Genomic DNA, 72089 nt, shown 5'->3' on the forward strand with positions numbered 1-72089 from the left:
CTTTTTCATCATACCACCGAACAAAAAGTGGAATAAAACACGATCAAAAAGACAAATGTAAATAAAAATGGCATAGCGAAAACTTCATCTTGTCCTGCAAAAAAACAGCTGCCATCAATGGAAAATAAAAAAGTTATGCACAGTGATGCAAAAATAATTATTTTTTCTATAAAATAGTTTCTATTGTGTAAAAGCGCCAAAAGATATAAATGTAGTATCGTTGTAATTGTGCTGACCCGTAGAAAAAATAACCCAGAAAAAAATTCCTGAATTACTGGGTTTTGTTCATTCTGCTTCCCAAAAACTAGAATAGAGAGCGATCAAAAAACTTTAAGTGCCCGAAAATGGTACCAATAAAAATAGCAACTCGTCCGCTAAAAAAGAAGCCCTTACATGACTCTGTCGGCCGAAATATCAAAAAATAATAGCTCCCAAAATATGGTGATGCAAATTAAAGCGTTTTTTAGTGTGTGACAGGATCCAAACGGAAAAAAACTATATACTGGCATCTCTGTAATCACACCGACTCGAAGAATAAAGTTGTCTAATCACTTATACTGAACGAAAAATGGTGTAAAGAATAGTGTTGAGCCACCCCCGTAGTGTTCGAGTTCGGTTCGGTTCGTCGAACACCCTTGTGTTCGCCGAACTGTTCGTCGAACACCTTCGAACACCGTTAAAACCAATGGCAGGCAAAGAAAAACACATAGAAACACATAGAAAACACCTTCAAAGGTGTCCAAAAGCTGACAAACTGCTCAGAAGACATAACTAACACATGGAAAAGTGACAAGTACATATAGTCATGCGAAAAGAAAAGAGGTGGAGGAGTAAAAGGAGGGGGAGACACAGATATAGGCATGTCATGCCCTTCTAAAAACCAAAAAGTGAGAAGCCGACACGGCCAGTCCGTTCCTGCCCGTGCCACCTCCGTGTCGCCGGGTTTGTGCCAGAGCCGCGGTGGACCCTGACGGCCAGCCCCCCTCTCCCAATACTGGTGCCTGTCCGCTTGTGGCTCGAGCGAGCCCCCCTGTGGTGGAGGCAGCTCTAAGCTTTTTAATTTAAATTGTCTCTCTAATTTGAATGAATACACTTTAAATCCTTTTACAAGGATCTATTGGAGGGCAAGTCTCATGCCAGCAGCCGCGTAATTCCAGCTCCAGTAGCATCCACTAAAGCTGCTGCAGTTGAAAAGCTTTTATAAGGATCGAGCTCGGCTGTCCACCGCAACGCGTCCTACCGCCAGTCCCAGCCCCTATGCCTTGGGGTGCCTCCTGATGCTCTTCACTGAGTATCATGGGGTCCCTAAGCATTTCCTTTGAAAAAATTAAGTGTCCAAACTACAGGTGGTGTAGCTTGCTTAACAGCTGGGATAATCCGCTGACTAGCAGACACTGCTACTAGGCACAAAGTATTTCCTGGGCTAGATGCAGTTAAAAATTTGTAATTAGATACTCTCGTTGGATGCTGAGAAAGCATTCCATAGAGTCTCCTGGCACGCCATATATTATTCTCTTAAAAAGCTTGGGGTAGGGGTCTAGGGGACCCTTTTATAGCCAAAATCACGGCCCTGTATCGCAATGCGTCACCTAGGCTGAAGATAAATGGAACTGTAGCACCCCGAGGGCTCGGTTGCTGCAGAGGTATTGCACCTCACCCAGAGGTGTGATATCTCACTCTCAGGTAAGGATGGAGTGTGGATCAGGACCCGACACCTGCATGCATTACACCACATTGCCGTGGGGCAGGGCGACCAATATGCCCCTGAGATGGGCACGACAGTCCCTGTCCCTGGCTGGAGTGGGGGGAGGGAACACTGAGGAAGGGGAACCCTGTAGTGCAGGAGCAGGGAGGAAGTAGTTCCTGGGTGCATTGAGAAGGGAGTATAAAAGGTGGGCACCATCTTAGTTCAGTGCAGAGAAGTCTGAGCAGAAGTGACAGGGAGCAGGGGCTCTGCATGAGCTCTGCTCCAGAGGCGGGCCTAGTAACAGAGGCCCAGGCCTGGAAGAGGGAGAAGGAAGGAAGAGGAGCGGAGAAGGCTCCAGGAAAGAGGAACAAAGGGATCCCAGGGGTGTGGACGGGCGAATCGCCACCGCACGCCCGAATCCACCTGCGTGGAGGGGTCAGGCCAAAGGGGGAGACCGGTCCTAGAAACTAGTGGAGGCTGGAAACGACCCTCAGCTAGAAACCGGAGGCTGTGGCGCAGCCCCTCGCTGCACCAGCTAGGAGGGAAGCACATAGGGTCAGGGAAACTGGCGCCAAGTTTACCAAGAGGAGGCCCGAGGCAGCCGGACAGAGGGGTTGGTAAGAAAGGCCAGACAAAGGACACACAAAGGGGGTCCTGTGAAGCGCTCCAAAGTTATCTGGGAGTTGTCTGAGCCCCTCACCTGGTGAGCACAGTACGACGTGGGCAGCCGTTACCTGCAGAAGTGGTCTGGATAATAAGAACTGTGAGTAAAGGCCCTGGACTGCATCACTGACTCCGTGTCATTACTGCTGCTGCCCTGCACCATCACCCCCATCCTCCGCATACACTGCCCTGAGGCTATACTCCTCCCGTGGGGAGTTATGATACGCTCTGCTGCACCCACAACACCAGCCTCAGCGGTCTGCCCTGCAGCGGCGGTTCACTCTGACCGCAACCCACGGGTGGCATAGTCGGACATTTAAACATCAAAACCACATAAATAGTTCCGCCACTGGTTTGACCGCCCTGAGCCACGGAACCGGGTCGCCGCCATGGAGACTACAACCACCAGCATCCACCAAAAAGGGTCCGGCTCCGGATGTCCCAAGGCCCAGGGGGCGCGTCAGAACATTTTCATCACCTTTCATAATCACCAATGGGACAAGGCAGGGATGTCCTCTGTCCCCTCTCTTATACATCCTAGTGACGGAGCACCTGCTCTCATCAATTCGCCATAACCCCAATATTAGGTGGATTGAGGTGGGAGGCACCGAGTACAAGTGCTCTGCTTTTGCTGATGATGTCAATCACATATATCCATCAGCAAGCTGTTATAGCTGAAATAGATCACTTTGTTACATGGTCAAATTTTAAAATCAATACAGTGAAGTCTGAGGCCCTCGATGTCTCCCTCCCCAAATCCATACAGGATTCCATCCAGTCCCACTTTCCCTTTGCCTGGCCCTCACAGGGTATCAAATTCTTAGGAATTCCTATTCATAGAGACCTCTCCCGTCTATGTTACCTTAATCTTGGGCCCTTTATTGAACAACTCCATACAGACCACGGTCGGCAAGTTAGAACTGTAAGATTCACTACGTGAACCACTGGTGTTTTGTGGAAAAGCACATGTACACTGTGTTCCAAATTATTATGCAAAAAGTGTTTAGGAGTGATAAGGGATGAATTTGTTTGTTTGTCAGTTAAACTCATTGATGGTGATGTGTGTCAGGGCTCTTTATATCACTGTAAGCAATTGCAGACACCTGTGCTAATTAGTTTGGCAGGTGTGTCCAATGAATGGCAAGACTACTTAAGAAGGCTGTCCCACATTATTAAGCAGCCTATATTTTCTGCCAAAATGGGAACGAAAAAGGATGTGTCGGCTGCTGAGAAGCAACAAATTGTGGAGTGTTTAGGTCAAGGCATGACTACAATCAACATTGTGCGATGATCAGGATGAAGTGTCTTGGCAATCAAGAAGTATGTAGCTGATTCACAGTACACACATGTGCGTGCTGATAAGGGCAAATTGAGGACTCTTTCCTACAGGCAATTACGTCAGGTTAAAAGAGCAGCGGCAAAAAAGCCTTGTCATAGCAGCAGACAAGTTTTTGAAGCTGCTGGTGCCTCCAACGTCCCCCGAACAACAAGATGCAGAGTCCTTCAGAGGTTTGCAGCTGTGCATAAGCCATCCTGTCGACCTCCTCTATCCACTGCACACAAGCAGAAACGGCTCCAGTGGGCCAAACATTACATGAAGACTGATTTCAAAACTGTTTTGTTCACGGATGAGTGCCGTGCAACACTCGATGGTCCAGATGGATGGAGTGGAGGATGGCTGGTTGATGGACACCCCACGCAAACACAGCTACAGCGTCAACAAGGAGGAGGTGGAGTAATGTTTTGGGCTGGAATCATGGGGAGAGAGAATGTCAGCCCCTTTAGGATCCCTGAAGGGGTAAAGATGAACTCCATAATGTATGTGGAGTTTCTCAAACAGCACTTCCTGCCATGGTTCAAGAAGAAGAACCGTGTATTCCACAGCAAGATCATTTTCATGCATGATAATGCACCGTCTCATGCTGCACATAACACATCTGCATCTCTGGCTGATATGGGCATAAAAGGGGACAAACTTATGGTGTGACCCCCATGCTCCCCTGACCTCTACCCCATTCAGAACCTCTGGAGCATCATCAAAAGGAGTGTCTGCGGGAGGCAGTTCACATCTAAGCAACAGCTCTGGGAGGGTATTCTGTCCTCATGCAAAACAATTGAAGCAGAAACCATCCAAAACCTGACAAATTCAATGGACGAGAGTTCAGAAGCTCCTTTCGAACAAGGGGTCCTATGTGCAAATGTAATATTACCTAGAATAAAGTTTTGAGTTGAAAATTGTTTGATTTCAGTTTCTAATAACCTGCTAATGCTTATAATTTCAAAAATGACCATTTTTTTGGTCTTTATTAAAATGAAAAGGTTGATCGAAGAGTGTGGGGGATCTAAGAGTGTGGCAACCCAGTAGTCAGGATTACTTTGAATTCTGACAATCTGAGGGTCAAGTTGCAGGTAGTGCTGCAAGAAGGCACTTATGCGTCTTGCGCATCTCGGAGCCCCAAAATTATTTTCTGGGCTAGATGCAGCTAAAAATTATTATGAATTTTAAATCTGGTGGAGCTTAGTATAGATGGCCTAATAGAATCAGTACTGCACACTGCTACAAAGCCCAAATTATTTTCCAGCCAAGATACAGATAAACATGATTAGTAATTTTAAATCTGGTGGAGCTTAGTATAGATGGCCTAATAGAATCAGTACTGCACACTGCTACAAAGCCCAAATTATTTTCCAGCCAAGATACAGATAAACATGATTAGTAATTTGAAAGCTTAAAACGGTTGGTGAGGTGATTTTAACCAATCATCAAGCTTTTACTCTCCCCAGGATGACACAGGGGTAGAAAAGTCGTTTCGGATCCATGATTTGTTCATCTTTATGAACGTGAGTCTGTCTACATTATCAGTGAAGAGCCGCGTGCGCTTATCTGTCAGCACACCACCAGCAGCGCTGAACACATGTTCAGACAGAACGCTGGCTGCGGGGCATGACAAGTTCTCCAAGGCGTAAGTGGCGAGCTCCGGCCATTTATCCAGATTGGAAGCCCAAAAAGAGCAAGGGTCCAGTGACACAGTCATGGCTTCAATGTTTACTTGTAGATACTCCTGTAGCATCGTCTCTAGGCGTTGACTATGTGTCAAACTTCTTGTCTCCTGTGGCCTTGCAAAGGATGAGCTAAAAAAGTGGTGAAATGATTCCGCAAAATTGATGTTACCAGCAGATACTGTGTTTCTGTTACGGTTTGAGTGCTGAACACTCGACGGTCCAAAGGTTGGCATTTTGGAACTGTGAGATTCACTACGTGCACCACTGGTATTTTGTGGAAAAGCACATGTAAGATTCTGCAACAGTCTCTGCTGATACTCCTGCATGCGTGCATCCCTTTCTATGGCAGGAATTATTTCTGCAAATTTACTTTTGTACCGGGGATCTAACAGTGTGGCAACCCAGTAGTCAGGATTATTTCTAATTCTCCCAATTCGAGGGTCATGTTGCAGGTAGTGCAGCAAGAAGGCACTCATGTGTCTTGCGCATCCAGGAGCACCAAGTCCCTGTTGTGTTGGTGGCGAGGTAACAATCATGCTTCCTTCCTCTGTCCTCTCCCCCCAACCTCGCACAACAGAAATGTGATCAAGGTCTCCCTCATCTGATGAGTCTTCCATCAGTTCGTCCTCCACTTCTTCCTGGGCTCCTGCACCTTCCTCACTAGTTTGGCTGCTACCATGCGCCTTGGTAAAACCATCTCCCCCACCCTCACATGCCTGCCGCCTTGGTGCTGCCGACCGTCTGGACCTTGCAGATGTTAGCCCTTCCGCATACAACTCCTCCTCCTCTACTTCCTCCACCTCCTCTTGTGCCACCACCTGACTCCGAATTCTGTTTAACATGTGCTCCAGCATGCAAATCACCGGAATAGTCAAGCTGATAATGGCATCGTCAGCACTAAACATCTTCGTCGCCATTTCAAAACTGTGCAGAAGGGTGCATAGGTCCCTGATCTGAGACCACTCCTCCAGCGTGATTTGCCCCACCTCTGGATCCCGTTGGCCCAGGCTATACGTCAGAACGTATTGCACTAGGGCTTGTCGGTGCTGCCACAGTCGCTGCAACATGTGCAGAGTTGAATTCCACCGGGTAGGCACATCGCATTTTAGCCGTTGAAGTGGCAGGCCCAACGACTTCTGTAGAGATGTAAGTCGCTGAGCTGCGGGATGCGAACGGCAGAAGTGAGCACACAGCGACCATGCCCTCTGCAGAAGGCCATCTAGTCCGGGATAGTGGGCTAAAAATTGCTGGACAACCAGGTTCAACATGTGAGCCATACAAGGCACGTGTGTGACATTGCCCCGGCAAAGGCCCGCACCCAGGTTTGCAGCATTGTCGCACACGGCCTTCCCTGGTTTCAGGTCCAGTGGAGACAACCATTCATGAAATTGGTTCTCCAGAGCTGACCACAACTCCTCAGCTGTGTGACTCACATTTCCCAGACATTTCAAAGTAAAAACCGCCTGATGACGTTGAGCCCTGCTGCCAGCATAGTAAGGAGGTGTGCAGGATCCCTTCTGCACAGTTAGAAAGCTTGTGGCATGACCAGACAGGCTTTGGGTGCAGGTGGAGGACCGAGAGGAGGTTGAGGAGGCAGAAACAGTGGAGGAACTTTGACATAAAGAGGATTGACGCACAACTCGTGGGGACGGCAAGACTTGGACAGCAGCCCCTTGTCCTGCTGTCACCATAGTTACCCAGTGCCCAGTCATCGACATGTAACGCCCCTGTCCATGCCTACTCGTTCAAATGTCTGTGGTGAAATGCACCCTGTCACACACAGAGTTTCTCAAAGAAGCGGTGATGTTGTGTGCGACATGCTGGAGGAGCGCAGGCACACCTTTCTTTGAGAAGTAGTGCCGACTGGGCATCTGGTACTGGGGCACTGCAACGGACATAAGGTCTCGAAAATCCTCTGTGTCCACCAGGCGGAAAGGCAGCATTTCTGTAGCCAAGAGCTTGCAGATGGTGAAATTCAACCTCTTAGCTTTCTCATGGCTAGGAGGAAATGGTCTTTTACTTGTCCACATCTGAGGGACTGAGGGCTGGCTGTTGTGCTAAGACAGGGTTGAGAAGGGTGTCCCCGGCAAACTGCCGGTCTGTGAGGAAGATGCAGGCGGACATGTTAGGTTGCCTTGATCCAAAGGTGGTGCTATCGATGTCGGACAGCGCTCAACACCAGCTGGTGTTACCACCTACAAAGAAAATGATGACCTGCCAATCACGCTGGCTGTTACGGGTAAAGAGGTGGCAGGTCACAGAGGATGAAGAGGCTGCGGATGCACAAGATGTGGCAGACAGCGGTTGGCCCGGCCGGCTAGGCCGCATTGTAGCACAGTGAGCTTCCCACTGCAACTTATGCTTCATGTCCATGTGCCGGTTCATGCATGAAGTACTCAAACTATGTATTTTTTGGCCTCTACTTAGCTTTTGCTGACAAATGTTACAGATAACACGAGTTGGGTCATCTTTATCGATCTGAAAAAATGCCCAGGCTATGCAAGGCTTAGCACCCATGCGACCTGAAGAGCCACCACGACTTTTGGTCAGAGGCAGAGTTGTGTTTGAGGATGCAGTTGTTGACGTGCTTCCAGTACTACGTCTCTGTCCAAGAAGGTGCAACCTGACCTCGTCGTCACTAGCATCCTCCTCCACCTCCTCTGCTGACCTCATCTCTTGGCTGACTGTGGGTTGACAGTACGTGGGATCTCCAACCTCATCATCATCACCCTGTGTGTTATCACACCCGTCGTCCTCAGAGCCAACCTGTTCCTGCCCTGACAAAAAACTAAAGTTGTCGCTCCAATCAGGTATTTGAGTCTCATCATCGTCTTCCTCATTGTCTCCACCAACAGGAGTTACAGTTTGGGAATGAGGGTCTACATTATGGTCAGAACCTTCTGCGTCTGGTCCTGGATCCGACTCATAAAGATTCTGGGCATCAGTGCAGATCATTTCCTCGTCTGGATTCACAGAAGCGCAGGAGCCGACCTCTGATTCCCAGGCTATAGTATGAGTAAACAGCCCAGCAGACTCAACCATCTGTTCTACCTCATACTCAGACAGGCAGCTGGAGATTTGGGAGCTGTGAGGAAGCAAGTGCGATTGGGGTGACACCTCTGAGGACTGGAGTATTTGTGATGTTGAAGTTGATGTGGAGGAGAGCCCACTTAAAGGAGCACTTGATATCCGTTGAAGCACCTGCTGTTTTTGTGCCTCATCTGGAATTTGTAGCGATTGGCGTGGCCGTAAGAAAGGGATCTTATCACATTGTCCGCTAAAAGAAGTAGACATTTTAGTTTTGCTGGAAGATGGTCTTTCTTCTGCAGATGTTACTGTTGCTTTAACACCTACTCCACGGACACAACCTTTTTTCCCCTTCCCAACACGCCTATTCCCCTTTCCACCAGCAGCAGGCCTTTTTCCACTCATTTTGGTGGTTAACTAATTCACAACTCTGGAGTTGTTTGCACAAAAAAACAATGGATGGTAACCGAGCAGAGCTGAGTGGCCAAACTGTGGTATTAGGCCAAAACTATTGTCTGGGTGAGATGCAGAAAAAAATTATATTCAGTTTGCAACCTGATGGAGGTCAGTATAGATGGACTAATAGAACAAGTCCCACACACAGCTAAAAGCCCAAATAATTTTTCAGAGCTAGATGCAGAAAAAAATTATATTCAATTTGCAACCTGATGGAGGTCAGTATAGATGGACTAATAGAACAAGTCCCACACACTGCTAGAAGGCCAAATATTTTTTCAGAGCTAGATGCAGAAAAAAATTATATTCAATTTGCAACCTGATGGAGGTCAGTATAGATGGACTAATAGAACAAGTCCCACACACTGCTAGAAGGCCAAATATTTTTTCAGAGCTAGATGCAGAAAAAAATTATATTCAATTTGCAACCTGATGGAGGTCAGTATAGATGGACTAATAGAACAAGTCCCACACACTGCTAGAAGGCCAAATATTTTTCAGAGCTAGATGCAGAAAAAAATTATATTCAATTTGCAACCTGATGGAGGTCAGTATAGATGGACTAATAGAACAAGTCCCACACACTGCCAGAAGGCCAAATATTTTTTCAGAGCTAGATGCAGAAAAATATTATATTCAATTTGCAACCTGATGGAGGTCAGTATAGATGGACTAATAGAACAAGTCCCACACACAGCTAGAAGCCCAAATATTTTTTCAGAGGTAGATGCAGAAAAAAATTATATTCAGTTTGCAACCTGATGGAGGTCAGTATAGATGGACTAATAGAACAAGTCCCACACACTGCTAGAAGACCAAATATTTTTTCAGAGGTAGATGCAGAAAAAAATTATATTCAGTTTGCAACCTGATGGAGGTCAGTATAGATGGACTAATAGAACAAGTCCCACACACTGCTAGAAGACCAAATATTTTTTCAGAGCTAGATGCAGAAAAAAATTATATTCAGTTTGCAACCTGATGGAGGTCAGTATAGATGGACTAATAGATCAAGTCCCACACACTGCTAGAAGCCCAAATTTTTTTTCAGAGCTAGATGCAGAAAAAAATTATATTCAATTTGCAACGTGATGGAGGTCAGTATAGATGGACTAATAGAACAAGTCCCACACACTGCTAGAAGCCCAAATATTTTTTCAGAGCTAGATGCAGAAAAAAATTATATTCAATTTGCAACATGATGGAGGTCAGTATAGATGGACTAATAGAATGATGCTATGCCCAAAAGGTTTTACTTCACTAGGTGCAGTAAAAAAATTGGTATTCTATACACAGGTGGTGTAGCTTGCAACACAGATAGGCTACTCCACTAACTAACACACTCTGCAATAGGCCAAAAAGGATTAGCTTTGCTAGATTTAGCCAAGTGCTGTGAAAAAAACTTGCACAGCACTGGCACAGACCTGCCTGGCAAAAACTGATAGGAACGATGTAACTTAGTCCTGAAAAGGACTGCAATTACAATTAGTCTTTACTCCCACAACCTATCTATTTAAGAGCACAGACCTGCCTGATAAAAGTCGCAGGAAATGCTGTAACCTAGTCCTTAAAAGGACTGCAATCACAACTATTCCCTACTCCCAAGCTATCTGTAGATTTGTGCGAAAATTGGCTTCAAATTAACAAGGTATAGCGCACACAGCAACAGCGGTGCCGTCTAACACGCAGTTGCAGCAGTGAGAAAATGGGGGCGACGGGGAAAATAGCTGGGTCTTATAGGGCAAGGACATGTGACATACACTGCCAATGACACATGCCCTTGCTTGTGTGAAAAAAAACACTTCGCTCCGTGTGTGCGCTGCTGATAGGCTGACAGATTGCACCTCCCCACTGTAAATGCGGGAAAGAGAAAAAAAAATGGAGATCTTCATTATTCCTGCAGAGATCCATCCCCTGCCCCTCCCCCCGCCCCGCTGTACACTCAAACTGCGTATTAACATTAATTTTCATCATTACTGAGAAAAAATCCAGTTATGATTTTGGTGCACGAACAGTTATCGAACATAACCTCGAACAGCCGAATTTTTTTCAAATCGTTCGTGTTCGCCGAACGGCTCGAACACCGCCCAAAACAGCTCGAATTTGAGATTGGCGAACAGTTCGAGTCGAACAATGCTCATCTCTAGTAAAGAATAAATAAAACCAATTGTTCACCTGCTTTTGATTTTTTCATTCTGCCTCCCAAAGATCACAGTAAGGCTCGGCTCACATTAATCCTGCGATCTACATGAGAGCTTACACCGGGGTTTCCATTTAAATCTCTGAAATACGTGATTCAGCTGGAACTCCAAGTGGAAGATTCCCTATAAGGATGCAGATGGAGGCACTGTGGACATCTTCTGGCCTATAATTCAGCGATGTCCATCTTTTTAGGTGTGCATAAAAGTGCAGTCTGCCACAGTTTTGTGCACTTCTTAAAATAAGGACACCGATGAACAAAGGCCAGACTGAGTTCAGAGTAACTCTTCTGCCTCATTATAGTTTCATCTGAATCGCATCACTCGGAGATTTAGATGGAAACCCAATGTAAGTGCTCAGCATAGAGCACAGGATAAATGTGATCCAAAATGTTATGTAAAATGTTCCCAACAAAAGGTTCAACTCAATCCATAAGAGAAGCAAGCCCCCATACATGTTGGTCATCTGTTAAAGGAAATATAGGGGGCTTCCATGTTACTAGTAGTACAAAGACTCTGGAAAAGTGAAAATGGCTCCTCATCCCCCCCAAAAGAAATTCAGCAAATTCTGCACTCCCAAATCCAAATGCGCCCTTCTCTTCTGAGCCACAGTGTGCCTAAACCACATTTAGTGTCCAAATGTTTGGCATTTCTGTAGCAATGAGAGCCCGCCAAATTTATGGGTGCTTGGCTCCATAAGCATGAGCTGGGCATAATGTACTGGTCACTACAATGGCAGTTTGCAATTTTCACTCAGCAACATCACTGGTGCTTGTTTCTGGAAAACACCCATGGAGTCAAAATCATCAATACACCTTATAGATAAATTCCCAAAGGGGTATAATTTCCAAAATGGGGTCACTTGAGGGGGGAATCTGCTCTTCTAGCACTTAGGAGCTCTGTATATGGAGTCGGCAAACAATTCTAGGAAAATATGCGCTCCAGGAGGGAAATAGCGCTCCATCCCTTCTGAGTCTCACCGTATGACTAATCAGTGCTGTACAGCCAAATTTGAGGTATTTCTGCATTCAGCAGAAATTGTGGGAAAATGTTGGTGCCATTTTTACTCATTTACCCATGTGAAAATGTAAAATCAGGGGCTAACACAAAATTTTTGTGGTAAAAATATAATTGTTTTTTCTTCACTTCCCAATGGTATAAAATTCTGTGGCTCACCTGTGGTGTCAATATCACTGCACTCCTACATGAATTTATTGAGAGGTGTAGTTTGTAAAATGGGGTCACTTATGGGGGGGTTTTGCTATTCTGGGACCTCAGTGGCTCTCCCAGTGGCTCATGGCACCCGCAAACCATAACAGTAAAATCTGCACTATAATAAGGCACTCTTTCCCTTCTGAGCTTTGCTTTGCACTGTGCCTGAAAAGTATTTCCCGAATACAAGTAGGGCACTCAGGAGAATTTTTTACAACAAACCGAGGTCCATTTCTTCTACTAGCCCTTAGAAAAATTAAAAACTTTGGGGCCAAAACAACATTTTAGTGGTAAAAATGTAATTATTTTTTCTTCACCGACAAATGGTATAAAATTCTGTGAGACACATGTGGTGTCAATATGATCAATGCACACCTAAATGAATTCATTGGGAGTGTAGTTTTTAAAATGATGTCACTTTTGGGGGTTTCTGCTGTTCTGGCACCTCAGGGGCTCTATCAATGTGGCATGGCATCCTCAAACCATTCCAGCAAAATCTAAACTCCAAAATGTCACTTTTTCCCTTCTGAGATTTGCACTGTGCCCGAAAAGTAGTTTTCAACCACATATGGAGTATCAGTGTGCTCAAGAGAAATTGCACAACAAATTCTGGGGTCCATTTTCTTCTGCTATGCTTGTGAAAATTAAAAAAATTGGGGCTAAAAACATTTTTGTGGGAAAAATATTTTTTTTTCATTTTCACAGATCAACGTTGTAAAATTCTATGAAGCACCTGTGGGTTCAACGTGCTCACCACACGTCTAGATAAATTCCTTGATGGGTCTAGTTTTGAAAATGGGGTCACTTGTGGGGAGTTCCTACTGCATAGGCACATCGGTTGCTCTCCAAATGCACCAAATGCGACATGGCCTCCGCTCACGATTCCAGCCAACTTTGCGTTCAAAAAGTCAAACGGTGCTCCTTCCCTTCCGAGCCCTGCCGTGCACCCAAACAGTACTTTTCCCCCACATATGAGTATCAGCGTATTCAAGAGAAATTCCACAATACATTTTGCAGTCCATTTTCTCCTGTTACCCTTGTAAAAATAAAAAAATTGGGTTTAAAGTTAAATTTTTGTGAAAATAAGTTAAATGTTAATTATTTCCTTTCACATTGCTTTAGTTCCTGAAGCACCTGAAGAGTTAATAAACTTCTTGAAGCACTTCATAGAGCACCTTGTGGGGTGCAGTTTTTAGAATGGTGTCACTTTTGGGTATTTTCTGTCATATAGGCCCGTCAAAGTCACTTCAAATGTGATGTGGTCCCTAAAAAAATGTTTTTATAAATTTTGAAAAATGAGAAAATCGCTGTCAACTTTTAACTCATAACTTTCTAACAAAAAAAATTGTGCTGATGTAAAGTTGACATGTGGGAAATGTTATTTATTAACTATTTTGTGTGATATAACTTTGTGGTTTCAGGGCATAAAAATTAAAAGTTTGAAAATTGCGAAATTTTTGCAAATTTTCCGATTTTTTTTTCACAAATAAACGCAAGTCATATAAAACAAACTTTACAACTATAATGAAGTACAATATGTCATGAAAAAAACTAACTCGGAATCAGTGGGATTTGTTGAAGCGTTCCAGAGTTATTACCACATAAAGTGACACTGGTCAGATTTGTAACATTTGGCCTGGTCATGAAAGTGAAAACAGGGTTGGGGTGGTTAAAGGGGTTAATATATATCATGTTTTTAGAAACAATCTTAGATGGGTAGCTAGACACACACTTGAGAGCTCTCTGCCAAGAATTTTTAAATCCTCAAAATCCAGGAGGTTTGACCCCCCATCTATCACCCAATGCAACACTTTAGGTTTCTTTAAAAGAAGAGAACTCTTCTGGGACTTTTCTGGCGACGCTGCACCACTCTGGTGGACTGAGGCCTACCCGAAGAACTGAAGCATCGGCCTATCCTGCAGGTCGCCATGCACCCAGCTTGCATTCATGGCGGGACTTGACAGAGACGGACCTAGGCACACCAGGCCTCGGACCGGAGGTTAGTGGATACCGGTCTTTCTGCACTTGAAGCGCCAAGCCCAGCACGGGGCACTCACCTGTCCTGTACCTTTGAGCTGCAGAGACCGGCTCACGGAGTTGCGGCAGTCCCTGTCCAGAAGAAGCCACTGACGTTGACGTCAGACGAGGGGGACCGGAGAAGTTGGGTCCGCGATCCAGAGCTTCACTCACCGAGTGCATTTTCCCGCCGCTCGTGGTGTTCGTGTCGCCACCATCTTGAGCCAGGAGGGCACTCAACAGTGCAGCCATAGAGATCTCAAGGGAGACTGTGTTATAATACTCCTGGGCTGCCCTCAGTTTACAGTATACCTCAAGATACTGTCTGGAACAAAAGAAATAAAAGAATAAAAGGACATAAGTGAACCATCAAGGGAGACCACAATAAACTCCCCTCCCCCACCTGGCTTCCCCCAAGGCATCTGTCTTTCATGCTAGAGCCACATTATATCCTTATAAAAAGAAAGAATTAATAGATACCAGAACTCAATGCCCTTATTATAACATCTTTATTCAAATTTCACTATGGGAGTATTCAGAGGACAATTACATCTTCTATTTTCTAGAGGCATTGCACACTATCTAAATATTAGAACTTTGTCGACATCTTGTGGCTGAAAGAAGAAAAATACTCCACAATTCTGTCAATCTTTATACTGCCTCTTTTTTTTTTTTTTTTTAAATACATCATTTTTATTAGAATTTTCATGAAACACAAATAGTCCAGTTTAGAGAAGGTGATCAAGTACCAGTACGCAGACCGGGCAAACTTTGTTAATATTTGTCGATTTAACCGGGATGTCGAGAAAAACAAAATTGAAAACAAAAAACAAAATACACAATACAAGATTGACAACCTTTCAGTTTTTAACTAGTAGTCGAACATAGGAAATAGCTGATGCTGTAATTAATTAATTAATGCCATCAAGAAAACTATTTTTTCCTCTCCTTCCCCTTTTTAGGTCAAACGCAGAAGACCCAGACTATCCTTAAGATCTTCTAATGCATTCCATGCATTGGAGGTGAAGGGCCCCACCCCCCTCTATTTTTCACTAATTGAACAATTGTTTATAATAAACTGTTTCCACTTCAGTAGAAATTTGCCTGCTTGTGACTCTTTATTGCCTAGAGCATCTTGCTGCTCTACTTCCATAAAATGTTTCATTTGTGCTATTAATTGTTCAATATTGGGATCTAACCAATATATACTGCCTCTTAATATCACTAACTCTCAAAACTAAACTACTCACCGCTATGTGAGCATCTCTAAAAATAATACATTAAAATAGGGAGTGGCCCCATCAGAGAAGCTAGTACAAACTTAAAAAGGAGAGATGGAGAAATTTGTCAAAAAAGCAAATGTTTCACACCCTGCGACTCCTAATAAAAACCCACCCCTCTCCAAAGAAATGACTACAACTTCAAGGGGATCTTTAATTGGGGAACAAGACAGTGATAATGACGACTTAACAAAAGACTCGCCTGTTTCTCGCTCTTTCATCCAACAAGCTCTTTCTAACGCATTGGACCCACTGAGGAGGAAGCTCAAAACATCTGAACCCACAAGGTATATAATATGCCGTCTTCTCAATTATAAGGTCAAAGAAGACATTCTTAGAAGATCAAGAGGATCGAACACACAACCTTTGAAGGTGCTCAAATCTCCATATATCAGGACATCTCTCCTCAGACATCAGGAGAATCTTAAAGCCTCTAACAGATGCCTTGAAGAAGAAAAAGATATTATATTCATGGATGTTCCCCTTTGGCATCTCCTTCTCGTTTGAAGGAAAGAGACTGATCATTCACTCTAAAGAAGACCTCAATGAAGCACTAGCTCTTATGGATCTTTCAGACCTTCATATTGATGATTGGAACACAGTATGTGGCGCCCTGCTGCATATTGGTGCCACAGATCCCAGAGGGGTGCATGGACGGACTTCTCCACAAGAGGCCCTCATAGCATTCACACACCTCTACCCTACCACCTCAGACCACCAGAGGGAGCCCGGATAGGGATATATAAAGGGAAGGTGGAGCCAGGCAGCTCAGTCTAGCAGTGAAGTCTTAGGCTAAGTTTCAGTCAGCAGTTGAGAGAACAGTTTCCTTAGGGGACAGAGTTGGTTCCAGTTCCTGCAGAAGATGAGCCTGAGAGAGGTCAGTCTGCAGTGGAGCTCAGCCAGTTCCTCAAGAGAGAGTTCAGACTCAGTGAGCTCAGATTAGTTAGCCAGGAGCGTGCCGACGCTCAGAGAGTGGCGAAGAGTAGCGAGGCCTACTGCCCGTGTGAAGCCTAGTGAGGGCCCCAAGCGTGGCCGAAGGAGAGTGGAGTAAGCAAGCAACATAGGGGGCAGAGGAGCTTAACCAGCTCACCCCAAAAACCATTTACCTGACACCGTGTCCGCGCCTACAGGGGGCCTATATCCCCAGCAGGAATAACCGGAACCCCTGGAGAACTATACGTCCCAGGTTCACCAGAAGCTGACTGTTATACCAGGGTCAGGAGTCACGGAGGCCCCAGAGACCAGGGTGTGTGAACTCCAACAGAAGGCCCTACCACCAGGTCAGCAGGTGCAAGACAGAGACCAAGTTAGGCCTAGCTCCAGGCAGGTCAGAAACTTATCAAGGAAAGGCAAGGAACAGGAGGCCCCTTCACCCTGAAATACCCTGGACCGTGCCAGAAACACCACCAGTAAAGGTACTGAAGTGAACTCCGGTGTGCGTGCCTATTCTTCTATTCTTCCTCTGACCAGGCTGGGTCCCCTTTGTCCTGCATCCCTACACTTACGCTGCCCTGAGGCCCCGCTCCACCTGTAGGGAGCTGCACCAACTAAGCTGCCTGAACACCGGCCTCAGAGGACTGTCGCAGCGCTGGTGATCCTCATCAGACACCACAGGTGGCGTCACGAACATTCCCCTATCCCATATAACTTCTCCCTTCTTTTAAGAGTGACCCCAGGGTACGGGCCTGGGAGCCGACCACCGCGACATCCCCTGAGATAAGGCAATAACAAGGCCCGGGCGCCGAGTCGTCCCCAGCCCCTGGGCGCGTCAAGTACAAGACCTTTCAACTCTTCTCCCAGTACCTCCACCCTCAGTGTGGGAAACCGCTCCAGGCAAACAAAGGAAAAAAATAGGGAAACTCACGCCTAAACGCTTGATACCAGACTGATTTTAGAATATCTGGATGTGATTGTTATTAGAGATGAGCGAAATGGTTTGGAAAACGTTTGCCAATCTCAAAGTCAGCACGAACATTGCACATTCAGATTCATGTTTGTACCACCCGAGCGTTTTTACTCAAAATCAGCAAAATTCAGCCAAAGTGCTCTAAATGATCACGTTTGCACTAGTGCTTTTTTTAGGACTTTGGCTAGGATAGTGGTGCTGTATGATGAGCAGGAGGGGGAAGAGATCAGAGGAGTGAAGGACTGTTATTCTAAAAAAAATTTTCTTAAATTAATGTGTGGAGATTCTGGCAGCCAATCAGGGCACAGGAACCATCCACAACATCCTGACACAAGGGCTTGTGTCATTGGCTATTTTCGTGCCGACTTTGAGATTGGTGAACGTTTTCCGACAAGTTCGCTCATCTCTACCAGTAACATAATTTATCATTGCACAGTAATGGGTTAATATTGCTTTGTAATGATCAAAGAGTGCTTTTTTTTCTTTTTCTTCATGCACAGCTCAAACTTCCCTGCAAACAGATTTTAAACATTCATAAAATGTAGATTAGGCAGAAATAGAGTGATATTCTGGTTAGGTGCCCACTTTTTGTTAGCCAGTCCCATGGCTCCTCCAGGCTCAGTTCTGTAAGCCATAGTAAAGGAACCGCACTCCAGAAAGTTTGGTTGTGTTTCACGTGATTTATTATAGTATCATCCAGATTCCAATTAGTGCACTATCGTAACAGCAACACTGCGGATGTAATACTTTTCCATCAGGCAGATAGCTATAGAAGATAGGAACAGCTGAGTAACAACATTTGTAGTCCCAGGTGGTGTCCTCTATGGCACACCTCACAGCACAGAGGGTACAGTTAGCGACAGCTGGATATTTTGGATGACCGCAACAGACAACAGAACGAGCTTCCAGCACACTGCATTATTATACAATTATCCACCTAATAGTGCAGTAAGCCCCCACAATAATGGGGTTGCAAAAAAACCTACATCTATGCAGGGAATAATGGATTTAACCCCTTTCCAACAGATGATGTTGCTAGTTAAGCTGGAGTGTATAAAGCAGTCAATGCCGGCTAAGCTATACAGCGTACACTTGCTCACAAGATTCAGAGTCATAGATAACAGACTGCAACAATGTAATGTAGGCCAAATTCCCAGTGCGAAAATACAGCGGATTCTCCACCGCATATTTGTTTATAGCAGAATAGTGCATGGGATTTTAAGAAACCTCATGCTGCAAAATATAGTGGCAGTGTACATTGACCAGAGCTCTATGCGCTTCAGATCTGCAGCATGCCAAATTATGCAGCTGATGTAGGTGTGAATTTCACCCTTTACAATGTAAAGGGTAAAATAAGCGGCGTCCCCACTACTTTGTCGCAATATGTGCTGGAGAAAGTCCTCAGTGGAAATGCTGTGTGGTAGCATAGCCTTTGTTGTTGTCATCTATAGCAAACAGGACACCTAGGGCTTATATAGAAAAAAGGGTATTAGACATACCGGTAATTCGGTTTCCAGGAGTCCCTCAGGACAACACACCAGAAGGCAGTTCTTCCTTGACCTATGACAGGATAGGATCACAGAGAGGTTAAAAGGCCTCTACCAACCTCCAACCTCCAGTGTTTTTCAAAGTGCCCCCGAAGGATGGATGCAAATGGTCTATACAAGCCATTAGAAACTCAAGATACTCAAATACAAGCCATTAGAAACTCAAAATACTTTAATCGTCCCAGCTAGATCTCGAGCCATGGCGACTTGATGAATAAAAGATCTGCAGGAAGATTGATCTTGTGCAAGCCTAAAGATAAACCTAAGGGAGGGGAAATAAGAGTGCTGTCCTGAGGGAATCCTGGAAACCTAATTACCGGTAGGTCTAATTCCCTTTTTCCACTACGTTCCTCCGGACAGCACATCAGGAGTAGTACCAGAGAAATAGCCACAGAAGCCCTAAAGGACCAAAGTCCCGGGCAAGAACCAGGCTATAGAAACGATCTGTAAGATCAGAAGAAAATATAGACAATTATAGAAATCTGCAAAGATAAATCACTGTAGTGAGTGCCTGGTATATGTCTATAATGCCAAATATTCAGTATAAATGTGGTATACAAATTATACAGCAGAAACGGAGAGAGTGAGACACTCCCCTGTTGTTCACCAACACCAATAATGAACTGCATCGATTGTTAGATGAATTATACTTATAAACACAGCAGCCATGGAATAGACCTTAAACATCTCCTATTGCACAATAAAAGTATGGTGATAGCCACTGCCACAAATGCAATGAAGACTGTTACAGACAGACATAAGAAAAGTGCATGTGCTTAATAACACAGGACTATTCCTTCACCGGTCCTCCTGGGCTCAGACTAAACCTTGGTTACAGACCAGCTTACCATAGAACAAGGAGTCCTGCAGGACAGAGGTCCTGGATTGCCAGAAGACCAAACTAATAATCTTTAGCATATGGATAAATGGACAATGCATTGGGATGCTTATACATTACACACCCAGGAGTTCACGGACGTCTATTCTGAATCCTTAAATCTCTAGGCCTCAAGTATGGGGCCGGACGCTATGGAAATTAAGGAAATATGCAGTCTGGCAGGTAACATCCACTGCCATTACCAACGCTGGGTTCATTATGAGACAACCTGATATTGAAGCGAGGATCATCACTCTTGTGATACCGAGGTTAATGACACAGGGAGTTTGGAGACTCTGGAATTGATGAAAGTGGCCTAAATAAATTCTCTTACAACCAGTTGTGCCATATACATACTGTATACAGTGGGTACGGAAAATAATCAGACCCCTTTAAATTTTTCACTCTTTGTTTCATTGCAGCCATTTGGTAAATTCTAAAAAGTTCATTTTTTTTCTCATTAAAGTACACTCTGCACCCCATCTTCACTGAAAAAAAACAGAAATGTAGACATTTTTGCAAATTTATTAAAGAAAAACTGAAATATTTTTGGTAACCAGGACAAGCTAACAAACTTGAGCTCACTAAGCCTGTAGAAAATAAAGGCCCAAAAGGTGATCCCACTGCCATGTGCAAATAAATGAGGGAACAACACAAGATATTTTCAGTGATATTTGTACATCCATATTCTGTATACAGTACTATGTGAGGCCATTATTCTGCATGGAGAACTATGTGGTGACCATAATACTGTATGGATGACTTTGTGGGGCCCATTATTTTGTATAGAGGACTATGTGGAGCCCATTATTCTTTATGCAGGACTTTCTGGGGCCATTTTTCTGCTTGGAGAACTATGTGGGGCCCATAATACTGTATGGAGTACTATGTGTGGCCCATTATTCTGTATGAATGACTATGTGGGGCCACTATTCTGTATGGAGTACTATGTGTGGCCCATTATTCTGTATGGAGAACTATGTGGGGCCATTATTCTGTATGGAGGACTTTGTGGGGCCATTACTCTGTATGGAGGACTACGTAGGGCTATTATTCTGTATGGAGGACTTTGTGGGGCCCATTATACGGTATATTGGTTGACCCGCGACTTTGTCCAAGTTTTTCATTTTAACCCTTTATGTGTTTGAGTTTGGCATCCCAGATGTAGAGGAAAGAAGGTTTTTTCCAATCACAGATAGTAATTATCTACTGTGAGGACAGTGGGACTATGAATTCTTAACTGTAAGAGCCCTAAGACTATGGATTCTTTACTGCAAGAGCTCTGACTACAGATTCTTTACTGTAAGAGTCCTGAAACTGTGGGTAAGAGTAGTGAGAGTATGCAACTATGCCACATGATGCTGTGCTGTTCATTCACAAGAAAAATACAAGGAGGGCCTGGATACCTTCCTTGATAAATATATTACAGATTACTGGTACTAGAATCTGTTGACAGGATGTTGATCAAGGTAACTAGTCCGATTGCCGTATGTGAAGTCGGGAAGGATCTTTTCCATCAACATGAGGAACTGAGCATCTACCTCATGGGATTTTTTTTTCTTTTTACTCCTGGATCAGTAGTATGTCATGTTATAGGATGAACTTGATAGACATATGTCTCCCGTCAACTCTAACTATGAAAGAGCGACCTGACTTTAACAATTAGGGGCCAAGTCTGAATACTTCTGACTAGACAGAACATGGACAGTAGCTGAATTGAGACTCCTGTTCTGAAACAGAAGAAATACTAGCCCAATCCGAGCATAGTTGCTCATTTGGCTAAGCCAAGTTCCAAAGAATGAGGCATAGGAAGCCGGAAATAGAGTCCTCGTGTCTCTAGACCCAACTGGAGTCAAGGCTAGAGACACAAGGTGTGAAGCGTGAGGCCAGAGGCACAAGCCCGGATGCACGAGGCTAGATGCACAAAGCACAAAGCCAGAGGGGCACCAAGGCATGAGACCAGACTCAGACTTACATTTAAGAGAGTAGTCCATCTGAATTCAGGATAAACCTTCACTTTGAGTGGTACATCTCAATTGTCAGACTAGACCCACCTGAAGAAGCCAATTAATGAGGAGCAGCCTACACAGAGATAATGTGCTTTATTAACACCATGTGCCCTCTTATGGATGGAGTAGTTAGACTGATACTGGTCTGGCGGAGAATAGTGAAAACATCTGTGCTAACTACAAAATGAGGACAAACATGAAGCCTTAACCTAAGTTAAACTGAAGCCCAATCATGAAGTCCTGTGCAGCCATGACATGCAGCAAACTGAAGTCAAACCATGAGACATAGCCCAGGCATGTGGCCTAACTTTAGCACAGTGCTTATCAGATGTACATATTCATGTAAATTTTCTAGATATTACCATTTATAATTATCTGCACTATGCACTTTATATGAATTAGCTTTGGAACATATGTGTATTAGTTTATTTGCACATCTCCTCCTACTGTTCATCACCCCCCTTTGTGTATACTCATTGTATTTTTAACCTTATAATAAAGATTTATATATTATTTGATTCAGAGTTTCCATCTTATGTGGTTATACTTATCATGTGAATTGGTTCTATATCATCACTTAGTATGGCCACGCCATTTATTGCCTGTTCGGTGAACTTAAATTACTACCTTTTTATATATATGGTTATCGTTTGAATAGATTTGATTACTTTACGCAAACCCATTGTCACAGATTGTTTGCGTTATATTTTATGACAAGTATCCAGTGATCCAGCCCCAATTCCAGTAATCCTTTGGCTCTGCTGCTTAGACTTAACAGGAGGCAGAGAACAGAAAGTTAGATAGAAGGGAGACACCCAGTGGTGGACGCTCAGAAATGCTTGTTTGGAGAATTAGGAGTAAGGGGAAAATTTTTTAAATGCAACCCAATTACAAAAATGATTCTTAGCGACAATTGAATGCATTTAAGAAAAAAAAATTGTCCTCAAAAGATTGACAAGCTCATTTAACCTTTTCGCGACCTTGGGTTTTTCCGTTCTCTGCGTTTTCGTTTTTTGCTCCCCTTCTTCCCAGAGCCATAACTTTTTTATTTTTTGATCAATATGGCCGTGTGAGGGCTTATTTTTTGGAAGACGAGTTGTACTTTTGAATGACACCATTCGTTTTACCATATCGTGTACTGGAAAATGGCAGAAAAAAAATCAAAGTGCGGTGAAATTGCAAAAAAAAAGTGCAATTCCACAATAGTTTTTTTTTTTTTTATCACGTTCATTAAATGCTAAAATTGACCTGACATTATGATTTGCCAGGTCATTATGAGTTCATAGATACCAAACATGTATAGGTTATTTTCTATTTCAGTGGTGAATAAAAAAATATACAAAGTTTGCAAAAAAAAGCGCCATTTTCCGAGACCCATAGAGTCTCCATTTTTCGGGATCTGGGTCGGGGTAGGACTTACTTTTTGTGCGCTGAGCTGACGTTTTTAATGACACCATTTTGGGGTAGATACCATCTTTTGATCGCCTGTTATTGCGGTGACCAAAAAACACTTAATTCTGGGGTTTTTATTTTTTTTCTCATTATGCCGTTTACCAAACCGATTAATTATTTTTATATATTGATAGATAGATATTTTGTTTTATTTTGAATGCAGCAAAAGGGGGGGGGGGGGGGGGAGGCAAATTTTTTTTTTTTTTACTTGCTCCAATAGTCTTTGTGGGAGACTAGAAGCCGTAATCATCCGATCGTCTGTGCTACACATAGCAGGGATCCAGCCCTGCTGCGTGTAGTAGAAATGCTCAGTTGCTATGAGCAGCGACCACTGGGCGGCGCTCATAGCATCCTGGCAATGACAACCGCAGGGGTCTCCTGCAGACCCCGGGTTGTCATGCCAACCCATTGGAGACCCCACTCATGTGACACGGGCGTGACTAGTGACGCGCTTCCGATACGGCAATGTTGAATGACACCGTCAATGATTGACAGCAACATTTCACATGTTAACAGCCTCGGGTGGATCGCGATTCCACCTGCGGCTGTTAGTGGTACATGACAGCTGATCAGATCAGCTGTCATGTGCCCACTAACATGCGGGGTAAGCGCCGAAGCCCGCATGGAGTGCAGGGATACCGCCTCAGACACACTGATACGTCCAAGGTGGTAAAGGGGTTAAAGAGGACCTTTCACAAAATTTTTCATGTAAAACTGGACACAGGATGTAATAATGGCAGCAGAGAAAAGTTTTTTTTTTTTTCTAACATTTAGCAGCAAATGAATCAACATCCATTTAAGGGAACCCACCAACAAGTTTTCCCAATATAAACTACAGCCAGAACTATTACAGTAGTCTAGCAAGCCGTATAGAAGTTTCACACGCCCTCTGCATTGCGCAAAATATACCTTTTATCATCACCCCATGCAGGGCGGTCAGCCGGGAGTCGCTGCCCTCACAATTGCAGTCCTGCTTCTCCATGTGCTGTTAAGAGCGTTATAAATCTAGAGACCCAGGTCTAGTTGACTGTGGTCTGGCTCTGAAGGGTCGCTCTTAAGGGTGTAACAGAAATATGCCAGAAATATAACTCCTATACATGCCTCAATGTCATCACCACTCTTCACCTGACAATCTGTTTGCTTCATCCACAGGTATGTTTGATACCATCTGCAAAATCACCCTGCATATCTCCTGACTGTCTTTTCATATTGTATCTGTGCCCTGGTATGTTTGATCCCATCGGCAAATTTTATCACCTCAATCCTTTGATCCCAATACACACTAGTGCCTATCTGTCTATTTCCTGAATGCATTTAGCCTCTGTCTCCTAATTATCCCCCCCCTCCACCCCGTGCTTTTGTGACCAGTCTCCCTGCAACTCCTCCCCTCATGCTCATACCTGACCAACTCCATGTACTAACAAGGTAGCACTCTGCAACACTAAGTATGTGAATATGAAATATGAATAGCATTACTGCTGTAAAAAATAGAAATAAATGAGAAATCTTAGCGCATAAATTGGCCAATTTATGTGTACCTGGTAGCCGCGAAAAGGCGTTTCTCAAAATACCAGGACCCTATCAATGTGAATTCCTTTCTAAGAGACATCCATCTGCTTATGTGTGGGATAGATCCTAGTTACTTACCGGTAACGGGATTTTACAGAGCCCATGACAGCACCACCTGAGAGAGGGTATCCGCCCACCAAGGATGGGGAACCTACTGAATAAAAAGGCGGTACCTCTCTTCCGCATCAGTTTTTGTTTCAGAGCATGAGAGGGCCTCCGAAAACAGGTTAATACATAACTGCCACCTCAACATTTGTAATAAACATCTTAAAAAGTGCACACCATAGTGATAAAGGGGATGGAATTAATAGGGTGCTGTCATGGGCTCTGTAAAATCCCGTTACCGGTAAGTAACTAGGATCTTTTCCCCTTCTCCCATGACAGCACCACCTGAGAGATTTATAGAGATCAGACACCAGAGGGGGGGATCACCGCTTGCAACGCCTTCCTACCAAAGGACAGATCAATAGAAGAGGAAAGGTCAAGACAGTAATGTTTGTAAAATGTAGCAGGGGATGACCAAGTTGCCGCCTTACATATGATGTCGATGGGCACATCCGCCTTCTCAGCCCAGGAAGCAGCTACCGCTCTGGTGGAGTGGGCCTTCAGGTTCTCTGGAACCGGCAGATTGCTAGAAGAGTAGGCTAAGGTAATAGTATCCCTGACCCATCTAGCTATGGTCCCTCTTGTAACCTTAAGTCCTTTCCTAGCCCCCTGAAAGGATATAAATAAGGCGTCACTCTTCCTCCAGGCTTTTGTCACCTCCAAATACTGGACTAACACCCTCATAACATCTAAGGTGTGAAGCTTATGTTCCTCAGAATCCCTAGGATTAGGATAGAAGGAAGGGAGAGTGATTACTTGTGTCCTATGGAATTTGGAGGCTACCTTCGGAAGATAGGCCGGGTCTGGTCTCAAGATTACTCTATCCGTACATACTTGAGTGAATGGATGGTTAACAGATAGTGCGTGTAAGTCACTGACTCTACGAGCTGATGTCAGGGCTACCAGTAGGGCAGTCTTTAAAGTTAGAATTTTTTCTGAAACTTCCTCTAAGGGCTCGAAGGGAGGTTTGGTTATTGCCTCCAGAACCAAATTAAGGTCCCAAGGAGGCATCCTTGGAGTAGGAATAGGCCTGGACCTATCACAAGCTTTAATAAATCTAATGATCCACCTATTCGCCGCCAAGTCATAATTATATAATGCCCCCAGAGCTGATACTTGTACCTTGAGAGTACTGGTGGCTAGTCCCATGCTTAACCCCTTCTGGAGGAATTCTAGTATGGCCTCAATAGGAATCCTCCCTTTGGCGGACTGATTCGAGGTAGACAGGAACTTAGCCCAGGTTCTACCATAGATCCTAGTTGTTACCAGCTTTCTACTTGTCAGTAGGGTAGTAACCAGATCCGGAGAAAACCCCCTTTGTGTCAATAGCGACCTTTCAAAATCCAGGCCGTCAAATGCAGGCCCGATCTTTGGGGATGACAGACTGGGCCCTGCCTGAGGAGATCCGGGATGTCCGGAAGAACCCATGGATCTGCTTGGGACATTCTCTTCATCCAAGTGAACCATGGTCTCTTGGGCCAGAACGGGGCGATCAATACAACCCTCGCCCTTTCCTCTCGGATCTTCCTCAGGATAGTAGGGATCAGTATTAAAGGGGGAAAGGCATAGGCTAGAGTAAAATTCCAAGGAATCTGCAGCGCGTCCACCGCAAATCCCCCCTCTTTTGGATTCAGGGAGCAAAAGATTTCGGTCTTTCGATTGTGTCTGTTTGCAAACAGATCTATTTGGGGCTGTCCCCATCTGCCCACAATCTGCTGAAATACGGCTGGATTCAATTCCCACTCTCCTTGTTTTAAGATGTGACGACTCAGGAAATCGGCCTTTACGTTCTCTTCTCCTTTTATATGCAGCGCCGAGAGCGTGAGCAGCTGACTCTGGGCAAACCTGAAGATCTGATCCGCTACTAACATCAGAGGGAGAGACTTGGTACCCCCCTGATGATTGATGTAGGCGACTGTCGATCTGTTGTCTGACATTATCCGGATGTGATGACCTTGAAGAACAGGACTGAACTTTATTAGAGCATTTTTGGCTGCCAACAGCTCCTTCACGTTGGAAGAGAGACTTGTGCCGCTGTCCGACCAGAGGCCTTGTACAGAACGATCTCTTAGGTGAGCTCCCCAGCCTTCTGCACTTGCGTCCGTTGTAATTGTTTCCGACACCTGGAAGGTCCAAGGAACCCCCAAAGATAGATTGACTGGAGATCTCCACCAGTCCAGGGAGTTGATTACAACCTCTGGAAGAGATATTTTCCCATTCAGGTGACCTTTGAGCCGCCAGTCCACTGCCAGGATCTCCTGTTGAAGACATCTGGAATGGTACTGGGCCCACTGAACCGCCGGGATGCAAGATGTCATTGTACCCAACAGAGACATTGCATTCCTCAGGGTCATGGTCGGATTGCTGATGACCCGAGATATTAGGGATCCGATCTTCAGCTTCTTTTCCTCTGGTAGAAGACAGGTTTGTTTTTCTGAGTCCAGAATGAGACCCAGGAAAGACTGGACCCGCTTTGGTTCCAGCCTTGACTTCTCTAAATTTAACAGCCAACCCAGGCGTTTTAGACTGGCCATGACATCCGACAGGGCTAGAGCACAGAGTTGTTTTGATCTGCCCACTACTAAGAAGTCGTCCAGATAAGGGATGACCAGAATATCTCTTTCCCTCAAATGTGCTGTGACCTCCAGGATAATTTTTGTGAAGACTCTCGGTGCCATGGAAATGCCAAAGGGAAGAGCTGCGAACTGAAAATGCCTTACGTGCTTGCCGAACTGTACAGCCACCCTCAGAAACTGTTGATGATCTGCCAAGATCGGGACGTGGTAGTAGGCGTCCTTCAGATCGAGGACGCACATATAACAGTCTGGAAATAGCATCCTTATGGCCGACTTTATTGTTTCCATTTTGAACGGCCTGTAGATTAAATGGTTGTTCAGCTTCTTCAAGTTGGCAATGGTCCTGAAGGAGCCGTCCGGCTTCTTTATTAGGAAGAGAGTTGAATAGAATCCCCTTCCTTGCTCGGGTGCAGGTGTTTCCACCAGAACCCCCTTCACGAGCAGAGAGAGAACTTCCTGCTGTAAGGCTATCTGCTCCGCTAGACCCCTGGGGGCTGAAATTTTGATGGTGTTCCTGGGCCTGCTCTTGAACTCCAATGTGAGCCCCCTCCTGATTATCCCTAAGATCCAAGAATTGGATGAAATTTTCTCCCAGGCGGGCAGGAAGTGGGACAACCTTCCTCCCACCTGGGGGGAACTGTCACTTAGGGGCCTTCTTATTCTCGGAGGAGGGACCCCCGAACATGAAGCCTCTGTTATACGGCTTCCTGTCTTTCCAGCAACCTTGGTCTCTGGGAGATTTACTGCGACTGTACTTCCTCTTCCGAAAGGAGCTTTTAAACTGGGAACTAGACACAGTGGGAAACCCATGTTTTTTGTCTGCGGCCTTATCCAGGATGTCATCTAGACCTTTGCCGAACAGGAAGTCCCCCTCACAAGGGATTGAGCATAGTTTAGTCTTTGATTGCACATCCCCTGGCCAGCTCTTGAGCTATAATGCCCTACGAGCTGCATTAGAGAGATTTGCAGACCGGGCAGCCAGCCTCACTGAATCTGCCGATGCATCTGCAAGGAATGCAGCCGCCCCCTGCAAAAGAGGAAGGTCCGACAAAATCTTCTCCCTCGAGACATTCCCCCTAATCTGGTCTTCCAACTGTTGAAGCCAGATCATCATAGATCTAGCGGTGCAGGTGGCTGCCACTGCCGGTTTAAGGGCCCCTGCTGACGACTCCCAGGCTTGTTTAAGGAAAGATTCTGCTTTTTTATCAAGCGGGTCTTTCAAGGCCCCTAAATCCTCAAAGGACAGAGTGGATCTTTTTGAGGACTTTGCAATGGCCACATCAATCTTAGGGGTTTTGTCCCATTTAGCCGCATCCTCTTCCTCAAAGGGGCATCTCCGCTTAGAGGAGGAAGGCAGCTGACCCTTCTACTCCGGTTTTTTCCATTCCCTTTCTATAAGCGATCTGATCCTCTCATTAACCGGGAATGTGCGTCTCTTCCTCTGGTCCAAGCCCCCGAACATAACATCCTGGACTGTTCTGGGAACTTTGGTATCAGTAATACCCATAGTCACTCTGACGGCTTTAACTAGTCTCTCAGTATTATCTACCGAAAATCAAGGCTTGCCCCCCCCCCCATCATCATCATCATCCGAAGTTTCCGATGATGATGAGGAGAGATTAGAGGAGGAAGGCAGTTCTCTTGTAAAACGGGACTCTACCAATTCCTCTGATTCTGAGGAAACTAGTTTTTGCTTCTTCTTCCTGCGTGAGGTTAAGCTTTTTAAAGAATCCCTGACTTCTGTCTGGATCAGATTCTTTAATTCCATAGAAAACCTGGGGGACTCTTCCACTATGGTTTTCTAAATACAGTCTGCACACAGGTTTTTGACGTCGGAGGTGGGAAGACTGATTTGACATAAAGCACACTTCTTGTTTTTACTCTTAGAACTACACTTCTTTGGCTCCTAACACCCCAAGAATTGAAAGGAGAAAAAGAGAGGAAAACAGAGAAGAGCACATTATTCAAGGTGAGCTTTCACGAAGATCACTCACCACACTGCCGTTCAGACTAGGGTACCGGAGGCGGTGGTTGCCGTTCACATGAGGGCTCCCATCTGGCGGAGGTGGACTGACGAGATCTTTTCTGACCGGTTCTGCCGGAACTCGTATGCCCTCCACTGCTGTGGCTTTGGTGATGGGAAGATTCTCGATGTTCCAGTTGCTTAAGCTGCTTGCGCTGCTTTGGCTGCTGTGGCTGCTGCTGTACCTCCTGCAGTGGTGACAGCTGCTGCCCAGGTGACTGCGGCTCCTCATTCATTATGGCAGGGATGCAGACACCGCCATCTTGATTGCTCCCCATCCTTAAAAAGCAGTAGGGCTCCACCTCCTTTAGGCTCCTCCCCTTCCGGCAGCGTGCTCATTCTCTTTTCTTTTTTAAAACTTGGCCAGCTGGTGCGCTACACCGCAGATTCTCCTCCTTCTGCGCGTGCGCAGCCCAGCGGCACCCGGCGGGCTTGCAGCGGGATGTCGGCCTCCCACCCGCGCATGCGCAGACCCGGCTTCTGGCGCACTCCGTGATAGGGCACATCACCACCCCGCGCAGCCCCGACTTCCGGCGCGCTCCGTCACAGGGTGCGACGTGACCCCCAAGTGCGCAGACCCGGAAGACCTGCCGGCCGGCGCGCTCAGTCTAGTCCATTGTGAGGCGCAGACCTGGCCGCAGGACCCAGCAGACGCGGGGAGGACTCCGGAAGGCAGCCCCCCCCCCCCCCACGCAGACCCGGGCAGCAGCCAGATGGGCTGAGAACAGGGGCCATCTGCTGCTTCCACGGCCTCCAGGCCGCACCGATCCCGGAATCCACGGTCCAGGTACGTGAGGTACCACCTGGCGAGGCTCCCATCAAGGACAGGAACCAAAACTGATGCAGAAGAGAGGTACCGCCTATTTATTCAGTAGGTTCCTGTCCTTGGTGGGCGGATACCCTCTCTCAGGTGGTGCTGTCATGGGAGAAGGGGAAAAATAAGATCCTGTTGTAATTAAAATCGCCAGTGGCATAGAAGCGGAGTGTTCAGTCAAAGCTTACACATAGGAACAGGAAAAACTGTCCAGCACTTCCAAAACAAGAAATAGGTGTGAACAGGTGCTTACTAGGAGCAACCATCTCCATATACAACTAGCAAAGAAGCACTCTGTAACGCTAAGTATGCGAACATGACATGCAAAGGCATTAGTGATGAGTGAGTATGTTCTGTTAACCCTTTCGCCGAGTATGCTCGGACGAGCACCGAGTATAGCGTGCTCGGTGATATGTTTGAATCACTCCCGTGTGCATGATTTGCGACGGTTTGACAGCTTTAATACATGTGAGGAATGTGTAAGAAGCAGACATTCTTCACATGTATCAAATCTGTCAAAAAGTCGCAAATTATGCACACGGGAGCGAATCAAACATATCACCGAGCACGCTATAAATACTCGGTGCTCGCCCGAGTATACTCAGCGAAAGGGTTAACAAAACATACTCGCTCATCACTAAAAGGCGTTTCTCAAAATACCAGGACTCTATCAATGTAAATTCCTCTCTTAGAGACATCTGTCTGCTTATGTGTGGGATAATTACAGCAGGATCTTATCCCACACATAAGCAGACGAATGCCTCTAAGAGGAATTCACATTGATAGGGTCCTGGTATTTTGAGAAACGCCTTATCGCAGCTACCAGGTACACATGAATTGGCCAATTTATGCGCTAAGATTTCTCATTTCTATTTTCTACAGCATATAATGCTATTCATATTTCATGTTCACATACTTAGCGTTACAGAGTGCTGCTTTGTTTGTTAGTTGTATATGAAGATGGCTGCTCCTAGTAAGCACCTGTTTACACCTATTTCTTGTTTTGGAAGTGTCGGTCAGCTTTTTCGGTTTCCACTCCATGTGCTGTTAAGAGCTTTATAAATCTAGAGACCCAGGTCTGGCTCTGAAGGGTCGCTCTTAAGGGTCTAAAAGAAATATGCCAGACGTGACCAGAAGGTTTGAGCAGCTATTTACTAATTGTACTTAGTTTCTCGCTCATTCACGCTTAAACCTTCATTATGCTTACATATAACCTTACTGTCTTTGCACCACTAATCCTTACTCTCCTTCGCTATCCCCAAACCCCAGCACCCGCTAACCAAATCATCTCTCCTTCCCTCTTACCTCCCCACCTGACCTCATCTGCAGACCTGCTCCTCAACCTCAGATCTAGCCTACCAAAACATATAACAAGACGGACACACTCCTTCTCCCACCTGCTCTCTGCTTCTCCTCACTGCTAGCGACATATCTCCCAATCCTGGACCCCCACAGCTACCACCTCCCACCAATTCCCCCTCCTATCACTTCCAACCAACTGCAAACTACCGCATCTTCTCCTACGTAAAACCAGTGCCCCGGACACCCACGCCCCTGCTCCCTCTCTCTGGAGCACTCTGGAACGCCCGCTGTTTGCAATAAGCTCCATGCTATTCACAACCTCTTTACCTCTCATAATCTCTCCTTCCCGGGCATCACTGAAACATGGCTAACACCGTCCGAAACTGCCTCCCCTGCTGCACTGTTACGGTGGCCTCCACTTCACCCCCACTCCTCGCCCTAGTAACAGACATGGTTGAGAAGTGGGTCTTCTCCTTTCCACCAAGTGCACCTTTAACCCAATCCCACCTATACACTCCCTTCTTTTGAAGTCCACTCTGTCCACATCTACTCTCTCTCCAACCTTCAAGTGGCTGTCATATATAGACCTCCAGGCCCTGCCACTGCCTTTATTGACCAATTCTCCACCTGGCTTCTTTACTGTCTCTCTGCTGACATTCCCACAATCATGGGCGATTTCAACATCCCCACTGACACTCGCCAATCAGCAGCATCCAAACTCCTGTCGCTTACTTCATCTTTTGGACTTACTCAATAGTCCTCCTCAGCCACCCACACAGAGACACACTAGACCTCATCTTCACCCAAATCTGCTCCCTATCTAACCTCTCAACATCCCCCCTACCCCTATTTGACCACCATCTACTCACATGCTCATCCCTGTCCTCCACTGTCACTCATGTCCAGCAACTAGCACGCCCCCACAGAAATCTTGCAATCTAGACACACACTGACTATTCTACCACTGACATCCATATCTTCACTCCATGACAGAAAGCGCCACTGCCTTCTATAAGGCCACTCTCACATCAGCTATTTACTCGGTCACCCCTTTTGTGCATGGCAGAGCGCAACAAGTCAATAGGCAACCATGGCACAACAACCTCACCAAACAGCTTCAGCAAGGGTCCAGGGTTGCAGAGCGGCATTGGAAGAAAACACATTCGCAAGATGACTTCACTGCATTCAAACAAACACATTCAAATCAGCCCTCAACTCTGTTAAACAGGCCCACTTCACAGCCCTCATATCTTCCTTATCCTACAACCCCAAGCAGTTATTCAACACTTAACTCTCCTCCGCCCTCCACTGCCCCCTCCGACCTCCGTCATCTCTGCTGAGGAGTTTGCCACACACTTAAAGAACAAGATTGACCAAACAAGGCAAGTCTTTACTGTCCAACCACCACAACCCCTATGTTTTCCGACCATTGCGCTCCCCCCATAACCTCCCTTTCCAACATCACTGAAGGAGACCTTATGGTCTCCTCTCCAAATCACACTTCACCACTTGACCCCATCCCACCTCCCAAACCTCACCCATCTCTTCAACCTATCACTAACTTCTGGTACCTTCTCCTCTGCCTTCAAACATGCCACAATCACGCCCATCCTCAAAAAGCCATCGACCCAACCGCCTTGTCCAGCTAACACCCCATATCGCTGCTCCCATTTGTCTCTAAACTCCTTGAGCAACACATTCACGCTGAACTTTCCTCTCACGCCTCATCTAACTCTGTTCGATAACCGACAATCTGGCTTATGCCCCCACCATTCCACTGAATCTGCCCTTACCAAAATTACTAATGATTTACTTACAGCCAAAGCTAATAGACAATTTTCTGTACTCCTTGACCTGACCTCTGCCTTCGATACAGTTGACCACTGCCTCCTACTACAGATCCGCTCTTCCTTTGGCACATTTAGCATCTCCCACACTATCTCCTCATCCCGCCCCCTCTCTGTTGGAGTCCCTCAAGGCTCTGTCCTAGGACCCCTACTCTTCTCAATCTATACTCTTGGCCTGGGACAGCTCAAAATCCCATGGCTTCCAGTACCATCTGTACGCAGATTACACCCAGATCTACCTCTCTGGCCCAGATATCACCTCTGCCGTCCAGAATCCCAGCATGTCTATCAGCCATATCCTCCTTCTCGTCTCACTTCCTCAAGCTCAATGTGGACAAATCTGAACTTCTCATTTTTCCTCCAAGCCTGATCTTTCTAACACACACACATCACACTTTCCCCTGTATCTGCAATCCGCTGCCTCGGAGTAACCCTTGACTCTGCCCTGTCCTTCAAACCACACATCAAGCTCTCGCCTCCTCCTGTCACCTCCAGCTCAAAAAATATTTTCAGAATCCGTCCTTTCCTCAATCTACTAAACTGCTGGTGTATGCACTCATCTCCCGCCTCGACTACCAACATCCTCCTCTGTGACCTACCTGCTAACACTCTCTCACCCCTCCAGTCCATCTTTAACTCTGCTGCACGACTAGTTCATCTCTCGCCTTGCTATTCCTCAGCTACCCCCCTTTGCAAATCCCTTCACTGGCTCCCAATTACCCAGCGTATCCATTTCAAACTACTAACACTGACCTACAAAGCCATCCATAACCTTTCTCCTCCGTACCAGGGCTGTGGAGTCGGGAGCCCATTTTGGTGGAGTCGATATAAAATGGACCAACTCCGACTCCTAAAATATATAATAAGTTCGGTACAGTAGTTCAATGCAGTTTGTTGGAAAAGTTATGAAATGTCCTATAAATGTTTGCCCTACTCCTGATCCAAGGGTCTAGACTTTTAGCCGAGATGAATGTGCTACAGTAAATTTATCACTTAAACGTGAGCAATGTATGAGGGAGTCGGAGTCGTGGAGTCGGAGTCAGTGTCATGGAAATTGAGGAGTCGGAGGTTTGGCTTACGGACTCTACAGTCCTGCTACGTACATCTCTGAACTAATCTCCTGATACATTCCCTTACGTAATCTCCGGTCCTCCCAAGACCTCCTTCTCTCCTCCACACTTAGTTACTCAATCGCCTCCAAGATTTCTCCCAAATATCCCCCATCCTCTGGAATTCTGTGCCTCCACATTTGGATCCTTCAGACGGAACCCGAAAACCCATCTCTTCAAACAAGCTTACAGCCTTCCATGACCTTGCTTGCTGCCACAACACCAGAGCTACTGCAACACCAACCTACTGTCTGATTCCCCATTCCTGTAGAATGCAAGCCCGCAAGGGCAGGGTCCTCTTCCCTCTGTACCAGTCGATCAGTTTGTTTACTGTAAGTGATATCTGTATTTGGTATGTAACCCCTTATAATGTACAGCACCATGGAATCAATGGCGCTATATAAAATTATAAATGTCATCCACAGTGCCCCCAATCACGGCCATGGGTAGGCATACTTTGCCCTGTACTGTAATGTGCAGGCACCAGCTTTACTTCTGGGTCATCAGCGCTCTCTGGACTCTCCTGGCACATGCTCATTATAGCACTTCTCTCAACCCTAGGGAGCACAATTAAGAGTACACTGTATGATTATCATAGGAAGTGTCATCTACATGAAGCAAGCAGGAGGATGGAGAGAGGTGCCAAAGCAAGACCATTACACTCAATAGGAACTGGACCGCACCGTATGGGGTGTGAGGCGACGGTGGGATAAGAAGGTATTTTTTAGACAATGGAGTGTGTGGGACTTCAATACAGTTTGCTAGACTGCTGAAAAAAAAGACAGTAAATGTGGAAATTTAAACGGATTTGGGTTTAATTCTTTGAGCCAAATACTTTGCCAATACCTCCGCAACAGACATTTTATTCCGCTCTATAGCCATTATTACATTGCATGTCCAGTTAAATATGAAAATTTGTTAAAAGTCCTCTTTAGGGCTTGTGTACAGGTTGCAGATTTATTCTTGTTTTTCTGCGCAGATGTGTCACTAAACCTGAAGGGTTTCCTGATGCCAGCAAAGTGAATGAGAATCCTGAAGTCTCATGAATACATTTGCATGTTTCCTTGCACATTTGGTGCAGATTTAAACCTACATCTCAATTCATTCAGCGTTTTAACTGCACATTACACTTATACTAAAAGAATGGGGAAAAATCTGCACTAAAAATGAAAGTAAAAAAAACGTGTTTGTTTATTTTACGCAGCTTTTTACCTGCCAAGAGATGCAGAAAATTTCTGCACCAAATTCTTAACTTTGGATAAGAAGCTGAAGCAGAATCTCAAGTGAACATTTGTAGGGCTCGCTCACACGAGTGTATAACATGGCCAAGTACTACATGAGGTTTTATAGGATAGCACTCGTTCCAATGTTATACTCTGGGGCAGTGCAGATCACGGCCCCATAGTAGATCAATCGCTGAATGTGCATCGGAAATTCGGACCATGCTCACTCGGACTTGTATGGGTGCATGTGAAACGTCAAACTCGGATGTCAAGAGTGCAGTCCGATATACGCTCAGAAACAATGGAGAAGAGGGAGAAGTTGCTCATTCTTCTTACCTAGGATACGAGCCTCATGCGAGAAAATCACACCAAGGGTGACACTCAGATCACACTGCCAGTTTGAGCCGAGTGCAATTAGTATAATTGGCCCGAATCTTGTATGAGGGAACGTACAGCCGTGTGAGTGAGCCCTCAAACTGATTTCTAGATCACCTATTTAGCACATTGTCCAACATCAATTACTTGCTTTTTGGCTAGAGTTTCCTCGATTCATAAATGAAAAGTAATGAAATGATTATAAAAAAATAAAATCACAAACAATTATTTTTGTAAAGGAGGAATTTTAATATCGTATTTGATCATTTGTCATGCGGTTACAAATTTCTATATTCTGTGACAAATCTCTTTGGAACTACAGTGGCAGTTTTGATAAAAAAAACAAAAAAAAAAACAAATACATTTGTTAATGCAAGGCTTAAGAAGAAAAACAATACAATATACTTAGGCAAACTGTTCCAGCCATCGATGGAAGATTAAGACAAATCGCTGTTAACTGCTACTTACGCAAAACAAGGTTGCTCAGTGCAAAAATAGACTGAACCATTAAAAAATGGTAATGGCAATATAAAAAAAAAATAAAAATTTTGAAACAATCCTGAAAATCATCCTCACTGCAAGAGTAAAATAAGCCAAAGAGTGACAAGGTTTAAAAAAAAAAAAAAAAAAAAAAAAAAAAAAAAAGTTTGTGTAAAAGTGTTGGATTTAGTCTAAGTGACTATTTACAGGAAGTAATCCCCATAGTAAAATACTAAACTTTACACATGGAACAGAATAAAAAAAAAATATATAGATTTCAGCAGCATAGGTTAAAGGAGGCCAGCAGAGATTAATGTGCAAATACGTCATTGAGAGACTCCCCTGAAGCACTCTACCTAGGGCCTTTCCCATTTTTCCCTAACAAATGCACCGATTTAAGGGCTTTGCAGAAACCAAAAGATCCACATATGCAGTCCCCCACTTGAAGACTTTTTTGTCACAAATACACAATGGCCTGGTAAAGTTAAAATTATTAAACTAAATGAATAGAATTTTTTAAATGACTGTCAAAGCGGGTCCAATAATGTAAGCAACCAATGTAACCCTATAGCCAATGACCATGGCAATACTATCATGGGTCTACAAAATTTTTGCAAGTGTCATTTATCAGGTCTACACCAGTGGAGTAAGGTTTAAAAAAAAAAGAAGGATGGAAGCATTTAAATGTAGGATCCTCTATGATGAGCGAGGTGGAAAACAAATGAAGTCTTGTGGTTATATGTAAACTTGTATATGATATGGAGGGTGATGGATGAGAATCCAGGGGGCCGCCTAGTTTATGTGAAGGTCAGGCCAGCCTCGTTGTACACCTTGAATACTTTCTCAATGGCATTTACATAGGCAGCAGTTCTCAGGTCCAAGCCAAGGTTGTACTTCATCGCAGTACGCATGATTTGCTGAAAGAAAAAGGAGGAAAGTATTATAACCGTTACATCCAGCCGCAATGCCAACGTCAGACAGCCAACGTTACTACATTTATAGAGCCTCCTGGTGCCCACGGTAGCTTGTACCAGTAAAGCTTTTCACGTGCAGTACCGAGCTAGAAGTAGCACCACTGACTACAATCCACAGCACAGTCCCACGGCCAGAAGCAGTGGTGTCACAAGCTGACAGCCTTCAGTGTGACACAGGATGGCTTTAGGCCACATGATGGTGCTCCTCACTGCTGTGCGTTTTAGTCTCTGGACATTAAAGGGTCCCACTACAGCTTCTCTTTTCTTTACTACATTATTATTTTTCAACTTACTCTTGCAGATCGTTCCATGGTATATGCCAGGCCAGAGTGAACAATATCTTTTTCAGAAGCACCCTGTACAGAAAGACAGAATGTTAGACAAATACCAAAGTTCATCCTTAAATTTAAGTTTGTATCGAAAAATAGAAAGTACCATTACCCTACTAGAGACACTAACTCCGGAGCCTTTTTTGGCTTGGCACTCTCTACATGCACTAACTCGTACATCTTCTGACATAGCCAAAGAGTATGCCATAAACTTGTAATAGATGACTGTCACAGCAACGTATGGGAAGGCTGACCATCAGTGCTCCATTTTAGAGATCATTGCAAATCCCATTGGTGGACCCGCATCTCCTATACATCGGTCACATCCTGGCATAGGTCATTCATGTACGAGATAAGAATATCACTTAAAAAAAAAAAACCTGGGTGGAAACCTTTTTATCAATTACTAAGTATATCATTTTAACTGAAAAATATGTAGAAAATTATTAAGCTAACAAGTGCCAACAGCTAAAATGCTTTACTTGGGAAGTTTCAGTATCCTTACGGTTCACAAGGTGCAAAGTGAGGAGAGTCTGCACAGGATAGAATCCACACCAAAAATTAATAAACCTTTGGATATTAAATACATAGCAACGGTATTTTTTGTTGTAGATTTTCTCCATGGCAGTTTGAGACTTCACAAAAGCTTACTCAGAGCACACTAAAAATTAGCTTTTCCTAACAGTAGTTGGGAAACTGGGTTGGTAAAATGTAAAGAACACTGAATAGGTTATTAAAAATAAAATTGAAAGTAAAATTCACATTTATAAAATTCGAGAAAAATCCTTCTTGCCCTTTAAATATATAGGTTTTTGGCAAAGGAGAAACATTTGATAGGTTAGGATCCCAGCAATTGGCCAATTTGAATGTTCGGTACATTCATTTTATAAGTAGATTCTATAGAGAAGTAATGCAGCTTAAATGACTCATATATTTCAGGTTTGCAACTTGCCTCTGCAGAGAGGAAGGGAACAAGAACTCTAGTGCCACCTATTGGAATCAGTGATCCTAAAAGTAAACATCAACCCTTTACCAAGCCTTGCAATATGACTTGGGATAAAAGCCAAACCACACTTCAATTCGCAGAGACTGAGTATGAGATCTGATTGGTCTGTATGAATTTATGGGATGTATACATGTATTTATATATTGTAGGGCTGCTGCACTCCCAGGTCAGAAACTAGTGATTCAGCCTCAAAAGTGAACAGTTTAAAGACAACCTTTCACCATGAACATTGCAGTCTCGTTTGCAAGCACCAAGTTATAGAATAGCGGGACCTGAGCAGATTGATATAGTTTGTGCAAGATGAGATTTAGGATAACCTGTGTATTTAAACCCCTTTTTGGGATTTTTGGTCCAGTGGGCGGTCCCATCAGCGATTAACGGGTTTCCTTGTATAAGAGTGCATACAGAGATAGTCACTGATAGGACTGCACATTCCAGAAAGAGCAGAGGATTAACCCCCCCCCCCTCATCATCCCTTTCATGCTGTACACGTACAAAAAATACTTATACTCACCTTTCTTCCCTGTGCTCCAGCGCTGCGCTGCGGTGTCCTGTTCTGCCGGAGGCTGGGGGAGGAGAGTGGCGCCGGAGTACGCGCGTGCCCATACCGTGCTGTCCAGCGCCATTTTGCTGAAGACATACTGCAAATGTGTCTTCAGTAAAATGGTGCCGGATAGCGCTATGCGCCGAACCGACACCTCACTCCTGCCCCAGTCTCAGACGAAGAGAGGCATCGCGGCAATGCTGCTCCCAGTCAGGAAAGTATGGCGCCGGAGATCGCAGTATGCGTTCAGTGTCTACGCATACCGCAATCTCCAGCGCTATACACTCCTCTTACCTGTAACGGCTCCATGCGTGCTTTTGTCTGGAGCCAGACTGTGCGTCACGCATGCGCAGTCTATAAAGGCTTCAGACATTGACATGCAACCCCGGTTATAATATAGATGTACTCCGCTCCCCCGCTTTATACTATTGTGCCTGCAGATTGGACTGGATGTTTAGGACGACAGATTTCCTTTAAAACCCTGGCATTTCTGCATTCTTTACACAATAATGGCAAGTTAAAGACAACTTATGGTGAAAATAAAAGATACATTTCCAGTTTTATATGTAACCTAGCAGAATATGAGACCTGAAAGACATCTAGTAAATGAAATACTTTTATGCCCAAAAATGACAAAGTATTCTAGGAGTGTTACCTTCATTGGCTAGACAGAACAATTATCACTCCTAGAACACTTGTCATTTTTGGGCATAAAAAGTATTTACATTTTTTTCTGGCTAATATGGTAGTACTACAATAAAATTACTGTACATCACATACGTCTGAGCTTCTCTTATGGATATCTGTAGCATATGGAATAGTAAGTTAAAAGCCATTGCAAATCATTTACACATGTGCAGAAGATACACTTACAGATATTCTAGCCTGGAACTCAGCAGTAGGCACCACAGGAATGGCTCCACCATGTTTGCCAAACTTTCTCTCCAAGCTTTCCTGGACAGACACTAAAAATTAAACATAAGATTTTGTTAATGTGCATGTTACCCGCCTGTGGTCAGACCAAATAGGGATTAGAAATACATACTGAGCAAGTGGTAGTTGGAATCCCGCTCATATTTGAAGGTCAGCCTTCCGTAGCTTACATGATTAAGATTCTTCAGCCACTCAAAGTAAGACACTGTAACACCTCCAGCATTCAGATACAAGTCCTGTTAGAGGGGGAAAAAAAGCTTTCCAATGTCCATCGATTAAGGGGCAATTAGCTTAAATCAGTAAACCAGCTTAAACCTTAAAAGGGTTGTCTGGCTCAATACGACAAGTCTGAAGTCACTGACTGCAGACTTCTAAATCCTCCAGAGCGCACACTGTGATGAGAGGATTCACCAGTACTGGAGGGCATGTATGAGTTATACATACTCCCGGCCAGAGGGCGCAGCCTCGCTCCATGCACTTGCATTGAGTGATGCCACGCCCTGAAGAGTGACCTCGCTCCATCCAAGTGTATGGAGTGAGGCCATGCCCGCGAGCATGTATAAAGCATACATATCCTCCGGCCCTGGCTCAGAAACCAGTGAAGCCCCGCAGCGCACTGCGTGTCTATTAAAGGTGCTCTTCACTCCTATTGATGGTATCTAATGGTGTGGACGGGTCAACATGGCAGCCAGGGACTTACTGAATCCCCCTTGCAGTAGTCTCCGTACTGCTCGGCTCTGTAGGGTATGCATGCATCCATCTTAACAGAGGAGACACAAAAACCTCCCGCTAACAACGGATTGGTTCTGCAGCAGAGCACACCGTGCATTTCATGATTGCATGAAGGTATTAATGCCTTCATTTTAATAAACGATACAAGCTCTGTATGGCAGACACAATGCAAAGATGTAATTTTTGTAAGATATTCATGAAGTGTGTCTTCTCACATACTTACTGGAATCACCATAATATTTCTCTCAAGGAAGATTTTATCGGCTTCAGGAGTTGTAGGGCCATTGGCTCCCTCTGCGATGATCTAATGAGTTAAAGCAAAACAACTTAGTAAAGATGAGAGCAGCTCTGGATTAGGTGTGATCAGTGGACTGGCATCACTGCACCTTTGCTTTAATCCTGTGGGCATTAGACTTGGTCAGCTGCTTCTCGCTGGCTGCTGGGATGAGAATGTCACAGTCCGCTTCCAGAATGTTCCCATCATACGGCTGGGCTTTGGGGAACCCAACAATTGTCCCATGTTGCTGGTAGAATAATGTGAATATTACAAATCAAATTCTTGACAAATATAAACAAGCAATAATTGGCGTGAAGACTAAAGAAAAGCTACTGCCCCCAAGCACTGACCTCAGGCGTTACCTGGTCACCCGTCATATGAACGCTACACCTGATATTAAACTAGGATTACAGCTAGAGCTCGGCACCTACCCTGGGGACATAACCAGGTTCTTCAGTGGCCTAACTAAAACGGATCGCAAGAGCAGTTGAATTCTAACAGGGGGCTGTCAAGTCAAGCTAGATACATATTGGAGTTCTGCCGATGACTTTAGGAGGAGCACCATTTATCAAGGATGGCAAGAAACAAATCCACGGACTGGATTACATTGCCACCTTGTGGTAATAAGCGATGCAATGCTTTACAGAACGCTAGGGCTAATGGTGTCCTCTGCTTTATTCTCTGTCTCCTCGATAGGGTATTTTTACAATTAAAATGGTCCAGCTGCATCCTGTCAAGAAGTAAACGCCATCATATCAAAAGAAAAAAAATATATATCAACTCTATTAGATTAAAAACTCAAAAAAGGGGGAAGAACTAGCAGAATAGATTCATCGATAGATTATGTACACAATACTTCCACTAGGGGGAGCTTTTGCTCCATCCCAATAGGCACAAGAGTTTATACATGCACAGTGCCAAATTGATAAACATAATAAAACCCAGAAGCTCTATAGGAGTAGAGTAGAATGATACACTCCCCAAATTCAAAAATCCATGTCACACTTAAGACATAAGTAACATAATGGCAGTGTGCCCAACATGACAGTCAAATGCTGATCAGAAGGGATTTTTTCATATAGGTAGCAGAAACTCATACATAAATTGAGGTAGATATACATAAAGTGCTGGAGTGAAAAGGAGACAATTAAATGATACACGTTTCGTGCTGGCTTCTTCCAGGGGTTGAGGGGGTTTAGGTGATGGGGTTCAGGGTCTCATGATGGTTTTTATATGTGTATTAATAATGTCCCGCCAGAGAGTCAGACACCCACCCCGGCGCCGGAAGTCACGTCACTGCCCGGAGCACGTATTGCGAAACGGCGTAGGGGTTTTGGGAGGTGAGGCTGTTCACATGTGTGCATCAGGACACTCCTATTGAAAACAAAAAGGTAATGTACCGATCTGTCTTCTGCTAGGATTGGGGTTGTACTATATGCATTTGACTATGGCTGCATGACAATATAGGCACTTTATGCTGCACCTACTATAGGCTGTTATAATGGAGTTAATTTACAAGCACATTTTCTTTTAGATCGCACTTGGCACTTTATTAATTGTTAATTTAGGTTTGTTGTTACCACTGGTATACACAATCTGTATATTGCCCGTTATTTCTCCCTGACTCCTCCCTGTTCTGGAGAAGGGTACCTTCATGTATATTATAATTATATATAGGCATTGTGTCATTGTTACCTTTAGATAACCATATGGCATGAATCTGATGTAAACTAGCTACATTTACCACCTCTCTCTACTGGAGGATTTGTCCCACCCTGTTTTTTGGTTTCCTATTTATCTGTTATTTTATTTAATAAAGTACACTGTTTTTTACTCAGCTAGTCTTTTATCTGGCAGTATAGGTTATGCTGCTAGGGATTATATGCAGATTACAATAAGTGAGGAACATTTTCATGGAAGGGACAATGACATTTGCCTTATTTTATATACTTTGCTACAAATAAGGCAGTATTGTGCGTGGTACTTTTTGTACACTCCTGCTCCTCACCAAAGGAATTAAATGTTATTAAATATTTAATGGTTTCAGAAAATCCCTGTACAAGCTGTAAGTTTGTTTTTTTAGAAACAAACTCTGCTTTATCCACCCTCCTCAGGTCGAGAACAGAGTCTCCGCCGCAGCTACATTGTTATGATCTGCAACGTTTAAACTTAGGTTGACAGCGCTGCACAATCAGCAGCCTACCGCCACAACCTATGAAGTGATGTGCTAGATCAAAAAGGTTAAAGCTATTGACTTGCATTTCCGCTGTAACCCCACAGTACATTGATAGCACAAATACACACAGGTCTTATTATCTACACTAAGTGTCAAACTCTGGCCCGTGGGCCAAATCTGGTCCGTGACACCAGAACCACCAGGCCTATGTGAGGGCCCATTATCCTGGATGGGAGGCCTATGTGAGGGCCCATTATCCTGGATGGAGGACTGTGTTGGGTCCATTTTACTGTATACTGGTTGACCCGCAACTTTGTCCAAGTTTTCATTTAGGCCCTCGGTGTGTTTGAGTTTGACATCCCTGGTGTAGATGCAAGAAGATGTGGAGTTGTTGCTTGGGACTAACAGATTTCTGACCTATAAGTTGGTCAGCAATAAAAGATTGCCAACGACCCAACAGCCAGCACCTACACCAATTATATCAGCAGAACACCTAAGGAAAGGACATCAGTGTGTGCACCCCGGACAATACTTTTAACATCTAACAAGATGACACTAACCAGCTTATAGTCCTCAAGCTCTTTGGGGTCAATGCCATCTGGATTCCAGATTGTTCCATCTATTTCACCAATGCCAACACATTTGGCACCAAAGCGATGAAGGTAACGCATTGAATGTAGACCTACATTACCAAATCCCTGTGAAAAACAAAGCATGGGACAGTCAGATGATTGCTGTTCAAGAAGAAATTCTAGCAGGAAAAAAAAAAAAAAATAGTTAAAAGATCACCACGAGCAATTATTTTTAATCTAATTTACTAGTTTAAATTATTTACCTGAATAACAAACGTTTTATCACCAAAACCTGGGGTCATTCCCAGCAGACTCATGTATGATGCCTCATTTATAAAATTTTCAATCCCATGAAAGACACCACGTCCTGTCGCTGAGATTCGCCCATGAATGCCTCCTTGGCTGATTGGTTTTCCAGTTACACAAGCATGTGCATTAATATCCTAACAGAATGAGGAGAAAGAGAAGACATTTACTCTTCACCATTAGATAAAGTTAATCAGGTCAACAGCAGGCCATTTTCCCCTAATCCAGACAAGGTATATTTTGGAATTTTTGAGCTTTAAAATTATTTTTTGCAATATGTAGAGCTTTATTTCTAGATTTTCAATGTCTTCTTTCCTCCTCTTGATATCAGGAGGAAAGCGGGATTGAGGGCTGAAAGGAGAATTTTTTTTTTTTGTTTTTTTACATAAAAAACCTAACATACCTCTATCACTCACCCCCTTTAACTTGGGCAAGTCTAGTAACAGCAATTTAAAATGGCAGCTTTATTCCCGTATTTTCTCCTGCTTTTTATTGTTTAAATATTCAAAACATTGTGCCCCCCATGAGTTAAGAAAAAATCATTGAGGCAGTTCAACTTTTAAAACTTTAATCAGATATGCCCTGTAACTGGAGCTGTTACATTAGTCCCAGTTACAGGGAAAATTGAGTCTATTAGCTGCATGGTAGAGCTTATCCAAGACTTTTTGGACCCAGCAACTCCTGCCCCCTCCACCCAACGATTACAGGGCTGATGGGTCTTGAGTAGGAAGTGCTGTTAGCATTTCAGACTGTATATGCAGCATTTGTTCAGTGCTATGTATACAATCAAAAAAGCAGAGATGGTAATAATCCTTCTCTATGGGATATCGGGCTATGGCCGACATCTGGCTCCTCACTTCAGCAAGATCTCATGCAGCAGCTTAGTTTAACAGACATTTTAGAATGTCAATGCACGGCAATAATCAGACTGCCTGGATGTTAACCCCTTAAGGACCTTGAGTTTTTTGCTTCTTCCCAGAGCCATAGCCATATTTTTCAGTCAATATGGCCATGTGAGGGCTTATTTTTTTGCAGGATGAGTTGTACTTTTAAACGCCAATCACTGGTTTTACCATATTGTGTACTGGAAAACGGGGAAAAAAATTCCAAGTGCGGTGAAATTGCAAAAAAAAAAAAAATGCAATTCCACAGCTTTTTATTTATTTATTTTCTTTATTACGTTCACTGAATGCTAAAACTGACCTGCCATTACGAGTTCGTAGACAAACATGTATAGGTTATTTTTTATTTAAGTGGTGAAAAAAAAAATCCAAAGTTTGCTAAAAAAAAAAAAAAAAAAAACGGTATTTTCCGAGACCTGTAGCGTCTCCATTTTTTGTGATCTGGGGCCAGGTGAGGGCTTATTTTTTGCATGCCGAGCTGATTTTTTTTTTTTTTTTTTTTTTTTTTATATACCATTTTGGGATAAATCCCATGTTTTGATCGCCCGTTATTGAATTTCATTGCAATGTTGTGACAAAAAAAAAAAAACGTAATTCTGGCATTTAGAATTTTCTCGTTACGTAGTTTACCGATCGGATTATTTTTTTATATTGCTATATCGAGCGATTCTGAATGCGGCAGTACCAGATGTGCATGTGGGAATTTTTTATTATTTTATTTTGAATGGGGCAAAAGGGGGGGGGGTTTATTTAAACTTTTTTTTTTGCTCTACACTTTCTGCGTGCTTCAATAGTCTCCATAGTAGACTATAAGCTGCAGTTTCCTGATGGTTTCTATTGCATACAGGCGACGAGTAGTGTTGAGTGAGTATGTTCGGTTAACCCTTTCGCCGAGTATACTCGGCCGAGCACAAAGTATTTATAGCCTGCTTGGGCTTTAAGTTTTCGTCGCTCCATGAACATGATTTGCAACCGTTTGACAGATTTAATTCATGTGAGGAAACAGTTGCAAATCATGTTCATGGAGCGACGAAAAGTTAAAGCCCGAGCACGCTATAAATACTCTGTGCTCGGCCGAGCATACTCAGCGAAAGGGTTAACCGAACATACTCGCTCATCACTAGCGACGAACAGATCTTCGCCTGTATGCAGGAGAAATGCTCCTGTGCCATGAGCGCCAACCACTAGATGGCGCTCATAGCTAGCGAGACATGACGATCATAGGGGTCCGCTGCAGACCCCGGGTTGCCATGCCCACCCATCAGTGACCCGCGATCACGTGATGGGGGTCACTGAAGGGCAGGGCTAAGGCCACGCTTCTGGCGCGGTTAAATGCCGCTGTCCGATTGACAGCGGCGTTTAACTGGTCAACAGCCACGGGTGGATCGCGATTCCACCCGCGGCTGTTGCGGGCACATTTCAGCTGATTCTTACATCTGACATGTGCCCGATTCAGTGCGGGCTCAGCGCCGGAGCCCGTGATGAACCAGGGGTGATAGCCTATAGCGTACTAATACGTCATAGGCTATTAAGGGGTTAAAGTTTATGGGTGGTCTGCAAGTGATTAAAGGGCAACTACAGAATTACAAGCAAATGCCGGTTCCTTTATTTTCAGTCAGTCTAGAAATGTTTTTGTTTTTTTTTTAAACCGGAAAGAAAACACACAAACTTACTGTATGCCCAATTGTGTTAGCATAAGTGTCAGCAATCCATGACATCTCCCTCTCTCCAGTACTCATATCAGGAGCAGGGACATCAATACCAGGCCCTACATAAAGGGAAGAAAAAAAAATAATTTACATTTTATAGCAGTCACCATAAGGAAAAGCGTTCATAAAGTAAAAGATTAGAAAGGTTGGCCATTTTGTATAACATCTTGTTCATATGCTTTTGTTATCAAAGCTCTACCAATTTCTTATGGGCAGCACAGACTTCAATTTCAGCTTTCTGTAGCAGTAAAAGGCTAGTAGGTATAGGAAGGGGTGGCGGTCTGACATGCTCAATTAAATTGGTCATGCTCTCCAGTGTTTGAAGGGGTTGTCCAGGCAAGATATAGAAGTCTGCAGTGATTCAGGATTCCCCAGTATTATGATTTGTATACCAGCAGTCTTGCACCAACTAGACTTATCCAGCTTCGCTCAACACACTTCTATTGGAAGAGGCTGAGCAAGTCTAGTTGCCATGTGACCACGAGCATGTGAATCACATACATGCAGTCATATGACCATCCGCTCGACCTGGCAATGGTGAGAATCCTGATTCACAGGTCTACAGTTACATGGTTGAAGTTTCCGGTCACTGTCAGTATGTCGTAAAACACTAAAATGCAGGGCACTACATCTATCAAAAATTATCTGGTTATCTTTATTCTATAGTACGTTTTAACATTTCAAAAAAGTTAAAATGTGTTTCCATATTGTGAAATCCAGGACATTTTTTGGTTAACAATGGCATATTTCTTGCAGGAAAGCTGTAGTTTATGGTTAACATTTTATGGTACATGCAATGTCTTGATAGTTATTTTTTTGGGAAGGAGGGGTGGGGACAGGGTGCAGTGGAAGGGGCCCAAGTAACAGAAACCCAGGCAATTGTTTAGCATGTTAATCATATGAGAGAGAAAAAATAAAGAATAATTATTTAAATTAAAATCAGAGATTATCTTATGCTAGCATTTTTTATTTAATATATTAGAAAGATTAGCTTTTTGAGTTTTTTGTTACTTTAATACAATCTTTTTAGCCACTTGAGGGCTTGAGCAATACTTTTTGTACACTTCTCAATTTCAGTAGTTAATACCCCTCAGAAGAAATGAAACGCGCGTCAGGGGTGTTTTTTCAAGGCTCCACACAGGCTTGTATATTTTTTTAATTTTTTCTATGTGTCGGCATTGCCTTGCAGCAGATTTGTTTCCATGTGGGTGCTTTACTCATAATGCATGCTCCAATATTTGAATATTTACTGCATAGAACTTTATACCCTGATGCATCTCTAGTGTCATTTTTTATGGTCACGATTATGTAGGATTTATTCCACTTTCTATGGACACAGCCATTACATAGTACACAGCAGGGCACATTTATAAGATTCTCTCAGCACAGGAACATTTAATTTTAAACACAAATTGTGGAATTTTTTTGCAAGATGTATGGATTAAAAACACTTTAAAATTAACTTTGTGGGGAAAACCCACTTTAAAGATTTTCAAAATGTATTCTCACATGAGCCAGGAGAATTAGGAAATAAAAGTTAATTAACTTGTTACATTTTTTTTTTTAGCTCAGAGGAGAGCCGTGCTTGATCAGGGTTGTAGAATGGAAGTCATCGTGGACGTGGAACAACTTCACTGCAGTTTTTTGGTGTCCGTGAGGATCTCAGTTTTACAGATGGGGGTTGAATTTAAACATATGTACAGGTAAATATTTGGCACCAGGTTAGAGGTGGGATTTGTGTTGTCTCCTGATCTATACACTTGTAATCTACGGATATTCGCATAAATGCCAAGTTTACACCTTCGCACAGAATTATTTTGTCTACAAATACAACTTTAAAAAACGGGTTAACAACTGAACACTTTGTTTTTATTGCATATGGGGCTCTGAAGTGATTAAACAATTTCCCGCAGCAGCTCCACTATGCTTGGTGGGTCACCAGTCGCTGATTGGCTGCAGCTCAATTTTCCGAAGGAGTGGAAGTCCACCCTTATAAAATAGTAAAGGCTGCCAGAGGGTCATGTGACAACAATATCATGTCACCCACCAAAGAGCAGAGAATACTGGAACAGTGGTACTCCAGGAGGTGAATATAGAGGTTTTTTCTTACGGGAAACTGACTTCATTAAGACCGAGTGTCCAGTGGACAACCACTTTAGGTTTGTTGTACATTACCATTTATATGCCAACTTACCAATGAAACCTTTCTTGGCAAGTTCTATAGTAAATCTTCTTGTAATTTTCTCAAGTTCTGCATCCTGTTTAATAAAAGATAAATAAATATATGCATATATTAAGAATAAAACTATATGTATTTATCTATGATCTACTTACTGAGTAATTTCTAGTATTTATTTTCACTCCAGCTTTGGCTCCTCCAAAAGGCACATCTGAAAAAGTTACATTATACAGAAACTAAGATTACACACAAACGTAACAAAATCTGAAGCATAAAAGCTACTTTATGGCATGTGGTGCCTAAAAAAAAAAAAAAACACAGTATGATGACCCTAAAACTAACGGTGATGCATGTAATTTCCAATTATTGGGCAGTACCACATTTCTTCTGCAGCAACCAGCTGCCTTTTCTTCACATAATAGTATTTGTAAATGATGGCTAAGAAGTAACACACACACATTATATCTGAATAAATGTTGATTTTTTTGTTCAAGAATAAACGAATTGTTGCTCATAGGAAAAAAAAAAAAATAAAGACATCCCCTGAAAATAAGCCTCAACTCATCTTTTCGGAGCAAAAGATCTTCTTTTCGGGGAAACCATGTACTTTTGATGTACCTTCCTTTGAGAATCCCAGTGTATGCTGGAACACACAAATGAAGCGTCATTATGGGGGCAGTGAAGTCACTTTCAGGGGCAGCACTGGTCTCAGCAAGCCAGGTATTCAACTTGCAACACACACTGACCATGCGCTCTGTTGCCGGCTCATTATTACTGATCTGAGCTGGCGAAAGAGTGCACTGTTTGTTCACATCATACAGCCCCTGAAATGAAGGTGACCAACGCTTTGTTTCATGGAGGGGCAAGTGGTTGCAGCATTGATGCACTGGGATTGTCAAACGAAGAGTTGTCAAAAAGGAAGTAGGAAAAAAAACAAAACAGTGTAGTTCGGGAAGGATAGGGAATTCTTAATTAACGTATATTAGAAAAAAGTTTGGATTATGGCATTAAATAGATAGGGATTTAAGATAAATTAATTTGTATTTTGGACCACCTCTTTGTTATTATCTTACTAAAAGGCCAGCTTACCTACAACAGCACATTTGTATGTCATTAAAGACGCCAGAGCCTTCACTTCATCCACACTTACTTCTGTGCTGTAACGAATACCTGTAAGGAAAAAAAAAAGTGACATGTAAAATTAGTGTTTACCTAGTACAGGAAACATAAGCTATAGCATATAACCCAATTTATCCCACAACAACAGTCTAAAATTAAACTGGTTAGCAGTTTTGTTTGCAAAAAAAAAAAAAATAAAAATAAAGTAAAATATATATATATATATTAAACAAACTATCTGTTTAACGCTCCACGTGTCAGTGTAGTAAATCAACCTGTAGCGTTCAGGCTATAGCACCAGCCATTTCAGGATTAGATGAACGTTACTGTTCCAAAAGAAAAGTGGAGCGTACAACGTTGCCAAGAGTTACCCTTACACAAACTGCAAACATCTCACAGGAAAAGAAAGAGGAAAGTCTATGAATCACTGACTCGCTGCCAAATATTTTCAACCACTAACGTTTTCCACTCAACAAACCAAATCTAAACTAAAGTGTACTACTCCCTTATGCTAGAAACGACATTACCACATTCCTGATGTAAAAACAGCCAGACAGGCAGTATGACGAGTAGAAAGGTATTGGGATATTTACAGTGATAACCCCAACTCTTCATCACTACACTGCATTGTCAATTACACACAAGTATAAGAAGTTAGGAATGCAAAAACAACTTCTACACATCTTGTCTAAACCTAGAAGAGATTGCTCCAAAGTGCTGGCCATCTCCCCCTACTATCCTGCTGTCCCCTGTGTGAAACTGCCTCTTCAGGGAGGAAGAGGACAGTAATGCTACTGACACTTATAGGAAGTAGCAATCCTAGAAGTCAACATCGACCCTTTAACGAGCCTTGCCAGATGGATTAGGATAAAAGCCAAACCACACTTTCCAGATATGCCTTTAAGGGCGTTTGCCCCTCATCAGTGCAAAGTACTACAGAAAGGCTCATTACAGTGTCGATACTGACTTTTAGGATTGTTTCTTGGGATAGGCGACACTAGAGTTCTAGTTCTCCTCCTCTCTAAAGAGGATAGTTGCACATTTATGTTTTTTAAAAGAGCTCTGAATAGCCTATAGTCTCCTTAAGCCAGTTTGGCAGCCTACACATGGAGAAGCCTTACCTGTTTAATTGCCTGCAGGCCTAATAGAGGTCATGCTGAATAGCGGGAGAAAGGTGTGTCAGTAGCTATAGATGGAGAAAGTTTTCACATCAGAATCAAGACAGATCCTGGACATTAGACTGGTGTTTGCACTAAAAGCAGTGTTAGGCTATGTGCTCACGATGCAGAAATGCCCCGGATTCTTTCCTGAGCGTTTCTGCATCTCCCTGGCAGAAAAAAAAAAATGCATGCGGATTGTACATGCGGATTGTACATGTGTTTTTCTGCCAGGGACAAGCGCATGTCCCACGTTTTTCACATGCAATTTCGCATGCAGGTTGACAAGCGCTTTCCAAGCGATTTTAGCATCACTTGGAAAGTGCTTGACAGCTTGGTCACACTATATAAATCCATACAACCGGCATGGATTTATATAGTGTGACAAAGTTAATAGTAAAAGAATGGTAAAAAACAAACATACTCACCTTCTCCAATGCGTCCAGTGTGTTTGTGCGGCTCGCGGTGGTCTAAAAGGACCTTCCATGACATCATTTAGACATGTGACAGGTCACATGACTAAATGACGTCATGGAAGGTCCTTTTAGACCATCATGAGCTGCCGGGGAGTCAGGACGCATAGCTAAGGAGAACGGGGGTCATCAGAAGGAGAGTATAATTTTTTTTTTTTTTTTTTTTTTTTTTTTTTTCACAGGTCTCCTCTTCTCCAGACCCGGGTACCATCTGCACATTGAATCGCTTAATATCCGCGTGTGCACATGTAGTGGTGCGGATATTATGCGATTCAATGCAAGTCAATGGCGGCAAAAGCGCTGCAATTACGCAAAATTAATGGTAGTGCTGCGGGTTTTTTCGCAATGATAATCCGCAGCATGTGCAGAGCACATGCGGATCATCATTGGGGAACATTGCAGACCTTCTACCAAGTGTTTAAGCGGCGGAATTTCCGCTGCGGAAACGCTTAAAAAACGCATCGTGGGCACACAGCCTTAACCTGCAGTGGAAGAAAAGGGCAGCAGTACTCTGCTTATACACAGGACGTGTGGGAGCACATGTACACTATAAAGGGAGTCCGTCCGTCGCACATTGCATATTAAACCAAGCACAGAGCCAGATAGGAGCGGTGATCCCTATCAAACTCACACGCATAATTAGGGTGCTCGGAGCATCCTCGGCTGAGTGGCCTCAGTACAGCAGGTACAAGCTGATCCCTACAGATGCTGCTAGACAAATTTCGCCGGCCAGACTGGACTGCCCACGTGACTAGTTGGGGTTTATCAGATGTGAGGCTGACAGCGGGGTGGAAACTTTGCCCTCCCACAATGACCAACAGCGGCTCGGTTTGGTTTCATTACATTGGCCAACCTCACATTGGGTCCTACTCTTTATGCTGGGGTCAGGGTGTTCCGTTTTTCTCCTAGGTTATCAAACTATTAAAAAAAAGGTTTTCTGGGAATACAAAAAAATCCTGAATGCCAATAAACATGTCACACTCATTTGTTTGGAGAGGTAATAAGTTTGGAACATTAAAATAGCTGCAGGCTTATTCCAGTGCCTGAAACTGGTCCCAGAATGCAGTGCAGTGGGAGGTGTGGCTATCCCATGTACGGTCGTGCCATCTTCCCACTGCACATGCTCACACGAGCCTGGCCTAATATTCTGGGACAGGATTCAGCCAGTGTAAAGGCGGTGGGCCATTTTAATGCACTATGGTGATAACTTACCTATACAAAATGAGTGCAAAATGTTTCAGAATCACCCCCCCCCCCCTCTCCCTGCCCTCAACTTGGACAACATTTTAAATAAAGTTGCCCTCCTTGTAAAAATTAAAAATGCACACCATACTCCTCTCCCACAGTCGCTGTTCCAGTAATGTTGGCGGCGGGTCTGCCATGGTTCGTTCGACAGTGTTATGCCACGTGGGCCCTGCAGCCATTCTGTGGCAGCTGTTGGGCTACTGCACTTTTAGCGCTGCGGCGGGAGGAAAGTATAGATTTTTTTTTTTTTTTTTTTACAAAGAGAAATACTGAAGGGGATTGTCCAGGTTGTACAGAACCCCTTTAAATGAAAGCAAACACTTCACAAGAACAGAAAGAGTGTCTTATTTGCAGTGTAGTCACCGTCCCTCCCATCTGCCCCATACTCCATGCTACCTGTATGCAAGTAGTAAGAGACAGCAATGCATCAGTCTTCATTAGAAACATCCCTTGGGGTTGTTCCCAGCACACGTGCAGCCCTATGTGTTCTTGTGGTTACAGACTAAAAGTGATGTTTGATATGGCACTCATGCACCATGCCATCAGAGCTTGCCTGCTGGGGACAGAAATCTCCACACAACACCCATCCTGTTGACGCTTTAGATACAATGATAGCAAAAAGGTGAGAAACCCCTTTCGGCAGCAGTGGCTCAAAACCCCCATTCTTTGCTCAGCCCCCACTGCCTCACAATAGCAGGCCTAGCTTTGTGATTGCTAATTTCCTCATCTGATGACCCATTTAGAAGAATTGTAGAAAGCCTAACAGGTCTTTCAGTGCAGCATTTTGTACCAAAACATCCAGCTCCTCAGTCATGTGCGGCCCTACAGTACACCGTAGCCATCTTTCCTGTCGTACAAATTTAGTTCAGAAAAATCATGGCTGAGCCTATTGTGCAGTCACCTGTGCCGCTGAGCACCTATGTAGCACCCAACATCCTTCAGAGCTGGCCAAAAGGCCGTCACCCTGTACTCCCCTTTACTGTATGACTTGCCACTGCTCTCAGCTGCTGCAAACCCTGCCCTCTGAACAGCCTCTGCCAGACTGCCTCTGTACAACCTCTGACCCGCTACCAATGTGACTCATGCTGCACATATGAGACACCTGTTCTGATGCTTCTATAGCTCCAACATACTCTACAGCACAGTATAGATTGTGAGCCCAGTTACATTCTGTTTGTGGAGAGTAGGGAGAAGCCTACAGACGAGCAGAGAGGGTACAAGCTCCATGGAGTAGATACAATAGTTGACTTTGAGCCCCAGACCTCAATGCAGTCCAGAAACGGGAACGATCCCATGATATCAGCCACCACGTCCCTCCACCCCAAGCGCCAGGTCCGTACAACACAACAGCTCAACTAAACCCAAAACCTCCTACATTAAGAGAAAAAAAAAAAAAGTTAGTTAACACAGGCTAAAGTTTTGGTGCTCAAGTATAAGGAGTGGCAGAACTGTAAAGGGTCAAGTCCCACAGGGCCTCCCAAACCTTCACTCACCCTTCACACCAGTCACATTCTTAGTGGGGCGTTTAGAGCCAGTGACGTCTGCCACCTATATACAATGACTGCATTGCTTCCAGCCTACAGACTGACAGCTGCAGATCTGCTGCCCAGCACCAACCCCCGGGCACTGCTATACAGTGTGCAGGACTCTGCCCTAGTATCAGTGCAGCCCCCCAGGGCAGCCGTGGTGATAAAGGAAGACCCCGCATTAGCATCTCAATCAGGGAGCAGCCATTCATGAATGGCCATGTTAGGATGGGGGAGGAAACTTACACAAAAAGACACAAACTTCTTGAAGCTGGAGTCATCTTCTTACTATCCCATAGACGTGGGCTCATGTCCTGACGATCCGGCATATGAGCGGATCAGCAGCTGAGGTCAGGTACATGCAGACGGGGCACAGCCCGCAGCCCCGCTATGCAGGAGGTTGTGCAGCAGCTGAGGTCAGGTACATGCAGACGGGGCACAGCCCGCAGCCCCGCTATGCAGGAGGTTGTGCAGCAGCTGAGGTCAGGTACATGCAGACGGGGCACAGCCCGCAGCCCCGCTATGCAGGAGGTTGTGCAGCAGCTGAGGTCAGGTACATGCAGACGGGGCACAGCCCGCAGCCCCGCTATGCAGGAGGTTGTGCAGCAGCTGAGGTCAGGTACATGCAGACGGGGCACAGCCCGCAGCCCCGCTATACAGGAGGTTGTGCAGCAGCTGAGGTCCGGTACATGCAGACGGGGCACAGCCCGCAGCCCCGCTATGCAGGAGGTTGTGCAGCAGCTGAGGTCAGGTACATGCAGACGGGGCACAGCCCGCAGCCCCGCTATGCAGGAGGTTGTGCAGCAGCTGAGGTCAGGTACATGCAGACGGGGCACAGCCCGCAGCCCCGCTATGCAGGAGGTTGTGCAGCAGCTGCGCCGCCGGGGACTCACCTCCCTTGCAGGGTGTGCGGTGCTGGCTGTGCTGGGCCCGGTAGCCCTCCACCACCTCCCAGTCGCCGTTGTCCCTCTTGATGGGGAAGCTGACGCTCAGGACGTGGTTGCAGGGCTTGATGATCCGCAGGATGCCCTTCACCCGCTTCCTCTTCTGCTCCTCCGTCTCCCGGGTCCTCAGGTCCTCCACCAGCTTGTCCTCCACAATGCCAGCGCCCCGGTCGAAGAACCCCTCCACCATCTTGAAGAAGTTGGGGTCGTCCTCCTGATCTACGGCCTGACTGTACCGGCGGAGGAGCGGGGAGGCAGCGGCCGGCAGAGCAGTGTCTGCAGCGGAGGCCAGAGCACCGCCGCCCCGGGACACCAGCTCCCCCAGATAGCGATACATGGCTGCGTAGTGGTAGGTGATCGGCGCCGGGACACAGGACAGGAGCTGGGGTGGGACAGCACCGCCGAGCAGCCGCCTATATAAGGAACGCCCCGAGCGCGACTCCGGGGGGCGGGGCAGGACGTCCTCTGCTGAGGTGCGCGCTCACGGCTGGAGAAGAGCGCGGCCACGGGAGGCTCGTCCGTGTACTGCGCGCTGTAGGAAACAGGAACGTCTGAGCACAGATACAAAGGGAGGAGGGCGCTACGTGTCAGTAACGGCGGGAGCTGCAGGCGGCACCAACTAGCTGCACTGGGCTATGTCCATCACAGACCATGGCTCTGGTAGTGCCCGGCCATGGCCACTGCCACCTCAGGGACTCCTGACCCATGCTTGTGATGTGTGGTGGTTCCAGCAGTAGGACCCGAGCCCTTACATATCAATTACCCGCCAGTGAATAGGTGATCGATGTTCCCATTCACTCCTCCGTCTGGTGGGAATAACTCAGCAAGTCTGAGGCTATAAACAGAGGTGGGAGGTCTGACAGCCATACACGGGGTCAGGGGTCAGGGCTATGCAGCGTGCCCACCATGCGCTGCGCTCCACATTAGAAGCACAGTGGATGGATTTATACAAATCTCCTGCCCACTCTTATTTCACGCTGTGTATACTCGCCCACGGTGTGGCTTTACGAGCTGCAACATGTCCGTTATTTGCAGCGGAGACGCTAGTGTCCGCAACAGAAATATCCCCAATAGAATGTATTGGATGTGGTAACTCCGCATTGTTCAATGAATATATGTGGATTTACCTGTGTGATCAGACGCAGCGAAAATACGCTGCGTCCAAAGTGCTGCTATGGCCAGATGGTGGGAACATAGCCTATAAAGCAGGGGTGGGGAGCATCTAGCCTGCGGGCTGTAATCATAACGCCAGCCCCAGGAAGATTGTTATGGACCACAGTGCTTGGGAAGTTGGCCCCATGGTGTCGGCCCTTAAATTCCTCAGACTGTGAACATGCGCAGGCAATGTGCACTACTGCTGCGTATACAGCGAAGGATTACATGCCGATGCCACATCCCAGCGGTTCCTGTGTTATGTGTACGCGCCAGCCACGGCGTCTATGTGATGTATATACAGCAGTCTGCTACAGTATATACTAAATCAGTGTTTCCCAAACTCCAGTTCTCACAACCCCCACCAGATCATCTTTTCAGGATTGCCACACTGTCCTAAGTGAAGTATGTTGCAGTATCGGTGTCTCCCATGTGTGACATGTATACACCAGGCCCAGTGTCTCCTATGTGATGTGTACACAGCAGTCTGGTATATACTAAGTCAGTGTTTCCCAAACTCCAGTTCTCACAACCCCCACCAGATGATTTTTTCAGGATTTTCACACTGTCCTAAGTGACGTGTATACTGCAGTCTCGATGTATCCCATGTAGACTTGTATACTGCAGTCTTGGTGTCTCCCATGTGACTTGTATGCTGCAGTCTCGATGTCCCCCATGTCACGTGTATACTGCAGTCTTAGTGTCTCCCATGTGACTTGTATACTGCAGTCTCAGTGTCTCCCATATGACGTGTATACTGCAGTCTCTGTCTCCCATGTGACGTGTATACTGCAGTCTCGGTGTCTCCCATGTGACGTGTAACTGCAGTCTCGGTGTCTCCCATGTGACGTGTATACTGCAGTCTCGGTGTCTCCCATGTGACGTGTATACTGCAGTCTCGGTGTCTCCCATGTGACGTGTATACTGCAGTCTCGGTGTCTCCCATGTGACGTGTATACTGCAGTCTCGGTGTCTCTTATGTGACGTGTATACTGCAGTCTCTGTGTCTCCTGTGTGACGTGTATACTGCAGTCTCTGTGTCTCCCATGTGATGTATATACTGCAGTCTGGTATATGCTAAGTCATTGTTTCCCAAACTCCAGTTCTCCCACCAGATCATGTTTTCAGGATTTTCACACTGTCCTAAGTGATGTATACTGCAGTCTCAGTGTCCTCCATGTGATATGAATATATAAAGCAGTCCTCCCACTGCTTGAGTTTTATAACTGTAAGGCTGTGTGCCCACGATGCGTTTTTTAAGCGTTTCCGCAGCGGCAAAAACGCTGCAGAAACGCTTAAAAAACACATGGTAGAAGGCCTGCCATGTCCCCCAATGATAATCCACATGTGCTGAGCACATGCTGCCGAAATTTCTGCTGCGGATTATCATTGCGGGAAAAAACGCAGCACTACCAATTATTTTGCGGAAGCGCTGCGTTTTCGCCGCCATTGACTTGCATTGGAATGCATGGATTCCGCAGTGCTGTATATGTAGATGCGTATTCCATGCGTTTCAATGTGCGGATGATACCCGGGTCTGGAGGACAGGAGACTCTCCTCCAATCCCGGGTACCATAGAACCTGTAAAAAGAAAAGAATAAAATAAAAAATAAATGTTATACTTACCTTCTGACTGCCCCCGATGCGCTCGTCCTCCCATGCCAGCACATCGCGGCGGACTGAAGGACCAGCGCTGATGTCATAGTCATGTGACGGGTCACGTGATGCTGACGTCGGCAGGTCCTTCAGTGTACCGCGATCTGCCGGCAGATGGGACGCAGCGAAGCAAGACTGTGGAGGCCATCGGAAGGTAAGTATAGATTTATTTTTTTACCATTCTTTCGGTCACCCTATATAAATCCATGCCGTTTGCATGGATTTATATAGTGTGACCAAGTTGTCAAGCACTTTCCAAGTGATGCTAAAATCGCTTGGAAAGCGCTTGTCAACCCGCATGCGGAAATGCAAGTGAAGAACGCTTCACATCCACATGTCCCTGGCAGGAAAAACGCATGTTCAATCCGCATGTACAATCCACATGCGTTTTTTCTGCCAGGGGAGATGCAGAAACGCTCAGGAAAAAATCCTGAGCATTTCTGCATCGTGGGCACATAGCCTTACATGAATTTATCACTGTGAGGAGATATGCAATGTAATATGCATTTGTTTGCAGGACAACTTAAATGCTGCAAAAAGTTCTTTACAAAACTCATCACAAAGTATCGACTGCGCTCCAAATAGACAAACCTGGAAAATTAGTTGCAAGAAGCCACATCATCCATACTACCTAACATCACACACCTCACCAAAGAGAGGTAGTTCCAGCCATCACATTAGGACTGAGTTAATTAAATGCCTGACCAAACAATAGCAGGCACATTTTTGAGTTGATAATTTTGTTCAGCTAGCGAATGAAGGTATAAATATCCGAATGGTCCTTGGCAGAAAAAAGTTCCCCACCCCTCGTATAAAGGAACCATCAGATAAATATGTCTGAATGATAGCTGTTGCAATGAAAACTGAAAGAGACCAATTAACTATAGAACGCCTCTGTGTACTCTGATCGCTCTCCACAGCAATTATCACTCGTCATATAAACAGCAGCACACTTCAGAAATGCTTATCAAAGCTCAATACTTTGTGACCCATTCAGCACAATTGTCTGTACAATACATAAATAGCCACCATATTCACTGTAGTGGGCTCACTCCAAATTCCAGGTGTCCAGAAAAGTTAAGGTTATACCGTCTTGTGCAGAGACAGATTGAAGCGACATTTCTGGGTCCCCATTTTATTGTTTACATTGAGTAACAGAAACTATTTTTTTTTTTACTAGAAAAACCGATGCCACGTTGATTTATAAAAACAGACAGACCAAAAGTCAGATAAAAAACACTAAGTAAAATCTGTTTTTCTCATATACAATGGGCTTTTAAGTAATTGAAATGAGGATATCACTTTAACAGAAATAACTTTGTCCAGGCTCTGACCCCTTGAGGTGGAGATACAGAAACAGTGGCTAGCTTCAGAGCTGCACTGTAAACGTAACTCCCATAGTAATTAACAGGGTTGCATAAATTGTGCAGCCTGCTGTACTTCATTGTTTCTGGAATTCTTATTCTTTTTTTTTGGAGGGGTTGGTTGTAAATAGCGTTGCTCTAAAGTTTGTGGCTTTTTCCATATCTCTACCTCCAGTGGTCGGAGTGTAGACAGAATTATTACCGTTTCAGTCAAAGGCCTAATATGCCTTTCCAGGACGCATAGCACGCACACTGCAGAAAAAAGAACTGGAATATCACTTAGATTGTGGTTTCATTTCTCACCAGAGAAGTCGATCCTTAAAATGCAATACATTTGGGGGATGTAAGGACATTGCTTGGTCATTACCGCCACAAGAATGTATGGACTTTGGGGACCATAACCTGAAAAATCAAAACCGCAGAGTAGACACCAATTGTTGGTGGGTACTCTACTTGGAATATAATGAGCAAACGCAAAGCCAGGAATGAAGCCAGGGGTCTGTCAGCCCTAGGAGAGTGGTCAGGAATGTAGCAATCAAGAACATTTCACAGGAGCTAGACAAAACACAATCCATTTACAAGGCTGAGGGCAAAGTAGAGGTCAGGATCAAAGCACAATACCTTGCTAAATAGAATTTGGTCCACAGACAATAGTCTCAGGCAAGATGCCACCGTAGATACCCAACCGGACAAGATTTCAAAGCTTATCAATTTGACACCACAACCTAACATGTAGGAAGTCTGGAATCAGAATCTGCAACCAACAGAAGGATTTTTATTTCTGGATCAGGGAGAAGATGAGTTGTATAAAATTCAGAGAAGTTGGCAAATCTTTTGGTCTTCGATATGACCTGGTAGTGTCCCTGATCCATGAGGATTGCTGCAAAGATCTAATTGTGTCACGACAATTTGATTGGTCCAAAGTTATATTGCATAATGGCCAACCGACAAGGTCCCTATGTGTTAGGCCTTGGGCCTTGTTCTGACTAACGTATTTTACAACCATTTGATGTCCAAGTGCAAAACGTATACAGTGGCATATAAAAGTTTGGGCGCCCCTGGTCAAAATTATTGTTATTGTGAACAGTTAAGCAAGCAAGTTGAAGATGAAATGAGCTATAAAAGGCCTAAAGTTAAAGATGACACAGTTACTTTGTATTGTAGGCAAATTATATATATATATATATATATATATATATATATATATATATATATATATATATATATATATTTATCTTTTACATTTTAGAAATTACAAAAAGGAAAATGGGCTGATGCAAAAGTTAGGGCACCCTTGGAGATTTGTGTGCTCAGATAACTTTGACCAAGGTTTCAGACCTTAGCCTGTTAGGGTTATAGTTTGTTCACTATCATCATTAGAAAGGTGATGCACATTTCCCAGCTTCATAAAAACTCAGCCTCTTCTAACCTTGTCCAAAAAAACAGCCCTGGGTTCTTCTAAGCAGCTGCTTAGCCCTCTGAAAATGAAAAGAATGGAGGCCCATAAAGCAGGAGAAGGCTGGAAGAAGATAGCAAAGCATTTTCAAGTTTCCCTTTCCTCAATTCGAAATGTAATTAAGAAATGGCAGTAAAACAGGAACAGTAGAGGTCAAGAAAAGGTCTGTAAGACCAAGCAAAATTTCATTGAGAGCTGCACGTAGGATTGCTACAGAGGCAAATGAGAACCCCCACTTGACTGCAAAAGATCTTCAGAAAGATTTAGCAGACTTTGGAGTTATGGTGCATTGTTATATTTCTCAGAAAAACCTGCCCATGTATGGCCTTCATGAAGAGTCATCAGAAGAAAACCTCTCCTGCATCCTTACCATAAAATTCAGCATCAGAAGTATGCAAAATAACATCTAAACAAGCCTGATGCATTTTGTAATCAAGACCTGTGGACATATGAGGTTAAAATAGAACTCTTTGGCCACAATGATCAAAGTTAAATGTGGAGAAAAAAGGGCACAAATTTTCAGGAAAATAACATCTCACCAACCATTAAGCATGGACGTTGATGAATCATACTTTTGGGTTGTGTTGCAGCCAATGGCACTGGGAACATTTCACGGGTAGAGGGAAGAATGGATTCAATGAAATTTCAACAAATCCTTGATGCAAACAGAATGGCATGGTAAAAAAGCTGAAATTGAAAAGCTGATGGCTTCTACAAATGGATAGTGATTAGTGCTGAGCGAGTATGTTCTGTTCCGTGTATGCTCGGGCCGAGCTCCGAGTATTTACAGCTGCTCGGTGATAAGGTTAAATCGCTCCCGTGTGCATGATTTGCAACTGTATGACAGCTTTATTACATGTGAGGAATGCGTAAGAGATAGACATTCCTCACATGTAATAAAACTGTCAAACAGTCACAAATCATGCACACGGGAGCGATTCAACCATATTACCGAGCAGCTGTAAATACTCGGAGCTTGGCCCGAGCATACTCGGCGAAAGGGTTAATAGAACATACTCGCTCAGCACTAATAGTGATCCTAAACACATGTCAAAATCCACAATAGACTACCTCAAAAGACGCAAGCTGAACGTTTTACAATGGCCCTCACAGTCCCTTGATCTGAACATCACTGAAAATCTGTGGCTCAACCTCAAAATAGCAGTGTGTGCAAGAGGACCCAGGAATCTTCCAGTTCCGTAAGAATTTGCCAAGGAAGAATTGATGAAAATCCCTCAAACAAGAATTGAAAAACTCTTGGCTGGCTACAAAAAGCTTTCAAAACTTTCAAAAGGGGGTACTACTAGGTACTAATCATGCAGAATGTGCAAACTTTTGCATCGGATCATTTTCCTTTTTGAATTTTTAAAATGTAAAACATGAAAAGATATATATATTTTTTTGTCTAAAATACAAAGCAAATGTGTCATCTTTAACTTTAGGCTTATTAGACATTTCATCTTCTTCCTTAACTGTTCACAATAACAGTAATTTTGACCAGGGGTGCCACTGTATCATATGAAAGTAGAAACACTGGAAAGACAATTGAGCGCAAAATAGGGCTTTAACTGGTTAAAATAAATGCAAAATTAAAGCGCTTATAATAATAATAATAATAAATAAGTTGCAACCTGCAATTATATGAAAGCATATACCAGCTGCTGCACAACCGTGGCTCAAAAGACCAAACCTGGATGCAATAAGGAGTTCAAACGGTTTTTCACTGCGCTGCTGGTCATCCATGTGGAAAAGACGTCTGAAAAAAAAAGGATTCCAGTAAGGATTTTTTATTATTGTTTGTTACAAATAAAAAATCTACGTGTTTCGAAGTCTCTCCAACTTCTTCATCAGGTATCACCCACCCTGATGAAGAAGTTTGAGAGACTTCGAAACGTGTAGATTTTTTATTTGTAACAAACAATAATAAAAAATCCTTATTGGAATCTTTTGTTTTTAGACGTCTTTTCCACATGGATGACCAGCAGCGCAGTGAAAAACCGTTTGAACTCCTTATTGCATCCAGGTTTGGTATACTGTATCATATGGACAGCACACGCACCAATGTTATTGAATGTGCTACTTCAGCTGAATGTTTTTTTCCCCTCACATAAACCAAGTGTGAACATGAAAAAGGAATAAAAAAAAACGCAGCTTTCACTAGTTTTAAGTTTTATAGATGAGACTCATAACAATGACCCAATATGTAAAAATGAATGGATGCAATACAAACACCATCTACACAGCATCCATTTTTAATGGGTTGCAAACATTACAAAGAAAACTGTATTGGGCCTTTTAATATTTTTAGACTTGTGGATGTAAAACACAGACATACAGAACATCACACCAAAAAGTCATTTTTTCAGTATTAACAAAATAAAAAAAAGGATGAAAACAATAATGAAAACCCTATCTAAAGCACAAGAGGTCTCATGCTCAGGCTAAGCTTGACCTGGATCTTGAAACCTTAAATGAAACGATGATTAGGAGGCTGGCAGGCTAGACCTCAGATGATAGCTTATTGATTGGGCCATTCTACCTCAACAGAAAGCTTTGCTCATTCTGTGCAGGACTATACTTCCTGTGCCTCAGACTGGTTGGTGCAGAGGTTCAGAAATCCATACCACATCCTAGGATCATCTCTATAGGTTTTCGCTATAGGATGAACTGGTACTGAAACTGCACTTTTTACATCAGCCACTAAACATGGAGTGTGTTCATAGCCTGATCAAGCTGTCATTAACAGGCCTCTCAAACGGTTTCTCAAGCTGCCTGTGAGATTTGCAGTGCAAGAAGTCATTTGGCCTAGAGATTGTAAGCCCGAGTGATCAAGAATTATAGAAAGTACAACACAAAAAAACATTTTAATCACTTCCAATCAGTATTTTAAAAAATTACAACAGGAAAAAAGACTCAATAATAAGTCCCTCATGGTAGACATAAAACATTTTCAATATTACAGCAGTTTTCTTGAACTGTATTTAAAGAACGTGACATATTTCACAAGGCAATATACAGGAATCCTGCAAGTCATAACAAAAGTTTCTTTTTAAACTCCATATGTCAGGAGGAAGGCGTACACAGCAACACTAACAAATGTTCAGCATAGGGACTGTTGCATAATCATCAAAGCCTTGGAGGTATTTGGGAACTTCCCCTTACTTTACTTGATTGTTTTGTTAGTACCAGCTAGAAAGGTGTGCGGAGGGTGTGACAACCACGTGCTTTTCTACACACAGATACATGAACCTATGCCATTGATGTGGAGGAAATAAGGCTTTAGCTACTGCTATAGAAATGAGCTGTGCACATAAAAAACAGCAAAACCTCTACAGGATAGGTAATATGTGAGTAATGGGTGGGTCTCACAACGGGGACCACCACTCATCTGAAAAACAGCACTTTTGAATGCAATCATGGACATGAATTTTTACCACCATTCCATTCATACTCTGTGGGATGGAGGTAGCCAGTGTTGTATTTGGCTACCTATGTTAAGGCACCCATATACTAGAGGCCAATGTCAGCTGAACTTTTTCAATATCGACGGTTTCATCCAACGGTCTAATGTGTATGGGGGAAATTGGCCAACTGATGGCCGGGGGAAAAGGTTGATTATTCACTTTCCATTCCAGACTGTTGATTACATTGCTCTCCTGTAGATAAGCAGTTGGTCCGCTTATCAGTGGGCAGCTTTCTCATAGAGAACACACAAGAAGTCAGCTGAGGGAGCCTTCCTGTGTATGGGAAAGTCTGCTGAGATGGCTGTCATCTGAAGCATCGTTCAGCCAACAGACATCTAATTTGTATTGCTGGCTCGCTCAATTTAACCCCTTCATGATCTTTGTCATACCCATACATCAGTTGGGAAGGGGCTCGCAACCTTTGACGTATGGGTACATCATGGCGGTCCTGTGGAGCACAGGAGCTGTGCCCTTACAATCGCAGCTTAAGTGATAGCCAAGCCCCGGCTGTCACAGCCCCCTAACTGATGTAATGAATAGCTATCGCAGCACCCCTGTGACATCATGCCAGGCTACGGATCGTTGGCGTGGTATCCCGAAGACACATGATGACCTCCAAGTCAGCCAGTTACAGCATGCCTGTTAGACCATGTTAAAAGCCTGGTCTAAAAGGCGTTCTGCCAGGGTCTCACATACAGATATAATCCATTGCAATATACACTGCTCAAAAAAATAAAGGGAACACTCAAATAATACATCCTACATCTGAATGAATGAAATATTCTCATTGAATACTTTGTTCTGTACAAAGTTGAATGTGCTGACAACAAAATCACACAAAAATCATCAATGGAAATCAAATTTATTAACCAATGGAGGCCTGGATTTGGAGTCACCCCCAAAATTAAAGTGGAAGAAACACACTACAGGCTGATCCAACTTTGATGTAATGTCCTTAAAACAAGTCAAAATGAGGCTCAGTATTGTGTGTGGCCTCCACGTGCCTGTATGACCTCCCTACAACGCCTGGGCATGCTCCTGATGAGGTTGTGGATGGTCTCCTGTGGGATCTCCTCTCAGACCTGGACTAAAGTATCTGCCAACTCCTTGACAGTCTGTGGTGCAACTTGACGTTGGTGGATGGAGCGAAACATGATGTCTCAGATGTGCTCAATCGGATTCATGTCTGGGGAACGGGCGGGCCAGTCCATAGCTTCAATGCCTTCATCTTGCAGGAACTGCTGACACACTCTAGCCACATGAGGTCTGCCATTGTCCTGCATTAGGAGGAACCCAGGGCCAACCGCACCAGCATATGGTCTCACAAGGGGTCTGAGGATCTCATCTCGGTACCTAATGGCAGTCAGGCTACCTCTGGCGAGTACATAGAGGGCTGTACGGCCCTCCAAAGAAATGCCACACCATTACTGACAGACTGCCAAACCGGTCATGCTGAAGGATGTTGCAGGCAGCAGATCGCTCTCCTGGTAGAGCCTCCAGCCTCTGGACACTACGCTGACAGACACAGCAAACCTTCTTGCCACAGCTCGCATTGATGTGCCATCCTGGATGAGCTGCACTACCTGTGTAACTTCTGTGGGCTGTAGAGTCTGTCTCATGCTACCATGAGTGTGAAAGCACAACCAACATTCAAAAGTGACCAAAACATTAGCCAGAAAGCACTGGTACTGAGATGTGGTCTTTGGTCCCCACCTGCAGAACCACTCCTTTATTGAGGGTGTCTTGATAATTGCCAATAATTTCCCTCTATTGTGTATTCCATTTGCACAACAGCATGTGAAATTGACTGTCAATCTGTTGCTTCCTAAGTGGACAGTTTGATTTCGCAGAAGTTTGACTTTCTTGGAGTTATATACTGTTGTTTAAGTGTTCCCTATTTTTTTTGAGCAGTGCATTATACAAATGATTAGAATAATGAAAGTTAAAAGTCCCATGGACTAAGTATAATATATATATCAGTTTTAAAAAGCAAAAGTAAAAAATACAGAAAAAAAAAATCACGAACATAAATGAAAAAAAAAATTATACAAAAAAATACATGACAAAGTACACAATATTTGGTATCACCGTTCCCGGAATGACACCGTCTATAAAACTGTCACACCAGTTAACCCCTTCAGTGAAATAAAAGGGCAAAAAACCTATGTTTTTTCATCAAACCGGCGAACAAAAAGTGGAAAAAAGCACGATCAAGAAGTCGAATGTAAATGAAGATGGTATAACTTAACCGCTTCCCGACCGCCCACTGTAGATAAACGTCCGCGCTGCCTGGGCTCTGTGCAGCGCGGACATTTAAAAATGGTGGGTGGTCCCGCTGCTCAGGACCCCCAGGGTCTTGCAAGCGCTGCGGGAGCGGTGCAGAGCGATAGCTCTGACAGGGAACATCATCGGGACCTGATTGGATCAGGTCCCAGTGATGTTAACCCTTTGCTGTCTTCTATATGCCGCGATCTATAGTGATCGCGGCATATAGAAGACAGCAGGAGAGGGGGTCGTCCACTTACCTCTCCGACGGCCCCCTTATACCTTCCAGGACCTGACGTTGCTATGGCAGCTGGAGGTCACATGACCGCCTCCAGATCTGCCATATATGGTGTCCTGCCTTGCTCAGCCTGCAGCTGAAGACAGGCAGGAGACTGACTGTGAAACAGTCAGGGAAGATCTCATGTAATGTAATACATGTCTATTACATTACATGAGATCAGTGATCAGAAAAATAAAAATTAATGTCCCATACAGGGACTAAGTAAAAATGCAAAAAAAAAAGTAAAAAAAAATGTTTTTAAACTGTTAAAAAAAAAATACAAAATAAATAAAAATAAATAAATAAAATATTAAACCGATAAATCCGTATATTTATGCAAAAATAAAAAAAGTACACATATTTGGTATCACCGTGTCCGAAACAACCCGAGCTATAAAACTGTCACACTAATTAACTCCTTCTGTGCACACCGTAATAAAAATAAATAAAAAACGGAGCAAAAAACTATGCTTTTTCCTCATATCGCCAAACAAAAAGTGGAAAAAATGCGATCAAAAAGCAAAATGGAAACAAAAATGGTACCGCTGAAAACGTCATCTTGTTCCGCAAAAAACAAGCCACCATACAGCTCCATCAACCAAAAAATAAAAAAGTTATACCTCTCAGAATAAGCAATGCAAAAAAAATATTTTTTCTATAAAATGGTTTTATTGTGTAAAAGCGCCAAAACATAAAAAAATATACAGTAAGTGTAGTATCGCTGTAAACATACTGACCCGAAGAATAACGCTGCCTGATTTTTTACACTTTTACCACACGCAGAACGGCATAAAAAAAAACCTCAAAAACAATTCCTGAATTGTTGGTTTTTGTTAATTTTACCTCCCAAAAAACGGAATAGAAAGCGATCAAAAAATGTCACGTACCCAAAAATGATACTAATAAAAATGTAAACTCGTCCCGCAAAAAACAAGCCGTCGCATGACTCTGTCGGCCAAAATCTGGAAAAATTATAGCTCTCAAAATATGGAGATGCAAAAACTAGATTTTGCAAAAAAAAGCGTCTTTTAGTGTGTGACAGCTGTCAATCAGAAAAACCCGATATAAATCTGGTATCTCTGTAATCGCACCGACCCGAAGAATAAAGTAATCTAATCAGTTATATCACACTAGGAACGGCGTAAAAAATAAATAAAACCAATTCTTCACCTGCTACTGATTTGTTTATTATGTCTCCCAAAGATCGCAGTAAGGCTCTGCTCACATTTATCCTGCGCTCTGCGCTGAGCACTTACACCAGAGTTTCCGTGTAAATCTCTGAAATATGTGATTCAGCCGGAACCCATGACGGAAGATTACCTGTAATGAGGCTGATATAGGCCACTGTGGATGCCATCTGGCCTGGGATCCCACGGTGTCATTTGTTTTAGGCGTGCATAAAAGTGCGGTTGGCCACAGTTTTGTGCACTTCTGAAAAAAAGGACACCGCTAAACAGAGGCCAGACGGAGTCCAGAGTAACTCTGCTGCCTCATTACAGTGAATGGATCCCGCAGGGGTTTCATCTGAATTACATCACTTGGAAATTTAGATGGAAACCCCGATGTAAGTGCTCAGCCTAGAGCGCCGGATAAATGTTACGTAAAATGTTCCCAATAAAAGCTTCAACTCACTCCTCAAAAAAAAGCTAGTCCCCACTCAGGTCCGTCATCTGTTAAAAATATAAGGGACTTCCAAGTTACTGCTAGCAGAAAGGCTCTGGAAAAGCGAAATGGCCCTTGCCCCCCAAAAGAAATTCAGAAAATTTTGTGCTCCCAAATCCAAATGCCTATTCTACAATAATATGTTCTCCAATTGTCAAATAGCACTCCGTCCCCCCCAGATCTCGCCGTATGGCTGAGCGGTACGATACAGCCACATATGGGGTATTGACACTTTTAGAAGAAATTGTGTGACACATTTCGGCACCATTTTTACCCATTGCCCTGTGTGAAAATGTAAAATCTGAGGGTAAAACATTTTTTTGTGGTAAAAATATAATTATGCTTTTTTCACTGCCCAATGGTATAAATTAAAAAATTAAAAAATACTCACTACTTCCCTAGATGAATTCCTTGAGAGATGTAGTTTACAAAATGGGGTCACTTGTGGGGGTTTCTGCTGTTTCGGCATGTCAGCGACTCTTCAAATGTGACATGGTGTCTGCAACCTATCCCAGCCAACATAGCGCTCCTTTCTCTTCCGAACCCTGCCGTACACCAAAGCAGTGGTTTTCCCCCACATATGGAGTATCGGCGTACTCAGGAGAAATTGCACAACAAATTTCATGGTGCAATTTATCCTGTTACCCTTATGATAATGCAAAATTAGGGAATGAAAAACATTTTTTTGTGGGAAAAATGTGAAAATTTTATTTTTACGGCTCAATATTATAAACTTCTGTTAAGAGGCTGGGGGTGCAAGGTGCTCACCACACATCTAGATAAGTTCCCTAAGGGGTCTAGTTTCCAAAATGGTGTCACTTGTGGGGGGTTTCCACTGTTTAGGCACATCAGGGGCTCCCCAAATGCAACATGGCATCCGCTAATTATTCAAACAAATTTTACATTCAAAAAGTCAAATGTCTCTCCTTCCCTTCCAAACCCTGCCGTGCGCCCAAACAGTGGTTTGCCTTCACATATGGGGTATCAGCGTGTTCAGGAGAAATTGCACAACAAATTTCATGGTGCAATTTTTCCTATTACCCTTATGATAATGCAAAATAAAGGGATGAAAAACGTTTTTGTGGTAAAAATGTGAAAATTTTATTTTTACAGCTCAATATTATAAACTTCTGTGAAGCACCTTGGGATTCAAGGTGCTCACCACACATCTAGATAAGTTCCCTAAGGGGTCTAGTTTCCAAAATGGTGTCACTTGTGGTGGGTTTCCACTGTTTAGGCACATCAGGGGCTCCCCAAATGCAACATGGCATCCGCTAATTATTCAAACAAATTTTACATTCAAAAAGTCAAATGGTGCTCCTTCCCTTCCAAACCCTGCCGTGCGCCCAAACAGTGGTTTGCCTCCACATATGGGGTATCAGCGCGCTCAAGAGAAATTGCACAAAAAATTTTGGGGTCCATTTTTCCTGTTACCCCTGTGAAAATAAAAAAAATTGGGTCTAAAGTAACATTTTTGTGAAAAAAGTTAAATGTTAATTTTTTTCTTCCACATTCCAGAAATTCCTGTGAAGCACCTGAAGGGTTAATAAAGTTCTTGAATGTGGTTTTGAGCACTTTGAGGGGTGCAGTTTTTAGAATGGTGTCACTTTTGGGTATTTTCTGTCATAAAGACCCCTCAAAGTGACTTCAAATATGATGTGGTCCCTAAAAAATTGTTTTTGTAAATTTTGTTGGAAAAATGAAAAATCGCTGGTCAACTTTTAACCCTTATAGCTCCCTAACAAAAAAAAATTTTGGTTCCAAAATTGTGCTGATGTAAAGTAGACATGTGGGAAATGTTGTTTATTAACTATTTTGTGTGAAATATATCTCTCTGATTTAAGGGCATGAAAATTCAAAGTTTGAAAATTGCAAAATTTTCAAAATTTTCGCCAAATTTCCAATTTTTTCACAAATAAACACAAGTGATATCGAATAAATTGTACCACTATCATGAAGTACAATATGTCACGAAAAAACATTCTCAGAATCAGGGGGATCCGTTGAAGCGTTCCAGAGTAATTACTTCATAAAGTGACAGTGGTCAGAATTGAAAAAATTGGCCCGGTCACGAAAGCAAAAACAGGCTCTGGTGCGAAGTGGTTAAAATGTCATCTTGTCCCGCAAAAAAAAAACTGCTATACCGCTTAAATTAAAAAAAGCTACAATTCTCAAATATAGTGATGCAAAAACAATTATTTTTTCTATAATGTCGTAAAGTTGTTTTTATTGTGCAATATTTTATCACTGTAATCATAATGACCTGAAGAATAAAGCTGCCTTATCAATTTTGCCACACGCGGAACATAAAAAAAAAAAAAAAAAACCAATAAACAATATCTTAATTGCTGGTTTGTGTTCATTCTGCCTCCCAAAAATCGGAATAGAAAGCAATCAAAAAATATTATGTGCCTGAAAATGGTACTAATAAAAACGTCAACTCGTCCCGCAAAAAAACAAGCCGTCACATGATTGTCGGCAGAAAAATTATATGTCTCAAAATATGGCTATGCAAAATTTATTTATTTATTTATTTTTTTAACAAAACAATCAGTGTGTGATAGATAGTAGACAAACTATACAAATCTTGTATTGCTGTAATCACACTGACCCGAAGAATAAAGTAGTCTTATCACTTATACTGCACGAGGAATGGCATAAAAATTAATTAAACCGATTCTTCACTTGCTGATGATTTGTTCATTCTGCCTCAAAGATCGCAGTAAATCTCGGCTCACATTTATCCTGCGCTCTACGCTGAGTGCTTACACCTGGGTTTCCATGAAAATATATAAAATGCGTGGTTCATATGGAATGCATGGCAGAAGATTCCCTATAATGAGGCAGATGGAGACAGTTTGGACGCTGTCTGGCCTGTGATCAGGCATTGTCCATCTTTTTAGACGTGCACAAAAGTGCGGTCTGCCACAG

General features: G+C 43.8%; 1 protein-coding gene across 1 annotated transcript; it reads right to left on the bottom strand.

Annotated features, from left to right (window-relative positions):
- Positions 1-36501: 36501 nt before the first annotated feature.
- On the bottom strand, positions 36502-56313 carry LOC141273694 (glutamate dehydrogenase, mitochondrial). Its single transcript, XM_073685950.1, has 13 exons — positions 55809-56313; positions 50485-50565; positions 49551-49606; positions 49411-49474; positions 47181-47275; positions 44563-44742; positions 44288-44425; positions 41661-41798; positions 41498-41578; positions 40655-40778; positions 40483-40574; positions 38024-38086; positions 36502-37673 (listed from the first exon to the last, which is right to left on the bottom strand). The coding sequence occupies exons 1-13, from the start codon at positions 56194-56196 to the stop codon at positions 37554-37556; spliced, it is 1620 nt and encodes a 539-aa protein (XP_073542051.1). The 5' UTR covers positions 56197-56313; the 3' UTR covers positions 36502-37553.
- Between the last annotated feature and the right edge of the window lie 15776 nt (positions 56314-72089).

Source organism: Phyllobates terribilis, unplaced genomic scaffold, assembly GCF_046119375.1.
Source record: "Phyllobates terribilis strain yellow unplaced genomic scaffold, ASM4611937v1 Scaffold_5__5_contigs__length_657084704, whole genome shotgun sequence".
Lineage (NCBI taxonomy): Eukaryota > Metazoa > Chordata > Amphibia > Anura > Dendrobatidae > Phyllobates > Phyllobates terribilis.

Bases quoted from the DNA above. Each gene is read 5' to 3' on its own strand.
- LOC141273694 (XM_073685950.1), bottom strand. From the start codon at position 56,196: ATGTATCGCTATCTGGGGGAGCTGGTGTCCCGGGGCGGCGGTGCTCTG. The intron at 44,426-44,562 runs GTAAATAATTTA...TGTTTTTCACAG, and splicing joins ATAAAACGTTTGTTATTCAG to GGATTTGGTAATGTAGGTCT. The intron at 40,575-40,654 runs GTATGTATTTCT...TTTAATTTTTAG, and splicing joins TTCCAACTACCACTTGCTCA to TGTCTGTCCAGGAAAGCTTG.